Source organism: Melanerpes formicivorus, unplaced genomic scaffold (assembly GCF_026170545.1).
Source record: "Melanerpes formicivorus ecotype bairdi unplaced genomic scaffold, bMelFor1.0.p_v2 SCAF_105, whole genome shotgun sequence".
Taxonomy (NCBI): domain Eukaryota; kingdom Metazoa; phylum Chordata; class Aves; order Piciformes; family Picidae; genus Melanerpes; species Melanerpes formicivorus.
This window is the reverse complement of record NW_027142457.1, coordinates 649,283-715,231: the sequence shown is the minus strand read 5'-3', so window position 1 is coordinate 715,231 and position 65,949 is coordinate 649,283. Positions and strand designations below refer to the sequence as shown.

At 45.1% G+C, this 65,949-nt stretch overlaps 2 protein-coding genes across 2 annotated transcripts; one reads left to right on the top strand and one right to left on the bottom strand.

The window, feature by feature from the left end:
- The first annotated feature begins 5,365 nt into the window (after nucleotides 1–5,365).
- OPRK1 (opioid receptor kappa 1) lies at nucleotides 5,366–26,335 on the top strand. Its single transcript, XM_068166693.1, has 4 exons — nucleotides 5,366–5,525; nucleotides 6,025–6,336; nucleotides 20,978–21,330; nucleotides 24,856–26,335. The coding sequence occupies exons 2-4, from the start codon at nucleotides 6,077–6,079 to the stop codon at nucleotides 25,386–25,388; spliced, it is 1,146 nt and encodes a 381-aa protein (XP_068022794.1). The 5' UTR covers nucleotides 5,366–5,525; nucleotides 6,025–6,076; the 3' UTR covers nucleotides 25,389–26,335.
- Nucleotides 26,336–58,869: 32,534 nt separating this feature from the next.
- NPBWR1 (neuropeptides B and W receptor 1) lies at nucleotides 58,870–61,016 on the bottom strand. The gene is made up of 2 exons (XM_068166718.1): nucleotides 60,708–61,016; nucleotides 58,870–60,382 (listed from the first exon to the last, which is right to left on the bottom strand). Exon 2 carries the CDS (start codon nucleotides 60,236–60,238, stop codon nucleotides 59,255–59,257), a length of 984 nt encoding a protein of 327 aa, XP_068022819.1. The 5' UTR covers nucleotides 60,239–60,382; nucleotides 60,708–61,016; the 3' UTR covers nucleotides 58,870–59,254.
- Between the last annotated feature and the right edge of the window lie 4,933 nt (nucleotides 61,017–65,949).

The following is a 65,949-nucleotide window of genomic DNA, read 5'->3' as shown; positions in this document are numbered from 1 at the left end:
GCTGGGGTTAAAACCTGACAGCTGGGTGACTGAAAGTGGGGAGAAGAGAAGGGGGAACAACAAAGGGAGCTTTAGCCTTCCCCACTCTCCTGGAGTCAGCAGAAAGTGTCTTAGTCAGCTAATGCAGGCACAACTCCTTATTCAGAGAGCTAAATTCGCCCCTCTTTCATCACCACACTCTTGTGTTTGAGCCTTTGTGTATGAATGAAGGTGCCAAAAACAGGAGGCAGAGGAGGTGGGAGGCGCAAAGTTTAGGGCTTTTGTATGAAAGAGTTGCTTTTCTCTAGCTTCAGCTGCATCGTTTTCAGTCTGATTTTTTACTACTGCCAGGCATCAGAAAAAGCCAACAACCAGCTCTAAGTCTCAAGCAAAGAATGGTAAGACTTAGGTATCACTGGCATGAGAGCAACACAGTTCTTGTTTCCTGAAAATGAGTCATCTTTCTTTTCTTGTCGAAAAGGTAAAGAGAAGGCTCTGATGGAGCTTGAGCTCTTTGGGGAGAAATATCACATATCCCACACAATCCACTGGGATCATCCTGAAAAGAAACAACCAGGCTAGTCTTAAAGTGGCTTTTGTTTATTCCCATCAAACTTCTATCAACACCATCTCCTGCCCCAGAGCTGAAGCTGGGCGGAAATTCAGGCTATCTTAACCATCTGGAGCAGGGTACCGACTTGCTGTGACAGATGATTAACTGCTGCTGCCCCACAGGAGAAGTAACTGTAAATAATAACTAGAAAGATTATTATTTTTTAGTTAAAGTAACCCATCTGGGTCACCTGGTCTGGTCTGTAGATCAGATATCTGTGTCCATTCAACAGATATCTCAGGGATACTGCAAGAGGCACTAAAACTTGCTCTTAAGCTCACGTGCAGCCTTTTTCAGTGCCCCTGTGTGTCCTCTGGGAGTCAGAGCTGCATCAAAAAGTGGGGAATTATGAAATTTCCAGCAGGGGACCTTGATGAAAGGAAATGCAGGGAAGGTGGTGAAGTGTTGAGCTGCTTTGCTAACTCTACCTCTGCCCCAAGATTCTGACCTGACAAGCTAGCTGGGGAGAGGCGGGATAACAACAAAGCAGAGGAGATGGTCTCTTCTCCCAGGCAACCAGCACCAGAACAAGAGGACACAGTCTCAAGCTGTGCCAGGGGAAGTTTAGGCTGGAGGTGAGGAGAAAGTTCTTTACAGAGAGAGTTGTTAGCCATTGGAATGTGCTGCCCAGGGAGGTGGTGGAGTCACCATCCCTGGAGGTGTTCAAGAAGGAATTGGATGTGGCACTTGGTGCCATGGTTTAGTAGTCATGAGGTGTTGGGTGACAGGTTGGACTTGATGATCTTTGAGGTCTCTTCCAACATTGTTGATTCTATGATGACTGACTGAACTTAATCCCAGTCACTGATCTCCCTGCTGCCACTTAGATCCTGCCTGTGCTCCACTCCTCCTTTTTAGAGTCCTGGCTTCAGAAATCTTTCAACACCTTTCCAGTGCCTCCTTGCATTTAGCAGTTTGAGGATGACTGATCTCTCCATACCTTCCCAAGGACTTTCCTGTGGAAGGTGGATATGTGTTGGGACAGGCCACAGGGGCTGTCTTGGTGTTCAGGGCTTCATTGGGTTGACTTCTGAAGGTGACAATGGGGATCTGTGACAGTATTTCTTAACTATTATTATTTTTTAGTGTCACATAGATTTCTTTCATCTACAAGTACAGAACACAGAACAAGTCTTATACAGAATATTTAATTTGCTATGACCAAAATGTGTGTCCAAAACCTGTTTCACAAGTATTGTATTTACTTTCCTGCCTCTTTCTCCCCCACTTCCCTTCCCTTCATGGTCTTTGAAGGAAGCAAGATACTGTTTCGTGAGAGCTGTGTTCACTCAGAGAGCTAACACCTCTGGATGCAGAGAGAAAGAACTTTGTTTCCCTGGTAACTGGAGCCACCAGAATGTGTTTCCTCCCTTTACTCAGGTTCACTATCATTGGTGAATCAGGAGGCAAACCCAAAGTGTGCTCCACTTTGCTCCACTTAACTCATCTGGCTTCCCTCCTCCCTCCAAGCCTCTAGAATGAAAAGTGACCTCTGCAAATGATCAAAGTGCAAAGAGTTCTTAGCTGAACATCAAGGTCTGCCCTATCCTGCAAGTTTAACTTGGACCTAGAAGTGTCAGTGTCCTCTGGGAAACAGTTTCAGCAGCTGAGCAGCTTTCCCTCAGAGGCTGTGTGTGCTGGAGGGCTGGAGCTGGGTCTCTGCTGTGGCGGGGCGAGCAGGTGCCACACGGAGTCGTGCCGGTGAGTCAGCGCAGTTCATTCTTACCTCTGAGTCAGGGCTGAATTCATGCCCCAGCGCATTGTGAAGGTTTTGAAACACTTTGCTGATGGGGGCAGCTCTTTAGTTTTTGGTAATAAACCAAGACAACTCTGAAGCCCTTCCAACCTGCTGTTGTTAAGGATCACAAATCTCCCTCCTCCCACGTTCCTTATTTGTTCAACGAATTTCACTAAGGTTGCAAAACAAAACACTCTACAGGCACAAAGTTCCCAGTTTGTGGTTGTCCTTCCACTTAAATGTAACAGTGTTGGGTAGCTGATGTGTGAATGAGGCAGAGAGCCTGGGGAGGTGAAAAGAAAAGGCTGTGTAGTGCCCATGGATCAAACAGCTGAATGTGGTATTTCTTCACCCCTGGAGGCTGGCATTCACAATCAGTGCTCCTTAAATATGGACTTGGAGGTATAGTTTTGTAAGTTTAACAGGAAAAATATCCAGATGATTTCTGTTACATTTCCCAAAGCTCAGTGAGATGAACACTCTACAGTATAATAGTGAAAAATGGGAGGACATGTCACCTGCAAACCCTATCATAGTATCAGTCAGGGTTGGAAGGGACCACAAGGATCATCTAGTTCCAACCTCCCTGCCATGGGCAGGGACACCCCACACTAGATCAGGCTGGCCAGAGCCTCATCCAGCCATTTCTTTCCCTTCCCTGGTGACTTCAGGAGTCCTTTTCTTCGGGACCCTTGGGAAGGACAGGAAGATGGTGAGTGTGGTTCTCTCTCTGCCTTTGCTTTCTCCTTCCATATCACTGCAGTGAGACCAGTTGCTGCTGATAATCCAGGGATTAAAGCTTTCCTTAAGAAAGCAAACACAAGAGAAGAAAAGATTCATTTTAGCAGCTTATATGAGTTTGATTTGACCTTCATAAGAAAAGACATTTCTCTAGCCTGAGCACTTGCTTTCTGCTGAATTGCAAAGGCCTACAGCAACCAGGAGCCAGAGGTGAACCTCCAACATGGAACACACACAAACAGAAAGAACTGGGAGATTTCATGTTGCTCACCCTAGAACTGGCAGTGTTGTGGTCAAACTCCATCTGATTCCAGTCCAAGGTAGTTGTCATGCACACTCCATTAAGGATCAGTGACTGTAACTCTGAGCACATCTTTTTTGTGTTCTCCAGATCACTGGAGAGTTCCAGCACAGAATTTAGCTAGAGAAGCTCAGTCCAACCACTGGTGCTTGCAAAAGCTTTGAGTCTGCCATTAACCTTGCTGAGTTTTTCCCATCATCTGTGCTTTAGATTTATGGAGAGCCATAATAGAATTTTTTTCCTCTCTAGAGGAGTTTCTGATCCATCTGTAGCAATTGCAGGGTGACAAACTGTTGCTTCTTTCTCACTCACTTAAGCCTAACCCTTGGAATCCCTTTGATTGATTATCTCTGGATGCATATGCTTGTATTTGAAGTATTAATCTAAACAAAAGGATTGGTCATAAAAGCAAATTATCAATGGATGGTAAAATATTGCTATCTTAAAGCTGTCCTGTATATTTCAGTTCCAGGATGCAAAGAAGTCCAGGGTAGATGTTAACAAGTTGAAATTCTCCAAGTAGAGCTATATGTGAGAAGATAAAGCTGTAATGATTCTCTTGAATGCATCTGCAGAAGCCTGTGGGTTGCAGAGGATGAAAACAAGGTTGGGGTGCATTTTGTATTAGCATCTCACTTAATCTTCCAAGACATTTATTATTGTCCCAGGTCCTTGTTTCACTCTTAAAATGTGTTTGGCTTGAGGATGGTTTTGTCATGTGTTTGATATTTTGTGGTTTTATCCAGCTTCATTAAGGTTGAAACTTCTAGGCATCTCTGTACAGATGATAGTGAGCAGATGCTGATGCTCTGGAGAAAGCAGTGATCACAGTTGAAACCATCACCACGTCTGCACAAGACTCTGCCTGTAAGGGAGGGCATCCTGTGCCTTTGAAAACTCCTACATCACTTTTGACTCTGTGGCTGACATAATTTCTCATCTTGGTTATAGGTTCAGAAACTGTGGTTTTAGAAAGCAAAACTGCAGCTTGATCACAGACTCCAAACAAGAGGAGCACAAAAGCAGAGTTTCAGCATTGGAAAAAGGGTGAAGGAAACCCACAGACCCTTTGCTGGCTGTCTAAGCCCTACCAAATGCCCTGAAAGGCATGGCAGGCTGCTATGCCCTGCAGAGAGCTGCTTTCCTGACTCTCATTTGGGGATGCAGCCAGCCTGAGTGTTCTGTACCTCTCCCAAGGGAGCAGGAACAACTCAGGGTCTTGCCTTACCTCTCCCAGTTTATAATTTAGAGGAACTCCTGGTGGGGATTCAAGATCTATGTGGAAATTAAAGGGTATCCTGAACACAGATGGGTGCACTCAGAGCTATGCTGGAGCATATTAGATAATCTCTGAGGGATGTGATTTCTGCATATGTTGTATTTCCATCCCTGGCTACAGCTAGAGCCCTAGGAAGAGCAGTGTTAAAAGGAATCCTTGGCTTCTCATACAGTGGGGGACAGGTTCAATAAGCTATGGACAGTAAGTGGGCTTTGGTAGCCAGATTCTGACTTCTTCCAAGTTGCAAGTGTAAAAACAGGGACAGCCACCCAGCAAGAAGAGTTTTAGATGCACAGTTGTGTAGCTGAGGCATGAAAGAGCTGGCAAGGCATCCAAACTGAAGATTCCTGTTTCATTCAGCATGTATTAGTCTGTGGGATTCGCAAAGGCAGAGAAGATCATTGCTTGAGGCCTGGGAGCGCAGGGGGAGCGAGGGAAGGCAACTTGGAAAAGTGCATTGAAAATAACCATTCAGTCACTGCAGAACTTATTTCTTGCTTTTTAATTTCTCTGCCTCTGAGTGTTTAGACAGAAGTCATGTGAGCTGCTGAGCTGCAGGGACAGAGGCAGAGGAGAACGTGTGCATCAGTGCAGAGTGCTGCTGGAGCCCCGGCAGAGCGAGAGAGAGCCTGAGAGGTAAAGGCGAAGCGGTGGGAGCTGGAACAGCAGCAGCTGCTGCTCCCACCTTGCGGCTCCTGCCCGGGGACTGGCTCGGCTGCCAGCACGACTTTCCAAAAGGGGTTGGTGCCTCGGGTTTAAAAGTCCTAGAAGGTCAGCGGTGCTTCCAGGACCCAAACGGAGCTGCTTTACTTACAGCTTTCCCTGCAGAGAACATCTGTTTGGAGACTCCACTGCTTTGCCCGGACTGAAAGAGGTATTTTGGGTCATTATTGTGTCTCTTGTTTAAAACCAGGTGTGGGATAGGGGAAATAAAAATAACTGCGGGCAGGATGTACAGAGGGGTGGTGGGTTTCTTTCTCTCTCTGCCCCCCTCCCTTTATAGCAGAGCTTAGGCAGTAAGGAGCCCCTGTCATTAAAATACAGTTTGACTTAAAATGTGGAGGCTGGGAGAGAGAGGGTTAAAGTGTGGGGGTGGATCTGAGCTGTTTCCCATCTGATTTTTTTCCTCTGTGCAAGCTCTGAAAGTAGAGGAAAACTTTCCTTGTGCACCTGGAGCAGCAGCACTTGCCCATTACATAGCAAGATGCAGAACTTGTGATTATTTAAGATGAACCTCGTTTGCTTAAATCTCTGCTTGGCAAATTACAGTTCCCATGACAGCAGAGCTCCCCTTAACACATACAAATTTCAGAGAAATTAACATCCAATGGCTCTGACAGCTCTTCTGTTTCTTTCCTCTTCTCTCTTTGCAGCCTACTTGTCTCCTGCTGCCTGCACTCTCCTGCCCGTGGGGGCTGTGCCCCTATGGATGCACCAGTACAGATTTTCCGTGAGGAGTCAGACTCCACCTGCTCCCCAGGGCCCTGTCGTCCCCCCAGCACCAGCAGCAGCTGGTTACTGGGCTGGGCAGACTATGACAGCAACACTACTGGGGCCTTTGGGGACAGCCAGCACAACCACACCAGCATCTCCCCTGCCATCCCCATCATCATCACTGCTGTCTACTCAGTGGTCTTCGTTGTTGGCTTGGTGGGAAACTCTCTGGTGATGTTTGTCATCATAAGGTAAGTACCTGGAGCACCTGTTGGAAGAGGTACAAACAGCCATCCCTAAATGTGGTAGAGAGGTGGTGTAGGTAATGGGGATACTTTATGGAAGTTCTCTGGATACAGGAGGAGCTCGAGAAAGCAACTGGAATGACCCAGACCTTTTCAGTCCCAGTGGTTTGCCTGGCCATGCAAATAGAGACAGGAGGGGGAAGCTGGTTAGGAGTGATAAATCCTGCAGGAAGGTTGAGTTGTGCCCTGCAGCTGCGTTCGTCGGGTGCCCTCTAGGGATGAGAGGCTGCTGGCAGCCCGGGGGAAGCTCGGGTGGGAGAAAAACTTCTGCACGACAGCTTTCTTCCCCTGTGGGGAGGATGGCTTCTGTTTATGCCTTCTCACCTGTGCTTGTTTGACAAAGTAGGGGGGAAAAAACAGAAGAGACTATAAAACAGGTGGAAATGCTTAAGGTAAAGCATGGGATGTTTTTTTCTCTGTCTAGTGGTGTTTGACTCCAGTTGTTGGTGCTGGCCTGAAGAAAGCAAAGCAGATGCTGAAATACCTTTGCTATTGTTTCAGGGAACAGGAGAAAGCTTTGCATTTGTGTTAGTTTTTCATGTGAAACTTTGTGAAGTGTTGCACTTACAACTGGGTGTAGTGGTGTGGACTTTAGCTTGCACTGTGATTTTCTTTTTGCCCTTACACTTGTGTAAGGGTGTGTGTTTTAGCTTGCACTGTGATTTCTCTCTCTTTTTGTCCTTTCCATTTGCAATTGGTAAAAACGTTTGGACAGTGCAGATCAGCAGGGTGTTAATGAGTGACTGAGGAGACTGAAATCACCCAACTTTTTGGGCTCTTCTGAAAAGATAGGAATGTGGAGTGTTCATTGCTCAGATGAGATCAGCTTGTACACAGAAAGCAAAAGGGAAGGTTTGGAAGGAACCTGTTAGCAAAGTGTGCACGATAAGGGTCAAACAACTGCAGGAGGGTGAAATAGCTGTCAGACTTGACATGGGGGAAACTTAACTAGAAGTAATGAAGTTGATGAGGTACTTTAGAGAAGGTGAGTTATAACCAGGTCAAAATGGAAATGAATGTCCTTTAATAGTCAGTGCAAGTAATCAAGATGCCTGTGAGGAGAAAACAGCCCTGCATGCCCTTTTGCCCTTCATTCAGAGCAGAGGTTTCAGTTCTCTGTGTGTGTGTGTGTATTTCTCTTGCAAAAAGTGAGACTCCATGACAGACACACAGAGAGCTGCAAAGGCAGAGGTTTTTTTCTAAGCCACCAGGCATTAGCAATAACAGCTGGCTGACTGGCCTGAGCAGTGGAAATAAATTCAAACTTAGCCAGAGCCCTAAAAATGAGTATATGTGGATTATACTGAGGCATGTTTGTTTCCTGAAGTGCATAATACACACACCTGCAGTTGCAAAGGCTTGGTGTTGTTTTGAAGTATTCCAAATGTTCATGCAAGAGGTGGTGTTTTGTGGTTGGTTTTTTCTTTCTCTTTAGTGTTTGTGGGGGGTTTTCATTTTTTTCCCCTAACCTCTCATCTCCCTCTCTCCATCCCTCACATCCATTCTCTGCATGACTGCCTCTCAAGATGGGTTTTTCATGACCCATTGCAAAATGCAGCCTGCAGTGATGTACTTCAGCATGGAAAGCCAAGGTCTGTGTGAAGTTTGTAAAAGAAGGTGTCAGGGGAGAGGGAGATGGGGGTGGAATCATATCCTCTAGCCATCTCACACTGCATCTTGCCTAGCTGCCAACACCTCTAAAGGAAGGCAGGGACAGACTGTGGCTCTTCTTTACCCTCAACTGAGCACATTTGTATGAAGCCTCTTGTTGTTGTTTCTCATCTCTCTGAATCCAGATCTGCCATCCTCCTCCTCCTAACCCCCTCTTGACCAGCCAACACAGGCCCAACTCCTCCTCTCTTTGCACTCTGAAACAACACTTTATACTAGAGTAGTCCAGTTGGAAGAGACCTATAATGATTGTCCAGCCTGACCACTGAGTTATCTCTGTGCAACACAAACCAGGCTTTCAGTGAACTGTTGAAGTGTCAATGTTGTGGTAGCACACAATGTGAAGGGCTGGAAGGGACCTTAAGAGATCATCCAGTCCAACCCCCCTGCCAGAGCAGGATCACCTATACCAGGTCACACAGGCACTCATCCAGGCATGTCTTGAATACCTTCAGAGAGGGAGACTCCACAACCCCCCTGGACAGCCTGTTTCAGGGCTCTGTCACCCTCACAGGGAAATAATTCTTCCTCCTGTTTCCATGGAACTTCCTGTGCCTCAACTCCCACCAACTGCCCCTTGTCCTGTCATTGGGCATCACCAAGAAGAACCTGACTCCAGTAGATTCAGAGGCTCAAAATAGTGTTGAGATTCCTCAGAAACAGGCTCAAACTCAGCCACAACTTGTGGCATTGGGAGTCTTTGGCCTCTTCTTTGCTTTAATATGCCCACAGGGGAAGTTTTGCCGAAGAAGCTCATGAAGACCAGCAAGTCAGCATCTCAGCAGCCTGCATGCAGAGTCCTGGGTGTCTAAAATGTCCTGCAGGGGTGGTGTGGTATTTCTGCTGAGATGTAAAACCCTCTCAGGATTCCCTCAGAGGGAAAAATAGCAGCAGAACAACACTCTGATGACATGTACAAGATCTTGAAGTAAAAGTAGCTGAGGTTGTTACAGGTCCTGTAAATAGAGATTTATGCTGAAGGTAGAATGGGAATGGTACTTTGTGAGAGTGTGACAGCATGGCTTGTTAAACTGTGTCTCAAAAGACCTGGATTCTTCTCTTGATTTTAATAGCAGGCTTCAGCACTTTGTCCTATACTGATAAGGTCACTTCATGGCCCTGTGACATGCTTTTGTCACATGTGAAATGGAGATACTGGTATTCACTGTCTTTAAACATACAGCAACTGTTAGATCTCAAAACCAGAGCCCAGTCACTACAAATCCTTATGGAGCAAGATCAGGGCTGGGTGGAATGACAGAGCTGAGCCATGGCACACACAGTTCAGTGCTTTCCTCTGGTTGCTGCTTTTCATGGAGAGGTGGTAAGAGAGGATCACATTGGCTCATACACTGGTGGGAAATGTAGATACTATGTGGGAATCATGGTCCTCCCCCTATGGAGGAGGAGAGGAAGCATGAAATGAGTTTGTAGAAGCCAGGTGAAGTCATCTAATCTCACCTGACTAAAGTTATACAGCTATATGTGTCTTGGCATGATCAGAATCTATCTCAGCCCCAAACCTTTCCTTTGGAGATTAGCTTTACCTCTGAGATCTTAGAAGATATTTCTTGCTGGCTGAAGTTGATAAATACAATTACTTGTCTCTGGAAGCAAAAAAGTCTCTCCTCCTTCTCTCTCCTGACTTTATGTCTCTAAAATTCAGTGCTGGCTTGAAAGAAAATGGTGCTTTCTTGTGACAGCTTGGAGGGGAAGGAAAGTCTCCTGGTAAATAAATGGAATGAAGCTGGAGGTGGGGAGATTCAGGCTAGATGTGAGGAGGAGGTTCTTCACCATGACAGTGGTGAGACCCTGGAATGGGTTGTCCAGGGAGGTGGTCGAGGCCCCGTCCCTGGGGGTGTTTAAGAGCAGGCTGGATGAGGCTCTGGCCAGCCTGATCTAGTGTGGGGTGTCCCTGCCCATGGCAGGGGGTTGGAACTAGATGATCCTTGTGGTCCCTTCCAACCCTGAATGAAACTCTGAAACTATAAAGTTACAACTTCAGCAATGGATTTGCCCTTATCAAACCCATAAATACACTCTAGTAGAAACTCTGGGAGATGCTGTCTCTTACCCACTCCAGATTCACTTTTTCTGTGGATGTGCCTCACCCTCAATGATCCTGAAGTTATTCACTGGGAGCAGCTGCTTGTCATCAGGATCCTAAATTGCCACTCCTGTGTTTCTTTTAAAATTATCTTTCAAGCTTCCAGAGAACTGAGTAGTTGCTCACATTCAAAGCCACTTCTAACAAAAGGCTGTGTCACAGATATGTAGATTGATTCCTAAGGGAAAAGAGAAAGCTTGTGTGCCTCTGCTGAGTCTCATGTTGAAGAAAAAAAAGGAATGCAACTAGTAAGACATTTTTGTTCTTATATTTCTCAAACTGAGTGTCATCTTATGTAACAGGAAGAGTCTATGCAGAAATGTCATACAAACCCAACTCCCTTCCAGATTGGTTTTAAATTCTCTCCATCGTTCATTCCAAACAAGAATGAATCTGTGCATGTATGTATATGAATCGATTCAAGATATTGGTTTAAATCAATAACAGAATCATAGAATCAATAAGGTTGGAAGAGACCTCAAAGATCATCAAGTCCAGCCTGTCACTCAACACCTCATGACTACTAAACCATGGTACCAAGTGCCCAATCCAGTCCCCTCTTGAACACCTCCAGGGATGGTGACTCCACCACCTCCCTGGGCAGCACATTCCAATGGCTAACAACTCTCTCTGGGAAGAACTTTCTCCTCACCTCCAGCCTAAACCTCCCCTGGCACAGCTTGAGACTGTGTCCTCTTGTTTTGGTGCTGGTTGCTTGGGAGAAGACACCATCCCCTTCCTGGCTACAACCTCCCTTCAGGTAGTTGTAGAGAGCAAGAAGGTCTCCCCTGAGCCTCCTCTTCTCCAGGCTAAGCAACCCCAGCTCCCTCAGCCTCTTCTCACAGGGCTGTGCTCTAGACCCATCCCAGCCTCGTTGCCCTTCTCTGGACACCTTCAAGATTCTCAATGTCCTTCTTAAATTGAGGGCCCCAGAACTGGACACAGTACTCATGGTGTGGCCTATGTATGTATATGAATTGATTCAATATATTAGTTTAAATCAATAATAGAATCCAAACCCCTCAAAAGGTTACTTGTTGATTTGCATCAAATTCTTGTTCTAATTGTATTAAATTGTACCTGGAAAGAATATTGTTCTGAAAGGAAGAATGGGAATGGAGCATCAGCAAAGCCAACCAAATGGCATTACCTGCTCTGTATTACTTGCAGTTGCTATGGTTTAATTCCTTTGTGAAGTCAAAGGTTGGGCTTCTAGAAGCTGAGTCTGAGCTGTTCCATGCTTTGGGAATTTTCTGGGGTTTTATCTGGTTTATTTTTTTATCCACTCAGTCATTTGGCACCTTACTATTATCAGTACAGAAGCATCAAATGGATGGATAGTAATTCAGCACAGGGCCTCAAAGAGCATCTGGCCTTGCCTTAGTGAATTGAGGTAATTTTGGTGCATTCTGCAGGGTTTGGACAAACTTGTCATGATTTTCATCACAACTTAGAAGGCTGGTCATTACCAGCAGCTTTTACAGAAGGCACAAAGACCAGGGTAGCAGGAAACATGTAAGAGGACAGGTTTATAAATCAGCATTGGTAGTTTGAGAATCACAGCATATTTACACAAAATTTGGATGTTGCTAACACTTTTGGCACCCTGCTAGGCAATGACAAAGAGAGACCTGGGATTTATAAGCTGAAACAAGAAACTCAACGTGAGTTCTCGATAGGATGCTGCTGTAAGGAAAGCTGATACTGGCAAAGCAGAAAAGAGCAGGGGAAAGGCTTGGAAGGAATATTTACTAGAGACAGTATTAAAGAGAGGCTGTAGATTATAGTGAGTAATCTGTTTGGCTTCTGAAAAGTAATTTGGTATCCATCCAGAAGCTTCCACTGGGCTAGCAGCCAGGCAGCCATTTATTTTGGAGAAAAGTGTAACTGGAATCAGTGTCCAGAAGCAAGACAAATTACAGACAGCCCTCTTGAGCTGCCTGAAAGTGAAAACAAGAACTTTCCAGTTTGGCAGCTAGCAAGGCAGAAAGCTTGAGGTGGCTTGCCTGCCCTTAGCCAGGAGAGTGGTGGGGAAGCTCACGCTCCTGGGTGAAGCATGGGGAGGGAGTACAGTGAGGAGATGGTGCTGGGGAGGCTGGTTAAGCCTTTCTGGTGGAGGGGATAGAGGTGGGGAACCTTTCTCTCACTTTTCCTGAGAGTATTTTGAATTTGCTGAAAGGATGTTGTGTCAGGAAGTTCTTAACTTGGCGATTTGGATGGCCTGGGACGCGCTAAGAGCAAGGCAGGATAATTTTCCCCCCTTGCCTGCTCTCACTGTCTATTCAAACTGTGATTAGTTTGCCCTTTAAGTTATATTCTCTGAAACAGCTGAGTTCCCAAGGAGAGTTTTGATTTCAGTTACATATTACTTCCTAAAAGAAAAGCATCCAGAAAAGCTTTGATAAACCCTCCTTCTAGGAAGTGTACTTCATGACTCTGTTTCTGTCCTCCCACGTGTAAAAATCCTCATCCATGCAGAGTGGACTCTGTGCTCCTCCCCTCAAGGAGAAGTTTGTACTTTGTTTATTGTTTTTTCTCTTCTGCAGTGTTAGAGAGGCATGGGTCAGTGCCAGTTGGAATGTCATTTTTGTGTACAGCCAGGCATGAGGACACAAACTGAATTAGCTGTGGGAAAGGGGTGTGTGCAAATGGAACAAGGACATGGGAAGAGCAGTGTCTGACCATGCTGGCGTCCTGCAAAGTGTAAAAAGGGTATAAATAAGGCATATCTGAAGCAACACAGTATTTCCACAGTCCTGTTGGGAGGCTTGCATGCTAGTCTGTGCATCATCTTTGGAATACTTAATTCTCCTGGAGCCAGAGAGTTCAGCTGTCGTTAGATTCACCTTCTAATCCCTAGGGATGTGAAAATCAATTCCAGACAGTTTGCTGTTTTCATGTTCAAGGCATTATTTACAATAAAACCTCTGTCTTCTCTGCATGAGTATGAGAACATAACAACTTTACTCAGTGCATGAGCTTCCCCTGATAGGTGGCAAGGAAGCGTGAAGAACTTGTCTAGTTTCTCCATTTCTCATACTAATCCTCCCATGCCACCAGCTCTGCCTGGCTGCCTGTCTCTGCTCCAAATGTCAGTGCCACTCAGTGCTGCATAATGAGTGAATACCTAGGGTTCCCTAATGTAGCTACACAGCACCTGAAAGACAGAGGATTTTATGTTTGCTGACAGACTTCAGAACTAAATCTGATTCCCACTGCATTGCAGGTAGCTTGGCCACTGTGGCTACCACAGGGCAGCTGGGAAAGGTCTCCTTGGGCAGCGGCAGCTGGGAAACAGCACAGCAGGATTAGTTTGGGCAAGGTATCCAACGTTCAGGAAAGGTTTTTGTCCCATGCTGCTGGCTGATGGACAGCATCAGGGCTTCCTGTTTTAGCCATGCCTTTCAGAATGACTGGTTTGCTGAAGCGAGCAGGAGAGGAGGACTATTTTCAGTATGAAAACTACCAACTGGACTGTTCAGCTGGCTGTGTCTTTAACTTTTCTGAGTTTCACTTGTATTATTTCCTTTGGGAATGTGTGTGTTCAGCTGGTCTGTGACCACAGGCTTCTCTGAGACAGATGAATCACTTGAATCCACAGAAAGCCTCCCAGCTGCCTCCTAAGAGGGACTGGTGACTTTTCCCTGAGCTTCTGACATATGCATTTGTTGCCTCACCACATAATCCTATACTGGTTATAGAGTGAGGTCCCTTGTCTCCCATTCAACTTTATTAAAGGAGTGCTGACCAAAGATTCAGGTCCCCACACATCCAAGTGTGTAGTTATGCTATAAAACACTCCCAGCAGTGGCAGTTGTTATTCATCCTGGCGGCAAAATTCAGGTTAGCATTCCAAATCCTATCCTGTAACCCAGGATGAGCACAGAAACTGCAGCATGTGGCTTTTACACTCTTTGAATGGCCCCAGTCCTAGCTTCATACTGGCATAAGCCTTTTATAGGGAATTCTTAAGATCCAAAAGCTAGCTGAGCCACCCCTTTGACACGGTGTGTGTGTGGGACAGATCCTCCTGAGTGGTTCTTTTATTTTTACTAGTGTTTCCTATTTCTATTAATATTTATTAGTAGTATTCCCTGATGCAGCATGACATTGAGCACAGCACTGAGACGTAGAGCTTTCCTGACGAAACTTTTCAGCTGCTTTATCTCCACATCCTTCATCCAGAGCAACCTAGTGGAACAGAGCCTGCATCCTGCTGATAGGTGGTTTTGCTTTTAGATCTGCTTTGGCTTTTATTGTCATTCACTGAGTCAGGCATCTACCACGAGTAGGTTATACCTTGTTGTATTTCATGCTTTTGTACTTACCTGGAGAATGTTGGTGTAGGCTACTTGTTAACCTTGCTCCCCACCCTATCCCTTATTACGTATTGCAGGGAACATTTCAGCCTATTATGGTTACATGGGGGAAAAAAGTGTGACCAGAGGCTCCTTCTCAGCTTTTATTAGCTTGACTAATGTTGTGGTGCTCTTTAGAATCACATTCCTCTCCTCTGCTTGAGATAATAACTTTAAGGGGCTCTACTGGCAGATTTAATAATACATTTTGATTCCCCCCCCCTTTTTGTTAAAGCATAACAACCCCTTAATAGCATATTCCCTTCCTCTGCTGCCACAGTTTCACTGCTAAGCTCAGGCTGGAGGTGTGATTTCATCCTATTTGCTGTCTTAAAAAAAAAAGTGCAAATTAAATTCTACTTCAGAAGGAAAAGATGGGGGGAAACTCTCCAAGGGTCAGTCTAAAGCCATTCTCAAAGAGCATTCTGCTTTTGGAAAATGAACTTAGTGCCCTGAAGTGTGGCAGTTCTGAGACTCTCACTTTAAACAGGTAAGCAGACATCATTTAAAAGTTGCTTCTTAAAACCTCTCATCATATACCCATCCAAAACCAAAACTAAACATCCAAACCAAGGTTTGATTTTTCATCTTGACTCTTTTGTGCAGAGTTTCCATATATCATAGAATATCAATAAGGTTGGAAAAGACCTCCAAGATCATCAAGTCCAACCTGTCACCCAACACCTCATGACTACTAGACCATGGCTTCCAGTGCCACATCCAATCCCCTCTTGAACACCTCCAGGGACGGTGACTCCACCACCACCCTGGGCAGCACATTCCAATGGCTAACAACTCTCTCTGGGAAGAACTTTCTCCTCATGTCGAGCCTAAATTTCCCCTGGTGCAGCTTGAGACTGTGTCCTCTTGTTCTGGTGCTGGTTGCTTGGGAGAAGAGACCAATCCCCTTCTAGCTACCACCTCCTTCAGGTAGCTGTAGAGAGCAGTAAGATCTCCCCTGAGCCTCCTCTTCTCCAGGCAAGACAACCCCAGCTCCCTCAGCCTCTCCTCACAGGGCTGTGCTCCCCAGCCTCATTGCCTTTCTCTGGACATGTTCAAGAGTCTCAATGTCCTTCTTAGATTGAGGGGCCCAGAACTGGACACAGGACTCAAGGAGTGACCTAACCAGTGCTAAGCACAGGGGCACAATGACTTCCCTGCTCCTGCTGGCCACACTATTCCTGATGCAGGCCAGGATGCCATTGTCCATAGTCTGGATACTTAAATCCTGCTTATGGCTTGATGAGCAGTCTGGAGATCCACCAAAGAGCTCAGGTCAGCAGAAGTTCTTCTGCTTCTTGAAATTAGATGGTAACACCTGATGTGGGAGAGGGAACTTCCATTCTTATGGAGTAGTAGAAAAGTCATCACCTTGTAATGAAATCCCAATGTTTAACACAGCATTTTGAAGCCATGGGGTTTCCCAGGAGCAGTTTAGACTACAATGATTTATAAATATTTTAATGTTCTTTGAAAGTTATACCTCAAAGACACTAAGTAAATGCTTGTCATTAATTACCACAGTGTCAGCTACACTGTAGTTGCATCTAGCTTTCCCTTACCTGTTCTGCTAGGCTAATTAAAGCAGATAGCAATAATTTTTGCTGAGGCAAACTTGAAATGTGTGGTCAATCATTTCAGTTTTGCAGAGGAAGGCAAGCTGCCCTTACTTGAGCAAGGTGAAAACAGAGATCAAGTGCAGATTTGGGGCATGGCATGGTAGGAAAACCACAAACCAGATGAAATGTTGCCCACTGTATTTTGGTGCAGCAGAAGGAGATGTAGAAAAGTAACAAAATCCCTCATCTCCTGTTTGAGTCAAGACTCTGCTAGGGTCCACTTCAAAGCGTCTGAGAGCAGCATTGCTTTAACTGGACTTCTGATCAAGCCTGCAAGCACCTAGCTTCAGAGGCAGGCAGGCATTTCATAATGTTCAGGTGTTTAATTAAAAGCATTGAAAGGACTTTGCACGACTGAGTCTGGGTTCTTAAAGGCATTTCTGAATGCTATGAACTTCTAACTGAATGTATGATTCAGTCTATACTGCCTGATGACTTTAAAGGCCAACGGCACATTTAATATGCTTTCAGGTGAAAGTGTTCAAGCTCTTTATGTTACTAGTGTGACATCACTGAGATTTAAGGTTGTATTGGTAAAATGTGCTTGGACTTAACCTTGCTGAAGCCAAACAGTGCACTCTTAACCCCTGAGCTGGGTGCACACAATCCCTTTGCAGTACCTGGGTGAACTGATTGCCTGAAGAGTATTTATTGGAGCACTATTTATTCTCCCACCTTGTTCAAAGCCTGGCAGAGGAGGGGTCAGTGAGTGGTGAAAGGAGGTAGCTGTGTTCTGTGATGTGGAGTGGGTTTGGGCAAGGCCAGCCAGTCATGGGAATGCCAGGCTGGTGAGGTGTGGGGAAGTCCTAGACGCACACCAGGTAAGGTGAACAAAGCTGGGGCTGTTAGGTGCATATTTGCTTCTGAAATGAGCCAAAGCTTCCACAGAGCTTTATGGGAGGAATGACAGTCTGTGGATGTTTCTTTTCCCTGTTATATTTTCACTCCCAGATGCAGATTTCATTTGATTCCACTGGAAGTTGTCTAAATGCTGATGCTTTGGTGACTCTATATTTCTTACTCCCTGTGAGTGACAAGACTCATGGGGTCTGTGTTGATAGGCTGGACTCCATGATCCTCGAGGTCCTTTCCAACCTAAGTTACACTGTGATACTGTGAAGACATCCTTCCTGCTGGATCAATAATAGTGAGGAAATTGGATTTTCTTATAGATATGCATGTGTTGCAGTCCAAAGAAAATAAATCAGAATCAGTCACTTGTATAACATGAGCAGCGGAGATCTAGAGAGAACCTGCTGTAATGCTGCAGCTTCAGCAATCAGGACTTGGAAATTACCTACAGCCTGATTCTGCTGTACAGAGGGTCTTTCCTACTCTGCCACAGGAAGACTTGGGGGCAGAATGGAAATGTCTGCTGGGAAAATATGGCCAGTGTGTCACACACACAAAAGAATTTAATGAAGGCTGCAAGGAACAGCAAATGTCAGACATAAAGGCCTTCAGAGATTTGATGTTTCGAGGTTAATGAAATCCTCTTAGTTACTCTTTGCTACTTATTTTCTTTATGCAAAAAAAGGTCACACCGATTCTTCTATATGTGAAAGCAAACTTTCCCTGTCTAAGCCCTTGGGGAAGCTTTTAAAGATCTACAGAAATAATGATTCAGAAGAGCTGTTAGTTACTTCACCTCTGCTTAGCACAGGCCATTGCATTTCATTAAAATGTTCCTGTATTGAGCCTAGTACCTTGTATTTGACTGAAGCACATCCTTTGCAAAGCAGCAGACATTGATTTGGAGACATCAAAAGCTGGAGAAATGACTCCTTTCTTGTGTAATTTGTTCCCAATAATAATCACCTGAGCTGTTAGGGGGGGGAAAAAAACATCTGTCATTGTTTCTAAGCTGAGTTTGTCTGGCTCTGACTTTTACATGTTTGTCCTTGTTATGCTTTTCTTTGCAGTCTGAAAGAGCTCTTCAGTAGCTGCTATTTTCTCCCTGTGGAGGTCTTCAGACACTGTAATCAAGTCACCTCTCAGTGTTCTTTTTGATAAACTAAATGTGCTGAGCTCTTTAAGTTGCTCACAGTCAGAATTTTCCTCCAGCCCTTTCCCTTATTTTGTGCTGCTTTTTATGCATCCTTTCCAACTTTTTGCAGCCTTTGCCTGCAGTGTGAACGAGATAAAAAATCCAAATATCATCAGTGATGTCTGTAGAAGTAAAATCCCCTTTCTGCTACTCCTTCTTCTTTTTGGCATTTAATGGAAATTAGTCCATTTTAGCACAGAGCTGCAATCTGAGTGTTTAGTGCTCAGCCTAACAGCTGAGATGCGCTTGGAGCTGCTTTTTCTTTTACCAGGAGGAAAGTTCTGTGTCTGCTAATGTGACTTAATTTTCTTTCTTCAAGCTCTATACTCTTGGATTTGTGTTTGAACAGTGCCTCATTAGCTATAATGTGACCTACAAGAAGGACTCTCCACTGCTGGAGGACCTGCTGAGGTGATGGATCTGGGAGAGGGCAGAAGCCCAGCTCTGACTGCCAGCCACTTCCTTGCTCTGCCTTTGATCTTGAAGCTCAAACAGGGTCAGAGGGAGTTTGGACCACGGGGGTCATGCCATCAGTGCAGAGCTTTTGTTGCTGCTTCCTTTTAGCTGTCTTTGCTCAGATTTCTGATGCCTCACTGGCTATGGCTTTGCTCATGGTGCAAGCCTGGGGATGGGCTCTAGGTGAGGAGGGTTTGCTTTCTTTCAGCTTGCAGTTCTCTTTTCTATACTTTGGACCAACATTTGGTTTAATTCTTTTTTAACAAGTTGTAATCAGGGTGCTCTAGAAAAGCTAATGCTGTTTCTAACATTTCAGGGTGATCACAAAATGCCATTTCTGCCCAAGTTTTAATTAAAGGCTACCTTACACATCGAGCACCTTTTGTCAACACTGCTCAAAACCTTTTTACAGTGATTTATTGTTATTATTATTGAGCACTGGAGTTTCAAAGGGAAATGGCCACATGTTCATTACCTGAACTGATTGAATCTTACATTGCCACTGTAAATTCTCAATGATACATAGCAAAAATCTGCTAGCTGTGCCTGTGTGTGTGTTACATGTGCACATTTTAGTTTGCACACACAATCAAAATAGGCAGCTGGAACAGTTTGGAGAAAGAAAATCTGTCATTGACCCTGATAATGAATTAGCAGCAATGAGAAAGAGGAAATAGCTGGGGGGATGCATTTCAGAAAGGAGTTAGTTGTATCTCTGCATGAACAGGCTGTCCTTCATCCTTTGTGTCCATAGCAGAGTTGGAAGCAGTTCCCCAAACTGTCATTGGGGCAGAACAAAGTAGTTGCCTTCTTAGAAAAACAGATCCTATCCTATCCTACCCTATCCTACCCTATCCTACCCTATCCTACCCTATCCTACCCTATCCTACCCTATCCTACCCTATCCTACCCTATCCTATCCTATCCTATCCTATCCTATCCTATCCTATCCTATCCTAGTTTGGGTTGGACATTGGAGGAAACTTTTTCCCTAAATTGGTTGTCAAGTGCTGGAACAGGCTCCCAAGGAAAGTGGAGTAGTCCTCCTCCTCCCTAGATGTGTTTCAGAGGCAGAGACAGGGTGCTAAGGGACATGGTTTAACATCAAACTTGGTAGAGTTAGAGAATGGTTGGACTTGATGATCTTGGAGGTCTTTTCCAGCCTAAATGATTGTGTGAGTCTATCCTATCCCTCTGTGTAGGCTGAGGTTCTTACCAGCTGGACAAAACAAGTGCTCCACTTTGATGAAATTAAAAGGTAGAGAAAACATATTGACATGATCATTTTTCCCCCCTCACTGTGATATCTTGCTTAAGCAAGAGTCAGCTTTTAAATTATCAGCCAAAAAGAGAGGGCTGGGAAAGGCTGCAGATAAAGGAGGAGAAAGTGGAAATGAAGGGGCGAAGGAGGGAAATGGCTGAAGCTTACTGGCACCTTTGTAGTGAATGAAAGGAAGAAAAACCATCATGCAATAGGCACCCTGGCCTGAAAAACCTGTTAACATGGATTCTTGCTGGGAAATGGGGTAATTCTTTCATCCAAAAAAACCCCAGACAGTTCACAGTCGTCGTCAGTTAGCTTTGAGAAGAAGGAAACACAAACCATTTTGATCACTTACAAGTGTAACCTTGATATTTTCCTTGTTGGAGGAGCTGAGAGCTGAAACCAGGAGTTAGCTAATTAGATGAAGTGTTCATATACCTTTGGTGAATGAGTCTAACTGCTAATGCAGGTACTGAGAGACTGAGCTGAGTGTGTTCATTATCATCTCTAGACAAATGTATTCTTCTCTGGAGAAGAGAAGGCTCTGAGGTGACCTAATTGTGGCCTTCCAGTATCTGAAGGGGGCCTACAAGAAGGCTGGGGAGGGACTTCTCAGGATATCAGGTAGTGATAGGACTAGGGGGAATGGAATGAAGCTGAAGGTAGAGAGATTCAGGCTGGATGTGAGGAGGAAGTTCTTCACCATGAGAGTGGTGAAGCTCTGGAATGGGTTGTCCAGGGAGGTGGTTGGGAAGTGTTTAAGCCCAGGCTGGATGTGGCTCTGGCCAGCATGATCTAGTGTGAGGTGTCCCTGCCCATGGCAGGGGGGTTGGACCTAGATGATCCTTGTGGTCCCTTCCAACCCTGACTGATACTATGGTACTATGATATTGAGTATCATCCCAAGGATCTTGCATTTGTGTGCACTTCAGTCATAAATTAGAAATGACAGGGAAAAAAACCCCACAGCTGTGGCAAGAGCTGGGCTGACAACCTGTCACATACCTGAATGTGCATAACCATATTTTGAAGTACTAAATCCTTTGCTTTTTAAATGCCCCTCAGGTACACAAAGATGAAGACAGCAACCAACATCTACATTTTCAATCTGGCCATGGCAGATGCGCTGGTGACCACCACCATGCCTTTCCAAAGCACCGAGTACCTGATGAACTCCTGGCCCTTTGGTGATGTGCTGTGCAAAGTAGTCATTTCAATTGACTATTACAACATGTTCACCAGCATATTCACACTGACCATGATGAGCGTTGATCGATACATCGCTGTGTGCCACCCTGTGAAGGCTCTGGATTTCCGTACGCCTCTCAAGGCGAAGATCATCAACATCTGCATCTGGCTGTTGTCCTCATCTGTTGGTATATCTGCCATAGTTCTTGGGGGTACCAAAGTCAGGGAAGGTGAGTGTGGGCATTTAAAATTCAGTCCTCTTTGTTGTTGTTTGTTTGTTGTTCTTTAGGTTGGACACTTGAATGTGTCCAGAGAAGGCAAAGAAGGTGGGGAGAGGTCTCAAACACAGCCCTGTGAGGAGAGGCTGAGAGAGCTGGGGTTGTTTAGCCTGGAGAAGAGGAGGCTCAGGGGAGACCTTATTGCTCTCTACAGCTACCTGAAGGGAGGTTGTAGCCAGGAGGGGGTTGGTCTCTTCTCCCAGGCAAATAGCACCAGAACAAGAGGACACAGTCTCAAGCTGTGCTGGGGAAATTTAGGCTCAAAGTGAGGAGAAAATTCTTCACAGAGTTGTTAGCCATTGGGATGTGCTGCCCAGGAAGGTGGTGGAGTCACCATCCCTGGAGGTGTTAACGAGGGGATTGGACGTGGCACTTGAAGCCATGGTTTAGTTAGTCATGAAGTGTTGAGTGACAGGTTGGACTTGAGGATCTCTGAGGTCTTTTCCAACCTTGTTGATTCTATGATTCAAATGTAGTTTTGGGTATTTATTAAATCTGACTGATTCCTCCTTCTTCAAGACAAGAAAAGTCTACTTTTCTGACATAGTGGAACATATTTTGGAACATTTGCAGTAGGACATATAAATCATTTAAGCTCAGGTGCTCTGGCCAACTAAAAGAACAAAATGCACTTTGACATGTTGTCTGTGCTGGAATCAAAAACTACTAGCAGACAGCAGGGGAAAGTAATCAGGAATTCAATCACCCTGATCAAAGATCACTGTAGGATGATGCTTGAAATATTGGCTTAAGGTGCTTTTTGTAGGTGTTGTGGGAGTAGTTCTGAACAGGTTCCAAGAGCATAAACCAACTTGCTTGTTATTAATATTAAAACTACAGGCTGTATTGAGACTTGGGAGCTTATTATTAACAGCCTGATCAAAGATCACTTTAGGATGATGCTTGAAATATCGGCATAAGGTGCTTTTTGTAGGTGTTGTGGGAGTAGTTCTGAACAGGTTCCAAGAGCATAAACCAACTTGCTTGTTATTAATATTAAAACTACAGGTTGTATTGAGACTTGGGAGCTTGTTATTAACAGCCATTTTCACAATACCTGAAGGCACAATGAAGAAAGGAAAAGTCAGTAGCTGGAGAGAGAAAATCAAGATAAATTATATATGACAGCGTATCAAGTTATTGTATTGAAAGGGATGGAGAGGGTATGTAGAGACTTGGGAAGACTGAGAATAAGGATCATCAGAGGAATTGGGAATACAGACCATGGTAAGGAAACAACTACAAGGACACGAAGTCCATGAGATCTTTGTGCAGACCACTACATGAAGTCCATGAGACTTCAGTGCAGACCACTACATGAAGTCCATGAGACTTCAGTGCAGACCACTACATGAAGTCCACGAGACTACTGTGCAGACCACTACATGAAGTCCACGAGACTACTGTGCAGACCACTACATGAAGTCCATGAGACTTCAGTGCAGACCACTACATGAAGTCCATGAGACTTCAGTGCAGACAACTTGTAGGCTCTGCTTGAACTTTACAGTCTAGGAAGGGGTGAGGGTTTAGCCCTGTAACTGCTGACTTGTTACCACAAATGCCCTCTTAGGGGGTTAATCTTATTTTGAGATCCTCCTTGAGCAGAAAAGGGGAGAAATATTCTCACATACATATACTTCAGGCATGACTACCATGCAGGAGCACCTCAGTGTCTTCCAAAGGCTTGAGGCTTTTGATAACATCCTTGGGTTGGGGCCATCCTGTTAGTGGGTGGCTTGATAAAATACAAGGCATGCACATTTTCTTTGGGGGCAGTCTTGTTTGAGGTGTAAATAATCCTTGAAGAAGTGATCAAAAATGTCCTGAATTAACAACTTTTTCTATCAGAAAGGTTTCACTTTACACAAGGACACTATTTTACCTGGCAGAGACAGCAGGTGTTTGATGTTCACCATGAGAGTGGTGAAGCCCTGGAATGGGTTGTCCAGGGAGGTGGTTGGGTGCCGTCCCTTGGAGGTGTTTAAGCCCAGGCTGGATGAGGCTCTGGCCAGCCTGATCTAGTGTGAGGTGTCCCTGCCTATGGCAGGGGGGTTGGAACTAGCTGATCCTTGTGGTCCCTTCCAACCCTGACTAATGCTATGATACTATGATGTGTGTTGAACTGTTTGGCACAGGTCAGCATAAACACAATGTTTTCATTTGAATGCTTTAGTACTCAAGATCACCCATTTGGTATCTAGCTGTGGAAATGTCTATGTGATACCATGATGACAACTTCCTTCCTAGTTGTTCTTCAAAGCAAATTCTCTTCAGTATCATCTGGATTTTGTGAAATATTTGAATAGCAGGGAATAGAGCTTGAGAGGATTTTCCTCACTAGTTCTGGAGATATGGAAGAAATGATGTGCCAGAGTATCATTCCACCCTAGGTCTGAGTCAATAGAAGCCAAGACATACTAATTTGGAGGCAAATCACAAATTCAGCAGGGAAAATGAAAGGAAGAAAAAATAATCTAAAAAAATAAAGCAGTGCCCAGGAGAATAAAATCTAAGCCACAATTCAAAGTGACTTGTCTCCAGTAGAGTTTAAGTGCTGACAGCAGCTGTAAATTTACTCCTCCTCCTGCCTTGCCCTTTATCTTGTTTCTTGGTTTTCCATATAGTTTATATGCTGGAAGGCTCCAATGAGGTCAGCAATTGAGACCTGAAATATTTCATTCCTTCTGTCAGATGGAATAGTTCTGGGACATAAAATCAAGTGACAGCCTGTGACTTTGGCATGGGCTAGCAGAGAGGGAGTGGGCCGGTGTCAGCAGCCGCTGCTGAGGCTGAGCTTTCAATGGCATGATCTGCAAAAGAAAAAGAGCAGCTTCCATTTGACTCCATGCAAACACATACTTTATTTGCTTCTGTTTAACTGCACAGAAGCTGTTGCCAGGAAATAAGTGTTCCTGAAGGCAAGTACTTATGTGTATTCCATTTGCACTGGAGAAGGCACACGGGGAAAGATTATTACACAGTTATTATATATTGGCAAAACCTTCCCACGAGCAAAGCCTCACTGGGCTCCCACCACTCATGATACCACAAATCTCTCTCCACCCACAGACAAAACCAGAGGTAGTTTGATCAAAATGAGGAGATTGCTCCTCCATTGAACATGGGACTCATTCTGGCTTTACCTCGGTGAGACTTCAAATGCCTTCACAAAGTTTGAGGTTTTGTGCTCTGTGTTTTCAGATCCTCCTTTGGGAACCTGATTTTATACATTGTTATGCATTTTACCCTCTCCTTCCCCCCCCTCTATCTCTGCAAGTAATTTCTAGAGACAGCTGCATAAACCCAGTTTCAACTGCAATTGAAAGCTTTCCTTGGAGTGATTTAATGATAACTCCATTTATCACTATCACATTACATGATGATCCCTTTCCCTAGCTTGTGCTTTGGTGATGACATTGGTTAGAATGCCTCCTAATAAAGCCTTTTTCTTCCTCTTGCTTCTTTCTTTCCTAGATACCGCTAGCACTGAATGCTCCTTGCAGTTTCCCGACAGAGACTACGTGTGGTGGGACATCTTCATGAAAATCTGTGTCTTTGTCTTTGCCTTTGTTATTCCAGTTCTCATTATAATTGTTTGCTACACTCTGATGATCCTGCGCCTTAAAAGCGTGAGGCTCCTCTCGGGGTCGCGAGAAAAAGACCGCAACCTGCGCCGCATCACCAGGCTGGTGCTTGTGGTCGTGGCAGTGTTCATCATCTGTTGGACTCCTATCCATATTTTTGTGCTGGTTGAAGCCTTAGGTGATGTGCCCCACAGTACTGCTGCTATCTCCAGCTATTACTTCTGTATTGCTCTGGGTTACACCAACAGCAGCCTCAATCCAATCCTTTACGCTTTTCTGGATGAAAACTTCAAGAGGTGCTTCAAGGATTTCTGCTTCCCCTTTAAGATGAGAATGGACAGGCAGAGCACCAGCAGGGTCAGAAACACTGTGCAAGACCCAGCTTACATGAGGGAAGCAGATGGGACAAACAAACCTGTATGACTAGTCGTGGAAATGTCATCTTACTGTCCTCAAGAGAGAGAAGAGTCCAACGATTTAGGACTGACACAGATTACCACTGCAGTTTGAACCAGACTCACCTGAACAGATGTTTCTGGAAGGCTTCAGAAATCCTAGTAAATGGAACTAAAGCAAGCATATCATCACCAAGTGAGAACCTCCTGAAAATAAGCTGAAATGAAAAGGACCAGGCTGGTGGTCAGCTCTTGGCCCCATGTTTGCTGTGGTTGAGCAGGTATTAATCCATGCTTTGGGGAGACAAGGGTTTGTGTTGTACAAGCTGATTCTGGATAAGGAGAGTTCTGGGGTTTTCTGCCCTCTACAATACTTAAGGTTGCTCTAAGCAGCATTTGGTCACAACACTGAGGTGCGCTAGGAACTTTTACCTCATCAGTGATTACTTCTGAACTGTGTAGTCTGACAACCTGACCTGTCGTACTCTCGCAGCGAGGAGTGTTAAGGTGTCTGCAGAAGACTGCCAGAGCTATAATCTGTATTGTCCTCAACCAATATCTCTGTAACATTTGTCTGTGCTGTGGAGATCCAGTTTAAGCATGATCTGCCTACACACCGAAGTGATTTTACTGTGTCTGTGTCTGGTAAAATATTGGGACCTAAGGAGAACTGTTCGTGTATTTTCAGCATGTGTTTAACCACCTGTGTGCAACGTTTCCTCTGTGTGGTTTTGCAAGATGATTGTAGCTATTGTGAGTAGTATAAAATGCATTTTCAAGGTGTATTTGGAACAAGAGGCTACCAAACCTCAGCTGACAAATCTGGGGCCAACCTGTGCCACAGTCGTTACGTGGGGGGAGAGGGGAGGGGGGTGGAGAAATAACTGTGTTTCATATTCAGTGATGAGGACAAAAAGACATCACAACAGTGCTGTACTTGTTTGGGTTTTTTTTTCTGGATAATTTGTAAGCAGATTAAAATAAATATTTGATGAATTAAACCCCAGTCAATTAGCCCATGGATTGACTGACTTGATACAAAGGAAATGATTAAATGCACTGGGTGCTTTAATAGTGTTTGACTGGAAAAGTTCCCTGTTTGTTCATCAGAATTCAGTTTCTTTGATACTAATTTTCCTCACAGCGGCTGGCATGAGGTGATGGTTTGGGTTTGTTCTGGAAACAGTGTTGATAGCACAGGGATGTTTTAGCTGTTGCTGAAGTCAAGGCCTTTTCTACTCCTTACTCCAGAGAGCAGTCTGGGTTTGCACAAGGAATTAGGAGGGGACTAAGATGAGACATCTGACCAGAGGGATATTCCGGACTACATGATGTTATGCTGAGCATATAATGCTGGAAGAAGAAGAAGGAGGAAGAAAGGAGGGAGAAGCATTAAAAGTCCATCTGTCCTGGAACCTGCTGATGAGAAGTGGTGAATGTGTCTCTTTTGCTTTGCTTGTGTGTACAGATTCTGCTTTACTTATGACAAATATTCTCAACACACAAGTTTTCTCCCTTTTCCTCTTCCACTCCACTCCCTCATCCCACTGGGGCAAGTGAGTGGCTGGCTGTGTGGGGTTTAATTGCTGGCTGAGGTTAAACCATGTCACTTCCCTGTTATAGTGGGAGGAAACTATGAGACCCCAGCAATGATTTCATTTTCTCTGTGCTGTGGGAATAGGAGGCTTAAAAAGTGCCATAAGAAGATGTTCTAAAGATTTATTTCTTTCATGGAACATTAACAACCAAATTAGTCTGGATGCAGCAGAAAGGAGTCCTGGAGGTTTTCTTGTCAAATTAGGCAGCTTACCACACTTTGCTGAGTAACAGAAGTAAGCTGGGCAAGGGTTTTCTTTTTAATAGAGCTGAGAAAGAACAGGAAAAAAATAATATTACCTTTTTTATTTTGCTCACAGAATCTGCTTCCAGATGATTGAATTCCCACTGTTTGTTCAGCAGTTCCCAGACTGGAATGATTAACAGGCAGAACCAATTATTCTCACAGGAGCGTGCATGGTGACTCTGAGTGCCTGTCTTCAAGCTTTCTGCATAACTCCAGACAAGTGGTTTTGCATTCATTCTTTCATAGCCACCTCTCAGGAGCTCTGGGTTAAACAGAAAAAAGATGTGGCTAACATCACCACTGTGGAGCTAAGTCCCAGAGAAACACAAAGCTGGAGGTGGAAGTGGCATCGCTTTGACTTACACATAGTTGGGTGTATGGGTAGAGGTGGAGCTCCTGGGTGACTTCCATATAGCAGCTGAGCTTGAGTGCTGGGTCTGTGTAACCATCTTAAGGCAAACCTGATTAGCAGAATAACTTTGCCTTAAAATAGCTCAGTGCTATAAAAAAAGGTGTTTTGCAAAAGACTGGTCCTAGAATATTAAGTTTGAAGGTGAAATGTAGGTATTGAGGAAGCTGTTGATGGCCATTGGCACCCAATAGGACTGGGTGAGATTATTTGTCCAGTACAATGGTGCATGTTTGCCACTCTGAGGTCATTTCTGAGGTCATTTAGGCCACACCTTGAGTCCTGTGTCCAGTTCTGGGCCCCTCAGTTTAGGAAAGATGTTGAGTTGCTGGAACATGTCCAGAGAAGGGCAACAAAGCTGGGGAGGGGTTTGGAGCACAGCCCTATGAGGAGAGGCTGAGGGAGCTGGGATTGTTTAGCCTGGAGAAGAAGGAGGCTCAGGGGAGAACTTATTCTGTCTACAACTACCTGAAGGGAGGTTGTAGCCAGGTGGGGCCTGGTCTCTTCTCCCAGGCAAGCAGCACCAGAACAAGAGGACACAGTCTCAAACTGCACCAGGGGAAGTTTAGGCTGGATGGTAGGAAGAAGTTCTTCATAGAAAGAGAGATTGGCCATTGGAATGTACTGCCCAGGGAGGTGGTGGAGTCACCATCACTGGAGGTGTTTAGGAAGAGACTGGATGGGGTGCTTGGTGCCATGGTTTACTTGATCAGATGGTGTTGGGTGATAGGTTGGACTCAATGATCTCAAAGGTCTCTTCCAACCTGGTTTATTTCTATTCTATTCTATTCTATTCTATTCTATTCTATTCTATTCTATTCTATTCTATTCTATTCTATTCTATTCTATTCTATTCTATTCCTATTCTATTCTAAGTGCAAAAGATCTGGTATGGTGGGGAGAAAAAAAAAGTTCAAGGTAATGCAGGAGTTTGGAAAGTTCTAGGAAATGCTGCAGAATTTCTTGATGGAGACCATCATGTCTTGGAAGATGATTACTTATTACTGCTGATGTGTTTTGCTCCAGACTGTCTCCTGTCAAAGCAAATGCTGGGCTGTCTCTCTCAGGAAAATAAAACTGCCCAATATTAAAAGATTGTGCTGTTACAAGAAGCTTCTCAGAAAACACCACCAAGAAGCAATCAGGAAGGCAGCCTGATGATAGTCCTGGGACTAAAGGTGCTCTTTAGCTATTGCTTATCATGGGCAAGAAACCTATTGACTGTATTTATATTTCCATTCCTAGAAATCTGAAAGCCAGCAGTGAAATTCTGCATCTGCTGGAAAATTGATTGACTGATCTGTGGAAACACTCTTCTGCTGTGAACTTGTAACATACTTGGCAAAACCACTATTAATCAGCCAAACAAGGGGCAGGATGCATTTTAGGGGTACATATGTTTGAATAGAATAGACCAGACCAGGTTGGAAGAGACCTTCAAGATCATCGTATCCAACCCATTATCCAACACCATCTAATCAGCTAAACCATGGCACCCAGCACCCTATCAAGTCTCCTCCTAAACACCTCCAGTGTTTGTGACTCCCTCACTTTTTATCTAGAAGAAGGTTTTTTAATGAAAGGATGCCCTTATCTAAATGTTTCTGTATTAGTCTCAAAACCAGCATTAATGTACTACCCCTTCTAGTAGGTAAGTGACCTTTCATGCTCTCAGAGCATCCTCAGAGGTGATGCTTCTTCCCTCTGGTTTTAATCATGGTGCAAGAAGTGTGTGTGGCAGGGAGGGGAGCAGCATGGGCAGCTTTATGCTCAGCAGTGGGCCGTGGCACCAGCTGAGGAAGGAGCTGGTGGTGTGCCACAGGCAGCACAACTCCTGCACAGGGATTAACGTAACAGGCCGCCTTCCCTTTGCCAGTCCTGCTCCAACTCCTGTCTTTTGCTTCAGTGAAAAAACAAAGGACAGAGACATGCTGGAGCAGTTTGCAAAGAACTGTACCTCAGGGAAGGACTCACATTGGAGAACTGTCTGCCATGGGAGGGATCCCACACTGCATCAGAGGAAGAGTGTGAGGAGCCTTCCGCTTGAGGAGGAAGGAGCAGCAGAGACAACTTGTGATGAACTGATCTCATCCCCTGTCCCCCTGTGCTACTGGGAAGGAGAAGGTAGAGAAAATTGGGAGTAAAGATATGCCTGGGAAGAACAAAGGGTTGGAGGGAAGGCTTCTTAAGATTCAGCTTTTATTTCTCATTACCCTACTCTGATTTGATTGCTAATAAATTAATTCTCCCCAAGTTAAATCTGTTTTGCCAGCTGTGGCACTGCACAGCTGGAAGCATCTGCCAAGCTGGAAGATGATAGAATCATAGAATCAATACAATTGGAAAAGACCTCAGAGATCATCAAGTCCAACCTGTCACCCCAGACCTCCTGGCTACTAAACCATGGCTTCAAGTGCCACATCCAATCCCTTTTCTGAGCACCTCCAAGGATGGTGACTCCACCACCTCCCTGGGCAGCACATTCCAATAGCTAACAATTCTCTCTGTGAAGAACTTTCTCCTCACCTCCAGCCTAAACCTCCCCTGGTGCAGCTTGAGACTGTGTCCTCTTGTTCTGGTGATGATTGCCTGGGAGAAAAGACCAACCCCCTCCTGGCTACAACCTCCCTACAGGTAGTTGTAGACAGCAATAAGGTCTAGGAGAGATTAGGGCAGGCAACAGCATTCATGTGTCTGGTCTGTTGCTGCCTACCTACTATTTGCTAAACATTTATTTTCAGAGCAAAACCTGAAGGGTGTTCTATTTTAGCCCCATCACCTACTTTTATTACTGTTAAAGGCTGGGAATAAACTCAGGCAGGGTCTAGAGGGTCATATTTTTAGTGTGATTGCTTGGGGAAGGAGAGGAGCGCTGCAGAATGCTCTCTCTTGCCCCTGCAAACACAAACAGGGGTCAAAATCTGTCAGGGAGTAACATATTTCTGGGTTAGCATGACGTTAACAGCTTTTAATGAATTTGTAAACTGCCTTGTGGTTTGGTTTGATATGAGCATTTCACACGGCCTGGGTGCTTCAGCCTCACAGGAACCCTCTGAGGTATAAAATGAATCATCGCTTTAATAAACACAGGAGAGGAATGGAAATCTGCTGCCTAGCAGGGAAGGAGCTGGTGGAAGGGAAAAGCTGCCTTGTTATTCACACAGCTGATCTGAAGGCAGAAGTCCTTTCAGAAAAGCATTGTGGGGGGAAAGTGGAGTTAAAAGTCAATGGGGAATTAGGAGGTTAAACGTGAGCTGGGTATGGGTTTGCTCCGTTAAATCTGGGTTCAGATGTGTTGTGCTTTTCCCTCTGTTGAGTCGTCTCTTGCTGTCCACATGGCAGGACTACAATGACTTTGCTGGGGCACCAGACCAATTTAGCATGGCAAATCCTACAGATTTCTGTGGCTTTTTCATGAAGTCTTTTCCAGCTCAGCGTTCTTCATGTCCCCAGTGGAGATAGAAACATTTGTGTAGCAAAAAGGAAGGTGAACTTCTTCAGTAGATGTGCAACAATGGGCAGATAAGGTAAGGATAATGTGAGCCATACCCAGAGGTTTCCAGCTTGGTAAACAAGATAAACTGGATGCTTTAGACCTTCCTACAGATTCCCACGACACTTTTCCCCCTGTTAGCTAATCTCTTCCCTTCCTCTTTTCCAAAAGATCCCATTTCTGTTTGTTTCCCCTCCCCACTCAGCTGCAAGAAGCCAACCCTCCCATTAAAAGCCTTGAAATGCTGCACTTCTTTTTTTCCAAGTCTGATAACTGCTTTCTTTCTGATTTTCAATTTTCTAGTTGACAACATGCCAGAAACCTTCTTCAGGGAACACTAGGTATGGCTGATTATGACAGCTGACAGAAAGAGTTCCTGCCTGTGCTCTCACTTTGGTAAACAGCGAACAAAGCTCACCCCATCCCGGCAATTAGCAAACACTGAGGCACTAAGAGGCAGCCCTGAGAGCTGTGCTTATCACTGGAAGTATTGCTGTGTCAAACCTGTAAAACTCCTTGCTCTGAGAAAACTTTTCTAGGAGGTTTCCTCAGGGAAGGGTATAATTTGTAGTGAAAGCAAACACAGAAGCCACCAGAAGGGCTGGAGTTCAGGTGCTGCATGTTTACTGGGGGAGCAGCAGACAGAGAGGCTGAAAAGGAGTATAGAATCAACCAGGTTGGAAAAGACTTCAGAGATCATCAAGTCCAACCTATTACCTACACCTCCTGACAACTAAACCATGGCTTCAAATGCCACATCCAATCCTCTTTTGAACACCTCCAGGGATGGTGACTCCACCACCTCCCTGGGCAGCACATTCCAAGGGCTAACAACTCTCTCTGGGAAGAACTTTCTCCTCACCTTGAGCCTAAACTTCTCCTGGCACAGCTTGAGACTGTGTCCTCTTGTTCTGCCACTGGAGTACTCAGGTACTGTAACCTGTGCCCTAGAAGTTATGTCCTAGTCAATGGCTTCATCCCTAGAGTGGACTAAATGAAATCTCTCAACAGTTTCCAGTTGTGCAGACCTCTTCTCTGGAGAGATGAGACCCAGGAACAGCTCATGCCTTGGGGAGGGCTGGGGGATGCTTCAGACAAGCTATGTTATCTCAGGGGGTTGTGAAGGCAGAACACTCAGTCTTGTAGGTGGGCTTCTTGGAAAGTGGACCCTGTCCAGGCAGTACCAGACCTGCTGTGTTAGAACCAAACATCTGAGGCTGTGTGTGTGGCATGGAGCAGGAGAGAGGCTATGACACTGTACTGCTCTGCTCTAGGATACAGCTCTGCTGGAGGAGGAGTGCAGGATGGGGCCCAGCTGCAGGAGTGTCTCACCAAGCGTGGGTGGCTTGTCAGGTCAAGATTTGAGGATTTTTCTCTCTCCCTGAACATTTTCAAGTGGTCTCGGTTTTGTTGCTACAAATTGAATTCTCATGTTTCAGACAGCTTGAGCACCTGCTTTCAGCTGAAAAGAGAGTTCTCCTCTTTTTATAGTTCTTTATCTCCTTCCTCTCTGCTTTGTTAATAAGAGTTCATGTAGGCAATGCTTTGATCTGAGATGTGATGAGGAAAGAATTCGTACTTTGGCGTACCATTATGCCGAAGCACAGGGCATAAGAAATGCACAGATGCTAGCTCTGTTCCACACCATATTGTTGATTTGCTTTCAAGAAGTGAAGCTAAATAGTATCCATGGGAAACTTGCATTGGTAGGAGCTGGCTGTGAATTCCAAATTCCCTTTAAATGGAATCAATTGGTCTACTTGAGGCACTTACCAGAAAACCAGCTAGCAATACTTTGTCCCATATCAAGCCTGAAGCCTAACTCTTCACTTAGCAACTCCAAGAGTGGGAAAGATGAGCCTGCAGGTATCCTGAACCAGCATTTGGTAAACTGGAGCTTGCTCCCAGACACTCTCACAGAGACCTGTTGGAACAGGTTGCCCGGGGAGGTGGTAGAAGTCTCATCCCTGGAGGTTTTTAAGGCCAGGCTGGATATGGCTGGATGTAGTGTGAGGTGTCCCTGCCCATGGCAGGAGAGTTGGAACTAGATGATCCTTGAGGTCTCTTTCAACCCTAACAATTCTATGATCAAAGAAACCAGGTGGGCAAAATTTGCAAGGTAGTTCCTAGCAAGATTAATTTGGAACTGCTGAGGCAGCTGACTCCCTGAAGGAGCTGGATGCCAGAATGTTCTAAAAGTAACACTGGAGGCGTATCTGCTTTCTCAGATCCCTTCACAAAGATGGTCTATAGGTTTTAAGTCATTTCACAGCTGTAAGGGTACCACCTCTTTTGGCTGAAGAAACCATCTGACTGTGATGAGCAGGACTCCTCCACCTGGGGTGTGTGGCTGCAGGAAGAACTAGTTGGGAAAGAGAACCAAGACCTAATATCATAGAATCAACAAAGTTGGGAAAGACCTCAAAGATCATCAAGTCCAACCTATCACCCAACACCTCATGACTACTAGACCATGGCACCAAGTGCCACATCCAATCCCCTCTTGAACACCTCCAGGGATGTGGACTCCACCACCTCCCTGGGCAGCACATTCCAATGGCTAACAACTCTCTCTGGGAAGAACTTTCTCCTCACCTCCAACCTAAACTTCCCCTGGTGCAGTTTGAGACTGTGTCCTCTTGTTCTGGTGCTGGTTGCCTGGGAGAAGAGACCAACCCCTTCCTGGCTACAACCTCCCTTCAGGTAGTTGTAGACAGCAAGAAGGTCTCCCCTGAGCCTCCTCTTCTCCAGGCTAAGCAACCCCAGCTCATTTAGCCTCTCCTCACAGGGCTGTGCTCGAGGCCTCTCCCCAGCTTTGTTGCCCTTCTCTGGACACCTTCAAGATTCTCAATGCTCTTCTTAAATTGAGGTGCCAAGAACTGGACAGAGGACTCAAGGTGTGGCCTAACCAGTGCTGAGTACAGGGCACAATGACTTCCCTGCTCCTGCTGGCCACACTATTCTTGAGAGACTCGTAGAGACTGAGCCATGAGAGAAGCCTGTTTGAACAGATGGCAGTCTTGCATGGCTCGAGCACTGCAGTGATGGGCTGGGGGTAAGTGGGCTCCTAGAAAAATAGATCAGATTATTTAAAAGCTGATTTTGTAAGTAACCCAATAACACCAGAAGTAAAGGTGAGGTTAGAGCCAACATATGATGCGAAATGGTGTGTTTGCATAACCTGATAACTTCTGGAGCATCAGTTCCCTGCACAGGGCAAGCTGTGGTTCAAAAGCCTTTGCAGTTAAACAGAAGTTTCCTTCTGTGATCAATGCTTAGGACTGAAATGGTGCTTGAAAACAACACAGCAGCTTGGGCACTTCTGGTAATTGCTTGAGCTGAACAAGTATCTTATTCCTTTTTAAGAAATGAGTGAAATAAAAGTTAACTACCTTGATATTTGTTTAAAATGCAGTAAGGCACATCTCCTTGAGGGCTCCTTCTGGTGTTTATTCTCCTAAATGCTGATGAGTTATTTAGTTTGCCGTACATGTTCTTTTCATTTTTTCCTCCCAGTTCTTCAGAACTGCATAATTTGATACAACATTTTTTTCCCCCCTCTCCTTTAGGAGTGTTTCTGCCATATGTTGTAGGTGCCTGCAACAGTTCTGATGTGTTGTATGTGCAGCTTTTGATCTTTCCAAGCACTGAGGTGGCTGTAGATCTATTTTGGGTAACCCTGAGGTGTTCTGTAGGCATGCTGTGAACCTTCACTCTTCAGTTTTATATCCTCTCTCACACTTGGTTATCCTTCATATGGTGAGTGAGAATTCTGAAATAAGAATCCACAGGTAGTCATTTCCTCAGGGTCCATCTCACATTTCTAAGGCAAAGGCATGTCAGACCGCTCTTTGTTTTAAGAAGCAAGGGATTGGTAGGGTGTTCTTCTGGAACGGAAAAACTCACACAGTGGTTAGCAGAAAATGGGTTCTGAAAAGCTACCAGATTCTTATTTTGAGAAAAGAGATTTGTCTTGACCTGCAGTGTGAGGCATGATGTTGAAGCAGCTGCTAGATCCCCTTTCTAACTCCAGCAGTTATAGAATAGAATTAACCAGGTTGGAAAAGACCTTCAAGATCATCAAGTCCAACCTCTCACCCAACACCATCTGGTGAACTAGACCACAGCACCAAGTGCCCCATCCAGTCTCTTCTTAAACATCTCCAGGGATGGTGACTCCACCACCTCCCTGGGCAGCACATTCCAAAGGCCAATCTCTCTTTCTGGGAAGAATTTCTCCCTAACATCCAGCCTAAACCTCCCCTGGTGCAGCTTGAGACTGTTAGCTTTGCTCTGCAATCTTGTTTTCCCCTGATCTGTGCTGACTGATTGGCTTCAAGGGCAATTTCTCAGTGCACAAGAAGCCCTCTTGGTCCATCTGCTCCTCAGTTTATCTTTCTATTATTTTCTTTCAGATTCTGGCTCTTGTTGTTTTAAAACACCTAAATGCTCAGAAATTGGCAAACTCTCCTTCCTTCTTTGCTACGAATTCCCCAAACGTAGGAGGTAAACTAATTCAGCAGATTAAGCAACTACATTTTGAGAGAATTTGGAGAAGGCTTTGCTCCACACAAGAACCAGGATGCCAGTGTTTGCTCTTCAGCCATCTGTTATGTCTCTTGGTGATTAAATTCTCAAAGATCCTGGTGATGTTCAGTTGATTTGTTGATTTCTCATGTCTCTCCATACCATGTTATCACAGAATCACCGAGGTTGGAAGAGACCTCAAAGATCATCAAGTCCAACCTGTCACCACAGACCTCATGACTAAACCATGGCACACCTTGAGTACTGTGTCCAGTTCTGGGCCCCTCAATTTGGGAAAGATGTTGACTTGCTGGAAGGTTTCTAGAGAAGGGTAACAAAGTTGGTGAGGGGTTTGGAGCACAGCCCTGTGAGGAGAGGCTGAGGGAGCTGGGGTTGTTTAGCCTGGAGAAGAGGAGGCTCAGGGGAGACCTTATTGCTGTCTACAACTACCTGAAGGGAGGCTGTAGACAGGTGGGGGTTGGTCTCTTCTCCCAGGCAACCAACACTAGAACAAGAGGACACAGTCTCAAGCTGCACCAGGGGAAGTTTAAGCTGGAGGTTAGGAAGAAATTCTTCCCAGAAAGAGAGATTGGCCATTGGGATGTGCTGCCCAGGGAGGTGGTGGAGTCACCATCCCTGGAGGTATTTAGGAAGAGACTTGATGGGGTGCTTGGTGCCATGGTTTCATTGATTAGATGGTGTTGGGTGATAGGTTGGACTGGGTGATCTCAAGGGTCTCTTCCAACCTGGTTATTTCCATTCCATTCCATTTAGTATGGTTAAGACTCTAGGATTTCATTACAGACCTGCAGTTCCTCTCTGCATGTATTCCTGTTAGCTGTTTGCAGTGTGCTGTGATTTCTTCTTGCCCAGTTGCTGAAGCCATCAGAGGGTTATACACTGCACAGGGCTTGTTGAAAGCTGTGGATCTGCAATAGGAGGTAGGAATCTCTTTGTTTTCTTTCTAAGGGAAAGTCCAAGTGGAAAAATATTTTCTATTACTCTCCTGGAATGTTTCTAGGAAAAGTGAAGTGTGTGTCTGCTTAAAGCTCTGTGAGAGTCAGCAGTTTCCTCCTGTGAGTAACTCAGGGCAACTTAGGACAGGGCAGCTCAGACTTGGGGGATTATTATGAGGAGTTATGTTCAGTGGTGAAAACCCAGCTGGCAATGGCTCTGCAGACAAAGTGTTGTGCTGGAGAGGCTGCTGCTGGCTGTCATCAGGGCTTATCAGCCTTTCAGGTTTGACACATTCCCTGAAAACATGCAAGTGAATTAGTGTCCTGTCAGTGTTATGCAAACCCATTATGGACACTCTTCTGGGGGAAAGAATTAGAAAAACAAGCCCTCTGCTCTGATCTAGTGCTCAGCACACTGTGTTCTCACCTCCATGGTTAAAAGCTTGCAATCATTCTCCAATGCTTTTAGTTTTTCAAGGCCAGAACAGAAGCTGAGGGTCTTAAACGACTGATCACTGCATTGTTTTTTTTTCTCAGACTGGCATGTGGCCAGGCTGAACTGAGAGGTGTTGAAAAAGCAGAGCTTAAAACCTAAACCCATAGAAGAGCAGCTGCTGGTGGATGAAGATGTCAGTCCTAAAACCAAAATATACTATCCCATTTCTGGGTCAGTTTCTCTGCCTTCTGTGGGATTGTTTAGCCTGGAGAAGAGGAGGCTCAGGGGAGACCTTATTGCTGTTTACAGCTACCCAAAGGGAGGTTGTAGCCAGGTGGGGGTTGGTCTCTTCTCCCAGGCAACCAGCACCAGAACAAGGGGACACAGTCTCAAGCTGTGCCAGGGAAGTTTAGGCTGGAGGTGAGGAGAAAGTTCTTCACAGAGAGAGTTGTTAGTTGTTGGAATGTGCTGCCCAGGGAGGTGGTGGAGTCACCATCCCTGGAGGTGTTCAAGAGGGGATTGGACGTGGCACTTGGAGCCATGGTTTAGTAGTCATGAGGTGTTGGGTGGCAGGTTTGACTTGATGATCTCTGAGGACTTTTCCAACCTTATTGATCCTGTGATTCTATGGTCTTCTAGTGTTACAGTTGTTTGATATTTGAAGTTAAAAGACTTTTGTAACTAGAGAAGGGTAGAGCAAAATGTAGCATAGGAAGCATTGGGAAATATGGAAGGTGCTTTGTCGATGTGTCTGACCATTAAATGCAGGTTTCTTCAGATATGGAGTTTTTGTTAACAACAACAAAAAAAAAATGAAAGGCAAAGGAAAATGTTGCAGCTCAATGCACCTGAAGTTTTCTTCTAACTGAAGTTCTCAGTGACTAGTTCTAATTATGGTGTTTAGGAGCATCTGGGCTTCATGTAAGATAGGATGATTAGCAGCTAATGGAGAGGAAAAGATGGTGAGATAAAAATTTACAGCCTGAGAATAAAGGAGGACTGAAATGAGCAGTGAATGATGGCAATGAAAAGAGTAATGTTCTTCTAATACAGACACAAAAGAGTGAGTTCAGATCTGGCAGAAATAATTTCAGCTGCATTCAGAACCTGGCCTCCTGTCTTTTGTTTGGAAATTGTCTTCATGTAAGAATAGATGTGACAGTAAAGAGGAAGGTTCCAGGCAGGAAGAAAATAGTTGCTTGTACACAAAAGAACAGGCAGAATTACAGTTAAAGTGAAAACATAAGCCTCTTGAATTCCTGATTAGATTTTGGGGTGCTGGAAAGAGGGACTGTGAATAGGAAGAGAAAGAAAAGGGGGGGAAAAAAAGGGAGGGAGGAAGTCTTATTTTAAATACTCTGTAGTATATGCAAGGAAAATTCAGCACAGTTCTGGGATTAGCTTGTCAAAACAGATAGAATTGTTTCCTTCACACTAACAGATTAGAGCTCAAATATGTAGTTTTGGGAACTCTGTTCTTTGCAGAACGTGGTGCCAGAAACACCAGAAAGGAAGCAAAAAGGCAGGCCCTTGGGGGACAGCAGTGTGGGGCTAGGTTCCTCCATCTGAAGCACCATCCCTCAGAAATATGATACCATTTGGTGCTTCATTTACATCAGAAAGTTCTAAACTTTGATGAAGATCCTCTAAGTTGCCAGCTGGAGATGATGGAGAACCAAACCTTACATGGCTGCTGCCATAGAATCACAGAATCCTGTCATGGTAAGTGTTGGAAGGGACATCCTCCCTGTTAGAGCAGGCTCATCTAGATTAAGTTGCCCAGGATCATAATGTCCAGGCAGGTTTGGAATCTCTTCATACAAAGAGACTCCACAACCTCTCTGTGCAGCCTGATCCAGTGCTCTGTCACCCTCAAAGGAAAGAAGGTGCTCCTTAAGTTCAAGTGAATCCTTCTGTGTTCTATTTTCTACCATTGCCTCTTGTTCCATCACTGTCCACCACCAAAAAGAGCCCAGCTCCATTCCTGTGACTTTTTCCCTTTAGACATTGAGCATCACTGAGAAGATCACAGAATCACAGAATTTCAGGGGCTGGAAGGGACCTTGAAAGATCACCCAGTCCAACCCCCCTGCCAGAGCAAGATCATTTACAAGATCTCTGTCTACTCTTTTCCAGGCTAAATAGCCCAGGTCTCTCAGACTCTCCTTGCAAGAGAGATGCTCCAGTGCCCTTATCATCTTCATACCCCACCACATTGGAATCTCACAGTAGTTCCCTGTCCCTCCCTGTCCCATGCAGTCCAGTAGACTCCAAGATCCTTTTCTTCCTCAAAACAATTTGATGGGAGAGATGCAGAAGTTGTGGCTGCTCTAGGACCATGGGCTCCAACACAAACATGTTGTACAGCAGCTATTGGGAATGAACGTGGCAGGTTCTGAGGGGCATATCCTGACTCCTTGGGACAATAAAGGTATTCAAATATGCCTCTTAAATTTTCATAAAGAAACAAAAGGTGCTCTATGGTCCTGGTTTTAGTTCTATCTGCTTCACAGTTTAATGCCATTGGGAACAAAAGACAATATTCATGTTTGGGTATCCTTGATTATGCTGAAGGCCACCCCAGCTGGCTTTCCCCCTCTCTCACAGTAGGTGTGAGGAGCAGATGATCAGGGTCAGATCAGGTCTAGAAGACTGCTGCAAAGAGGAGAAGGGGCTGAGGGGGAGTGGAAGCCCAGAGGCAGCTTTGCAGCTCAGTATTGATCCCACAGGGTTTGTCACTGTCATTTCTCTCCTTCTACTTGGAGCTATTCAGGCCAACCCAGACGCTGTCGGCTACAATTAAAGATGTGTGCCAGGCATGACAAACAGACAGGATTTATCACACTGCATGGGAAACAGATTTTGTGTACCCTCCTCAAGTGACTGAATTACTGGAGGCACAATAAGCTGTGTAATAATGTTGCTTGCTGTAAATAATTAAAAAGTCTCTTGCAGGGCAACAGAGAAGGAGGCTAACTTTGCATAAGTGACTCTCATCACCTCCAGTACACTGGGTCCTGATGAGTAGGCTGTAGTTGTTCAGACCAGAAATGAGAAACTGAACTTCTGATGATTTTCATGAAAGTTGTAATTGTCCAACTTTTCAGGTTTAGGGCTCCAAAGGCAGCTGAGTGTCTGCTGAGGAGGATGGAAGGTGAAGGATTTTGTCACCTCGAGGAACTAGGGTCTGGTAAGAAAAATCAATGGCATCTTTCTCCTGTAATGCCATCTTGCTGAAATCACACTAAGGAAAGAAGCTGAGACTCCCTCACTTCCTAACTTATGTTGAATACATCAGGAGTCTGGGTGTGAATTGTTTCTATAACCTCCCTCCCTTTGGAGTAAAATATTTAAAGCAGGTTCTTAAACTCTGGAGGACCCCAAAATTAAACTATTGCTGTGAGATAAATGAGTAGTTTCTTGTTACATTTATGAAGTCCCAATTGTGCTGTGTTTTATTGGCTGAAGTGAATTCAAATTTGATACAGCAGCAGAGACAAGCAGAGCAAATTGGTTGAAAGCTGTCAAGCTCTTGGACCTTGGTTTTGGAATGAGGCTGGAAGGAGAATCTTGTCAAATAGCAGAAAAATAGGGCCAAACTGCTCAGCAGCAGAAGGGCATGAAGGTACTTCCTTTCATTTATCATCTCTCCAGTAATAAGATTATTTTTTCCCTTTTAATGCTAAAAAAATGCTCAGAGTCAGTAATTATTAATTGAGTGAATTTTAGAAATGACATCTAATGAAAATCTTAGAACCATAGAATTGTTAGGGTTGGAAAGGACCTCAAGGATCATCTAGCTCCAACCCCCTTGCCTTGGGTAGGGACAAGTCACACTAGAGCAGGTTGCTCACAGCCACATCCAGCCTGGCCTTAAAAACCTCCAGGGTTGAGGCTTCCACCACCTCCCTGGGCAACCTGTGCCAGTGTCTCACCACTTCTTCTTCCTAACTTCTTCCCAACATCCAATCTGAATCTACCCACTTGCGCCATTCCCCCCAGTCCTATCACTCCCTGACACCCTAAAAAGTCTCTCCCCAGTTTTCTTTTAGCCCCCTTCAGATACTGGAAGGCCACAATAAGGTCTCCTCAGAGCCTTCTCTTCTGCAGACTGAACAGCCCTGCTAACACCTCCCTGGGCAACCTGTGCCAGTGTCTCACCACCCTCATGGGGAAGAACTCCTTCCTAACAACCAATCTGAATCTATCCATTTCTATCTTTTTATCCATTCCCCCTGGTCCTATCACTCCCTGACACCCTCAAAAGTCCCTCCCCAGCTTTCTTCTAGGCCCCCTTAAGATACTGGAAGGCCACAATTAGGATTTGGAGTAGCTCTTCCATTTTTACAAAAAGCTTAAGATGTTCTCTGCTACATTTTCATTGCACAGGCAGCTGAGATAGCCTGAAGCTAATCCAGATGATAGAGGTGACAGATGTGCTTAATATCACTGATCTAAAAGTCTGTTCAGCAATTTCAGGATCACAGTTTATTAACCTTCGCTTTCAGCATGCTGAGATGGTGCAGTTCCATATTCATTTCAAATGGTGCAAGTTCAACCCAGCATTTGTTGGAGCCTGGAAAGCCATTCCTTACCTGATTAGAAAGTAATTCATTTTTTCTTTCTGGGGAGGGATTTTTTTTTGTTTCATGATTGCACCACTTGCCAGGAGCTTATCACTTTAAAACTACATTGCTAGACCAGCTACATCTCAGCATAATTATCAGCTGTGGCAAGGGAGGTGCAGCCGAAACACACCTGTCTGTCACGTTCAGTATTTCAATATACCTGAAAAAAATAGATTAAAAAAGGTTAGTGGTGCACAGTTTTACAATGAATACTTGAAATGGATTTGTTTGGGGGGGCAAGTTTTATGAAGTTTGCTGAATTGGTCACAGAATCACCGAGGTTGGAAGAGACCTCAAGGATCATCAGGTCCAACCTGTCACCACAGACCTCATGAGTAAACCATGGCACTAAGTGCCACGTCCAATCCCCTCTGGAACACCTCCAGGGATGGTGACCCTTCAGAGTCTAGGTATTTTTACATGTCAGCTCTGGACTGATGTACTCTGAATCACCTTTGGAGCCTTAGAGACCATGTTAGTTCAGCTATTGAAATTAGTTTGCCTGAAAGCCTCTCTCCTTCCGCTTATTTTCCTTTCCTTGCTATTGCCTGCTATCACCTTTATCTTCCTTAAGCCATTGCTCTTTCCCATCACTTTTAGGATAATTCATCCATTTTACCAAATTTTCTTCCATTATGACCTTTTAAAATAAAAACAGGTAAAGACTAAAGAGATTAAATCTTTGTAATGCACATCTTTTAATATTTAATGAGACCACTGAAGGACAAGCTGCCCTGGCCCTTGGGTTAATACTGCACTAACACCTCCTGGGCAGGAAGAAGAACAGAGGAATGCAGTGTTTAAAACCAGTTAATGAAGCATAGATTTTATCAGCAGCTCTCAAATACCTACTCACTTTTTGACACCTTTGGAGGCAGCAGTTGTTTTCAGACAGTGGTAACTGTTTGAGGAGATTCTTGATGTCTGCTGGGAGTGTTGATACCAAATGAATTTCAGACTGGCTCTAGCAAAGGTTTCCTCCCCCTGTTCAGTCTCTGGGCTTTACAATCGTATCTGCTGAGTCAGGCTCATACTACTGCCCCAAAATAGATATCTAGTATTAATGATACACACAATTCCTAGCATCAGCACATCTGGCTGAGGTGGTACCTGAGCTGTAGTCTATTACTAAGCACCTGCCTTGGGTCTCTACTTGTGGAGCATCCTCACATCCCATAGTGACTATGCTGCTGGCTGTGGGTCAGAAGCCTGACCATCCTGCCTGCCAGCAAGATATCCCCTGTGTTGCTCTGGCTTCCCCCCCTGACAACATAACCCCAGTAGCAGAACTGCTCTGTAAGAAATGCTTGCAGCTTATGCTGCCAATGTGGAAGGAGTAAGGAGTTTTAGTGCACTTTATATTACAGTTATGAGCCTCTCTTTACAACAAGGGACTCAGAAACATCAGCAGGGATGGCTGAGTCAGTTGCTTCCAATTAGAAACTGCAGAATGTACAAACCTTTTAAAAGACCCAAGCCTCTTCCTTGTTTCTCCCTTACTCTCCCTGTGAGCAGGCACCAGATGAGAAGTGGAAGTGCTGCCCTGAGAAGACAGGGCAGCAATCTATTCAGGCTGTATTTATGCCAGGGAATAATAATGATGGCAGAAGCCAGGGAACAGAAAGTCCCATCCCAGAACAGAGCTGCCTGGCTCTGTCATGAAGTTTCAAAGAGAAAAATGACCCAAGGGCTCAGTTTTGCAGTGGTGCCTTATTCAATACTAACAAGAGTGGCCATGACTTGTCCCAGGTGTCCTTTCCTTTGCAGTCAGGTGAAAGGAGCATCTTCCTCTGACATGAGAGATGGGATTTTGTTAAAGAGAGCTACTCTTGGCTTAATAGGTTAAAATGATTGTTAAGCTTTTTGTCTTCTAAACCCTTTGGACTGGGAAAATGTGTCAGCTACAAAGTAAAGATGAAATGGGAAAGGCAACAGCACAAGAGATGAGGATTTCATTAAACCAGGGACAAGTCAGCAGCATTAGTCAAGACTAATATTGTCAAAAACTGAATTCAGTCTGCAGAGAAGAAGTCTGCAGAGGAATTCAGCCTGCAAAGAAGTCTGTGACTTCTCACTGCAATGATTTCAGCTGAGTTATATTTTCTACTCAACCTTAATAAGGACTTTGTTTAGAAAATGGACAGAAAATGGGAATGCCTTTTAATTGTCAACAGGCTGATTTATCTGGTGATAAAATTCATTTCCCCAGCCAAGCAATTTCTGAGTGAAACCATAGAAATAAATGTAAAATACACTGGTGTTTCATTGCAGAAAGTGAGCAAAATAAGTGGGCTAAATGTACCCTCCTGATAGAAACTAAATATTGGGGTACATTTTCTGATTGGATTGACACACAGCTTGAGTACTGTGTCCAGTTCTGGGCCCCTCAGTTTAAAAAGGGCATTGAGACTCTTGAATGTGTCCAGAGAAGGGCAATGAGGCTGGGGAGAGGCCTCGAGCATAGCCCTACAAGAAGAGGCTGAGGGAGCTGGGATTGTTTAGGCTGGAGAAGAGGAGGCTCAGGGGAGACCTTATTGCTCTCTACAACTACCTGAAGGGAGGTTGTAGCCAGGAGGGGATTGGTCTCTTCTCCTAGGCACCCAGCACCAGAACAAGAGGACACAGTCTCAAGCTGCATCAGGGGAAGTTTAGGCTGGTGGCGAGGAGAAAGTTCTTCCCAGAGAGAGTTGTTAGCCATTGGAATGTGCTGCCCAGGGAGGTGGTGGAGTCACCATCCCTGGAGGTGTTCAAGAGGGGATTGGATGTGGCACTTGGTCCCATGGTTTAGTAGTCATGAGATGTTGGGTGGATCTGATGATCTTTGAGGTCTTTTCCAACCTTATTGATTCTATGATTCTATGATGTGTGAGTACCAAGAAGGTTCAAGGGAACCACCATGCAGCAGAGAGGAGAGAGCACAGAAGGATAGAATTATCATTGTACTTTCCTTTACCACCCTGAGTCCCTGCTGTCGCATGACACAGGCAGCTATTGCCTTGAAGCAGGGATATCACAGGTTCCAGGAGTTTCTAGGCATTGAAAAAGAAGATAAGTTCTTGCCCAAGAAATGGGAATAGTCTTTCCTGCCAAAATACAGTGTTGGAATAAAGTTATGGCAGGGATGAAAGGAAAATGTGTGTCTCACCATCAGCCAGCAGTTTCAACAGATGCTTTAGTAACAGACCAGAACATGTTTCTGAGATGCCTTTGCACTGAAGTGGGATTGGAAAAGTTAAGTGAGAAAATCAAATTAGGCAAGCATTGGCAGGCTGTTATAGGGATGGGAATCTATCAATCTACCAGCATTGACCCAGTGAATCCTGTGTGTGCAGGACTACTCATTACAAACTAGGAGTGCTTGCTTCACTCGCTATCAGCTATCCAGGAGATAAAGTACAGTTGAATTTTGAATGGAGAGATTGTGGTATCCTTATGGAAATTAATGATCATTTTATTCTTCAAGGAGTTAGGCTGATTTCAATGGCATTTAATCTCCAGAGCAGAAGATTTAGGCCCTACTCTTGAAGTTTCTGAGAGGGTAGTGGATTAGGTCACTAGTCCCACTGAGGAAAATTCAGCACAGGGGCTGCCCAGGGAGGTGGTGGAGTCACCATCCCTGGAGGTGTTCTAGAAGGGATTGGATGTGGCACTTGGTGCCATGGTTTAGTAGTCATGAGGTGTTGGGTGACTGGCTGGACTTGATGATCTTGGAGGTCTCTTCCAACCTTATTGATTCTATGATAGGATATTGGTATACAAGAAGGACACTGATTAGGTTCCACCTCTTTAAATACTGCAGTAACGTTGTGGTATCTCTGTTTATTTATCTCTAGCTTTGCCTGGCTTTTATAAACCATACTTATGAAAACATGGATATGTTAACTAAGCCACATGAAGCTGAACTCGATTGTATTATCTGACAGCTAAACCTGCAAAAACCTGAGTCTGGAAACATTAAACTCACTCATCCTTCTACGCAGTTCGTTCAATTTTGCTGTCAAACTGAAACAATTCTTTTCCTTGGAGAATCAAACATCTTTTTATTGATTTCCCCCCCACCCACCCCCCCTTCCTCCCATTGCTTTTCAGTGTGGGGAAAAAAAAAGAAAGACAAGATGCTTTTCTCCTTCTATGGTTTTTAGGAAGATGCATTAATGACAATTAAACTGCAATTTGAACTCGCAGCTGTCTTTCAGAGCCACTGAGATGGGTAGTGCTGGAAACATTCCAGGGAGATTAGTTATCTTGCCATCTTGATTATAGGTAGAACCTGTTTATTTTACCCTTCAGAACTTGTCTGCATGCCATATTTACTTGGATGTGAGTTAAATGCAAATTTGCATCAATCTCTGGGGCTCCTTCCAAGCCCTCTGCAAACAAACAGAAGTACACGGCGCTTCACAATAGCGCTGGGGAAACTTGCAGGGTGGTTTTAATCACGGCTTGGCCCTTATGTTCTGGTTTATAAACAGCTTTTCTGATCTCCCCAAAAGAAATACAGTTAAAAAAGAAAAACACATCTATATGTAAATGTCACATTTAGCAACAGATTGTGTGCATTGGCTGGGCCAGGCACATATCTAACACTTATCTGTTGGCTTGAATCCAAGAGCTCACTTAACTTACTCATGTGCTTATGACTGCAGAAGTGTTTGGTGGATTGGGGTCCAGGAAGGGAAGTTTTTTTTGTTGGTTGTTGGGGTTTTTTTTTATACAATCCTAAACTTGCAGTGATTGCCTGGTTTTTATATCTGTGAAAGTTGTGTCATGAAACACAATTTACTTTGTACCTTTTTTTTCGTTGGTGCAGAGCAGACAGGCTGGCAAAAAGAACAGCATGGTGCAGAGAATGAAGCTGAAGCTAAAGTAGCTATTTGGGAGCTGTTTTAGTCAGTTTGGGGAAAAAAAAATGAGAAAAGGAAAAAAAGAAGGCAAAGGTTCTGCTCAGGTTCTGCCAGCTTCCCTAGATAGAACTCATTGAATGCAGCATGAAGAACTGGGTTGGACTTGATGATCTCTGAGGTCTTTTCCAACCTGGTTGATCCTATGAACTGTAGAGTAACATGGTTTGAGTCTTTCAGTTTCCCCCATCTTTCTGTAGGCAGCTATTCGAAGGCTTTGAGTTGCAAGAGGGTTTCACTTGGTGCCATGGTATAGTCATGAGGTCTGTGGTGACAGGTTGGACTTGATGATCTTTGAGGTCTCTTCCAACCTTGCTGATTCTGTGATTCTGAAGGAGTGATTTCTCAGCATGTTTAGTGTATTTTAATTTTAAACAAGCGAAATAAACCCCAGGAACAATGAGCAGTCCCCTGCCTCCTCTTCCTCTCCATCTCCAGCTTGCTTTCTCTATACCTAGAGTGCTATTTTTACCTTTTCCTCCAAATCTAGCAAATAATGAAGGCATATTTTAATCTCCCAAAAGGAGCACCTGCAGGTGTGGTGACTCCACCACAATCAGCTGAAAATCCCATGGAATGGAATGGAATGGAATGGACCAGGTTGGAAGAGACCTTCGAGATCATCGTGTCCAACCTACCACCCAACACCATCTAATCAACTAAACCATAGCACCAAGCACCCCATTAAGTCTCCTCCTAAACATCTCCATTGATGGCAACTCCACCACCTCCCCAGGCAGCCCATTCCAATGGGCAATCACTCTCTCTATGAAGAATTTCTTCCTAACCTCCAGCCTAAACCTCCCCTGGTGCAGCTTGAGACTGTGTCCTTTTGTTCTGGTGCTGGTTGCCTGGGAGAAGAGACCAACCCCCACCTGTCTACAGCCTCCCTTCAGGTAGCTGTAGACAGCAAGAAGGTCTCCCCTGAGCCTCCTCTTCTCCAGGCTAAGCAACCCCAGCTCCCTCAGCCTCTCCTCACAGGGCTGTGTTCCAAACCCCTCCCCAGCTTTGTTGCTCTTCTCTGGACATGTTCCAGCAACTCAACATCTTTCCTAAACTGAGGAGCCCAGAACTGGACATAGGACTCAAGGTGTGGCCTAACCAGTGCGGAGTACATGGGGAGGATGACCTTCTGCAGGGGGTCCTTTCTCCCCCAGGGTGAACGTGTCACTGCAACAGGGCCTGCCATTTTGTGTCATTTCTCCCCTTTTTTTTCTGATGAAAGTAATTTATGTATATGTGCAGGAAACCCATAACTAGTCCTCATTTCTGTAGCCACACTGATGGTTTCCATAGCAACCTGCCTAGAGTTTGGGAGGAGGTGCACTGCTGCAGGAGGGAGAAGGCAGAAAGGTGATGGGGCTCGTTAGCATGAGTGTGGCTGCAATGCTGGCAGGAACCTCTGCATATGTTTTGTTTGTGGTTTTCTTTTCCATTACTATCACATCCATATTTTCTTTCTATTCTTTTGCTGCCATAGCCATCTTTGTTGCCTGAAACTGCCATGACCTTACACTATTAAGGAACCAAGCAAATTCCTTGGTAGCTCTTGTGCTTAAACTGTCTGCTCAGTAAAATTCGTTCCCAGAACCTCAAGCTGATAGAGCTGCACGGAGAGATGATTTTGCACCTGCACTGCTGAGGTGTTGCAAAGGACTCAGGTAGCATCATGGTGTGATGACTCTAAAAGGTAGCACAGTAGCTCAAGGCATTGATTAGTTTTGTTTGTTTGCTTGTTTGTTTTATTTTGGTCCTGTTTTGATACTTGTATTGGATTGTGAAAATCTACTCTAAATTCTAGAGGGTTTGACTTTGAAACCAGAAGGCAAAGAAATGTGGAGGTTGTAAGGTTGATTTTGCCTCCAAGGAAGTAAAATGTTCTGAAAAATAAAAGTGGAAGGAGTCCATTTCCCTACCAGCTCTTCAGATAAGGAATTATTTAGAACTCTAATCCAGATGCAAGGAATAAATACAGAGACGTGTTTCACCAGGATTTCAAAAGACAGAGTTTTGTTTGCCACCCAGACTCATGCAAATAGATGTAGAAACCCTCATGCAGATACTTCCATTTCATTGCTCCCAATTTGTGGTCTGCTGCTTACTCATCTTCACCCAAGGTTTTGAGTTGAATTGCTGAAGCCAGTTCATGAGCATTTCAGAGCAGGCCAATATCTGTTGTCTTTCAGAGCAAATAGTGTTAGGCTGGAGGTGAGGAGAAAGTTCTTCACAGAGAGAGTTGTTAGCCATTGGAATGTGCTGCCCAGGGAGGTGGTGGAGTTCCCATCCCTGGAGGTGTTCAAGAGGGGATTGGAAGTGGCACTTGGTGCCATGGTTTAGTAGTCATAAGGTCTTAAGTGACAGGTTTGACTTGATGATCTTTGAGGTCTTTTCCAACCTTATTGATTCTATGATTCTATTTCCCTCTCCTGTTTTTCTGTCTTCACTTCACCACCCTATTGATCTAAAGGTCTTCATGTGTGCAGAATGGAGAAACCAGGGGGTGGGGGGGAAAGGCTGTTGGTGAGACAGCAATTCTTATGGCCCAACAGAAGTTTCTGGGTCACAGAAGAGCTGAAACTGGCAGAGGACATCTCACAAGATACGTCCCCAAGTGTGACCAAAGAGGATAGCAGCACCCTACCGACAGGACTTGGGTAAAACTTCCCAGTGTACATTTGTGTTTGCTCCAAAGTGCAAATCCCAGCCTCTTGCCAGATTCCACAAATAGAGCTCTGCTTCCAGGCACCACCAGTTATTGCCATCATCTGAAAGCTCCCTTTGGTGCTTTTGATCTTTTTTTGCTGACATTTGTTGCCTGACAAAGAACAGGCTGCTGAGCTGCTTTAAAAGAATATTTTTTCCAGTTCCTCAGTTAGAAACTCTTTCAAGACACTGTGTTCCCCTTATGAAAGTAGAGCCAAACATATGCCTGGGATCTAAATACCTGACAGCATTTATGTGGAGAAGTGGGAGGAACAGAAGTGTCACTGTACTTCAGAAAGCCCCAAAATGACATTCACAGAATCATAGAATGGTTTTGGTGAGAAGGGACCTTTAAAGGACATCTAGGCCTGCAGTGAGCAGAGACATCTGCATCTAGAGCAGGTTTATCAAAGCCCTGTCCAACCTGACCTGGAATGTTTACAGGGATGGGTTTTCTCCTTGCTTTTTGCCTGTGCTCATCACTCTTTTTAGGCAGGATAGGATAGGGTAGGGTAGGGTAGAATAGAACAGAATAGAGTAGAGTAGAATAGAATAGAATAGAATAGGAGTAGAGTAGAATAGAATAGATTGGAAAAGACCTTTGAGATCATTGAGTCCAACCTATCATCCAACACTATCTAATCAACCAAACCATGGCACCAAGCGCCCCATCCAGTCTTTTCCTAAACACCTCCAGTGATGGTGACTCCACCACCTCCCTGGGCAGCACATTCCAATGGCCAATCTCTCTTTCTGTGAAGAACTTCTTCCTAACATCCAGCCTAAACCTTCCCTGGTGCAGCTTGAGACTGTGTCCTCTTGTTCTGGTGCTGGTTGCCTGGGAGAAGAGACCAGCCCTGACCTGGTTACAACCTCCCTTCAGGTAGTTGTAGACAGCAATAAGTTCTGCCTTGAGCCTCCTCTTCTCCAGGCTAAGCAACCCCAGCTCCCTCAGCCTCTCCCCACTCCCCAGAAGACTTGATTTTATTCCTCTGATTTTAGCTTGATGCTGGAAAAAGCAACCATCCTTACTCTGGCTGAAGTACCTGCTTCCAGATAAACATTGCCAAGGTTTGTACTTGGGATCTGAAAGTCCTGGGTTTGTTTTATTTTTCTCTTCCAAAGTAAATATAATCTGGAAGTGTGTAGTATACTGAACAGGGTTGACTTAATTTTGTAGGACCAAGGTGATCTGGAAAGTTTACAGAAACTTCCTTTATTTAAAATACTGTTATTAAGTGAGAAGTTTTGTGACTCTCTTCTGAACTGAAAGCTTTTATGGTTTGTGTTGGTCTTTAGTGAGGACCCAGGTGGCTTTTCTGAATGATGGAGACCTTTCTTGTCTATTCTTTCAAACCACCTCACTTAGTTATTGCTGAGTATAAAAAGTGCATAAACCCAGTTCCTGGCAATCTGTTCTCTTGCAAAACAAACAGCAAACTTCTAGAAGGATCCTCAGTTTGCAATCCTGACTGACTTGCCACGAAGCAAAGCAATAAATCTTCTTAGATTAACCAACATTTAAAAGCAGAGGGAAGAAAATGAGAAGCTCACCCCTTGTTAGAAAGGTCTGTAATTCAACTTCTAGCACTCTGTAATCACACAGTGCATAAATCTCTCAGGCATCTGCAATTGCTTTTAATTTTTTGGGTGAGAAATCCAAAGCTCCCATCACATGCTGCAGATCAGAAATGATCTACCATGTCAGCTCCTGCTGGCACTGGGGGTAGCTTCAGCTCATTGCAGAGAACAAATGTCAAACTGTTAAGGCCCATCAGATATGAAGACAATAGCTTCTGTAAGTACCCAATATAAAGCACATGAAGCTTTTGTATAGCATATTGCTGCTATGTCACTATGCCAACCAGAATTCAGCCTCATTATTTCTTTAGCTGAAGATCTGTTTTGTAGCACAGACTCAGTGAGTGAGGCAGAGAAGCCCAAGTGCATTATTTTTCAGACTCAGTTTTAAGGTGAATTTAACACAGAAGCAAAATGTAGACCTTGGAACATACATCTCTCATGTGAGGCGTGGAGGAGAGCAGGCTCACACTCCTCTCAGGCTTTCAGGAGAGCAGTCTCTTCAGGAAACCTCACAGTTTCCTGTCAGGGCTGCAATTTGGGCTGCAATTCTCTTCTGCAGCTTTGAATTTTCTGCGGGTGGGTCAATGCCAACCCCAGCAACCCAGACTGGACAGCATCCCACTGATGCCATAGTATCAGCAGTAAATAGCCAGGAGGGGGTTGGTCTCTTTTCCTAGGCAATCAGCACCAGAACAAGAGGACACAGTCTCAAACTGCACCAGGGGAGGCTTAGGCTGGAGGTGAGAAGAAAGCTCTTCACAGAGGGAGTTGTTAGCCATTGGAATGGGCTGCCCAGGGAGGTGGTGGAGTCACCATCCCTGGAGGTGATCAAGAGGGGACTGGATGTGGCACTTGGTGCCATGGTTTAGTAGTCATGAGATGTTGGGTGACAGGTTGGACTTGATGATCCTTGAGGTCTTTTCCAACCTGGCTGATTCTATGTTTCTATATATAAAAACTGGCATTAATCCCTATGCATTCCAATATTTTAGAGCAGCACATCCCAATGGCCAATTACTCTCTCTGTGAAGAACTATCTCCTCACCTTCAGCTTAAACTTGCTGTGGCACAGCTTGAGACTGCATCCTTTCGTTCTGGTGCTGGTTGCCTGGGAGAAGAGGCCAACCCCCACCTGGCTACAACCTCCCTTCCTGTTACAGTCTAAATCCCACTATTGTTTCCCATGGCTAAATCATATTTGTTTGGGCATGTGCTATAACACAGCATCCAAATTACCTCTTGGGAGCACTTTTTTAGTCTCCCTTTAGAAAAACAGTGATGGCTTGTCAGTGAAGAACCAGTGCCATCTAGGGCTGAAAGGAAAGGAAATGCCCAAAATACTAAAGCCACTTTGGGGATAATAGGAACCCAGAACAGAAAAAAAGGAAATTGGGGGGGAAAGGGGGAAATTTCAGTTTACAGATATCCAAATCCTTGACCAGAGGAAGCCTGGGCTCCACAGGGAATGGTAGAGTAGGGTAGGGTAGAGTAGAAATTTAGAGTAGAGTAGAAATTTAGAGTAGAGTAGGATAGGATAGGATGGAATAGGATAGGATAGGATAGGATAGAATAGAATAGAATAGAATAGAATAGAATAGAATAGAATAGAATAGAATAGAATAGAATAGACCAGACCAGGTTGGAAAAGACCTTCAAGATCATCAAGTCCAACCTATCACCCAACACCATCTAATAAACTAAACCATGGCATGGTGGGGAGGAAAGCTGGGCTCTGCCTGCTGATGCTGCCTCTGCTCTGTATCAGTGACCCCTGCCCAATGCTCCCCCAGATCACTCTCTCCACCCAGAGTGAGAATGTAGAGGAGGGGATGGGTCCTCAGCTGCATCCAGACATCATAACTCTTCATGTTTAAGAGTACAATGCATTTTAAAAGGATGCTAATAAAGAAGCAGAAAAACCCCAAACAGCTTTGGGAGCACACCTTTAGAAAATATGTGTTAATCTCTGGTGTGTGCATATATATATATATATGTGTGTATTTTATTCCTTTCTTAGACCTATTTATCATGCTTTTAAGTAGAATTTAAGGAAAAGACACCTTATACAGAAAAAATGCCTGTTCTGTGTGGAACAGGACAGCAGAAACTGGAGTCTCCACTCAGTACCTTCACTGAATAAGTTGTCTTTGAACTCCCTCTGGTGGCACAAGGGGTTTGGAAGTAGGAAAAAGGGTTTATTTTTGGAAGCACTCATAAAGCCTTGAATTGCATAGTCTTAGCAATCTGTTGATGGTTTGTGATTTTTCTTCACATTTCCTAAAAATGGCTCTGAAAAAAACCAAAAGATAGCAGAAATGAGACAAAAATTTAGTTGTTTTCTTTTCGTTTTGAAATGGAGAGAAAGAAGTTTGGTTTCTCTCATCTGACTTAGAATCATAGCATCAGTGAGGGTTGGAAGGGACCACAAGGATCATCTAGTTCCAACCCCCCTGCCGTGGGCAGGGACACCTCACACTAGATCAGGCTGGCCAGAGCCTCATCCAGCCTGGGCTTACACACCTCTCCATTGTCTGTCAAGGGACTGCTTTGAAACAGGAGGAGGCCAGAGAAATTGGGGGTGCTGAGGACCACGAACTGGAATGGGCTGGTTTGAGAGAGTCTTACTCACACTGGTGAGCAATTAACCCTCAGACGGACTTCACTAAGGATTCCTTGGCACGACTGGGCTGCTGGTGTAGGCAGCTGCTTACCAGAATGAGCAAAAGAATCACAACCTTCTTATTTTCGTACTGCAAACTTGTCTGCACTGCACTTGTGAACACAGAGGGGGTTTGCCAGCTGCATGCTGTGCTGTGTGCGTTGGCTAACAGTGCCCATGTCAAACACTGGGCTGCTCAATTCAGGTCTGTCAAATTCTACTTCATACACTGTCTGCACTATCAGATCCTTTTTGCTCTTTGATTTGTTAAGTAAATTTTACTTCTAACAGATTGGATGTTATCCCACTGAGTTATTGGTATATTATTTGTATGGTTTATGTTATTAATTACTTATAGAAGTTGGAACTGCTGGGGCCCCATAAGAATTGTCTCTGGAAAAAAAAAGGATATTTTTCCTGTGTTTTCAGGCTCTTGAAATTCCAGAGTTTCTGAACATATTGAGGAAAACTCCATCTGTTCAAAGGCACCTAGACCAAACTCAGTGCATTCACCATCTAACAGAAAGTCTCTATGGCAAAGAGACTCTCTGAGTCCTTCTAGCTTGCTATATAAAGCCTGTAGGGAAATGCTGATGGAAAGCAAGGCACGTGTGTCATGGAGGAGCTTTGGTGCTGACAGCCTGCAGCAAGCTGGAGTCCTGGTTCTGTTTAATCCTATCATTTGGGGGTGAAAGCTGAATACTCACTTATAGGGAAAAGATGACACTGTTTTGTCTTGGCTTACTGCAGCCGCTCCAGATAAAGAGTATCACAGTATCACCAAGGTTGGAAGAGAACTCAAAGATCATCAAGTCCAACCTGTCACCATAGACCTCATGACTAGACCATGGCACCAAGTGCCACATCCAATCTCCTCTTCAACACCTCCAGGGATGGTGACTCCACCACCTCCCTGGGCAGCACATTCCAATGGCCAACAGCTCTCTCAGTGAAGAACTTTCTCCTCACTCTCAAGCTTATGGGGCTCAGGCCTGTATCAAGGTATGTACCCTGCAGAAGAAAGGCAAGCTCATGCTGCTGACTAAGCCATTCAGATGCAAAATGACTTGTTGCATCTAGCCACCCATGGGTAAAGGGCAGTGGGTGCAAGCTAGAACATAGGATGTTTCACTTGACCTTGCAGAAGCAATTCTTGTTGTGAGGGTGCCTGAGCTCTGGACCAGGCTGCCCAGAGATGTTGAGGAGCCTCCTTCTCTGGAGACTTACAAAACCCACCTGGACACATTGTGTGCAACCTGCTATAAGCAAACCTGTATTAGCAGGGTGTTGGACTAGATGATCTCCAGAGGTCCCTTCCAATCCCCACCATTCTATGATTCTAAGATTCCCAGGGCCCCAGGCACTGAGGGTCCCCTTTAGTTATCCATCAGGCACATCTGGATAAAAAGGATGCAAAAGACTTTATGGATGCCACATACTTTCTCATGCTGATGTACCATGTGCAATCATTTACTTGTACTGCACACATCTTGCTTTCTTCACTGTGCTATGCTGCATGTTCTGCAGTAAAACTTTTATAACCACTTTGTACCTTTCATTATTGGAAGTGAGTTATATTTTCCTGCTGTTCAGCTTCAGATGTTGTACATAATTAGTTTTATGGCCTGTACTGTGAGCTGCCTGTCACCAGTATGAGTGATGATACTAATTTAAGAAGGACATTGAGACTCCTGAACATGTCCAGAGAAGGGTAACGAGGCTGGGGAAGGGTATGGAGCACAGCCCTGTGAGGAGAGGCTGAGGGAGCTGGGGTTGTTTAGCCTGGAGAAGAGGAGGCTCAGGGAAGACCTTATTGCTGTCTACAACTACCTGAAGGGAGGTTGTAGCCAGGAGGGGGTTGGTCTCTTCTCCCAGAACAAGAGGACACAGTCTCAAACTGCACGAGTGGAGGTTTAGGCTCAAAGTGAGGAGAAAGTTCTTCCCAGAGAGAGTTGTTAGCCATTGGAATGTGCTGCCCAGGGAGGTGGTGGAGTCACCATCCCTGGAGGTGTTCAAGAAGGCATTGGATGTGGCACTTAGTGCCATGGTTTAGTAGTCATGAGTTCTTGGGTGACAGGTTGGACTTGATGACCTCTGAGATCTTTTCCACCCTTGTTGATTCTCTGCTTCTCCACTTTACAGTCTGCTGCCAAATAACAGAGTGCCTGGGATCTATGCTTGAATCACAGAACCAAGGATCCCAAAATGTTCAGGGCTGGAAAGGAAGGCACAAAGATGAAATGAGAGACACCAGTCCCTTCAGCACATTCTTTTAGGCGGTATGGAAATATGTGGTCAACAACTTCTGGACTTGCTCTTTCAAATGCCAGCTTCTGTCTGATGGAAGGCAATCATACACCCTTCAGTGAAGCAGAATTAGGCACCACTATTGCCCCAATAATGCCTTTCATTTCCATGCCAGCCTGACTGGGTTTTGAAATTAACACTGTCTGCCTCAGAGAACATGAATGGCTTATAAGGAGAAATGATTTCATCAGCAGCCCAGCTGTGTGGCATAGTAATACACCAGAGTTTAACTACTGAAATCTACAAGTAAAGGTGGGGGTTTGTGTGTTTTGATTTGGTTTGGGGTTTGTTTGTTTGTTTGTCTGTTTGTTTTGTTGTTTGGGGTGTGGTTTTTTTTTTTCAGTTCAGTGGAAGGAGAAACATGTAACAAAACTTCTGTTACACTGATTTAACATGTCATGATTTATTCTTAACCAGCAACTAAGCACCACACAGCCACTTGCTCACCTCCTTCATGGGGATGGGAGAATCACACATAGAATCACACAGAATCACCAAGGTTGGAAGAGACCTCAAAGATCATCAAGTCCAACCTGTCACCACAGACCTCATGACTAGACCATGGCACCAAGTGCCATGTCCAATCCCCTCTTGAACACCTCCAGGGATGGTGACTCCACCACCTCCCTGGGCAGCCCATTCCAACGGCTAACAACTCTCTCAGTGAAGAACTTTCTCCTCACCTCAAGCCTAAACTTCCCCTGGTGTATCTTGAGACTGTGTCCTCTTGTTCTGGTGCTGGTTGCCTGGGAGAAGAGACCAATCCCCTCCTGGCCACAACCACCCTTCAGGTAGTTGTAGACAGCAATAAGGTCTCCCCTGAGCTTCTTCTTCTCCAGGCTAAACAATCCCAGCTCCCTCATCCTCTCCTCATAGGGTTTGGCTGGGATAGAGTTAATCTTCTCCCCAGCAGCTTGTATGGTGCTGTGTTTTGGATTTAGGATGAGAATAATGGTGATAACACACCGATGGTTTAGTTGTTGCTAAGCAGTGGCCAAGGACTCCTCAGCTTTTTACACTGTTCTGCCAGTGAGTGGGCTGGGCTGGAGGTTTTTTGGTGTGCTATAATAAAGTGAAATGAATGTGAAGCGAAATGAAAATGTTCAGTGACTGGAAATGTTTCCTCAATCTTCCCCATATTTTCAGCTTCCCTCACCTAAAAAAGAGGAGGAAATGATCTCCTTGTGCAGTGTTTGGACACACGAACTCCAATGAAACTTTAATTGGCGCTCTCCCCCTCTCCTCCGGATAAAATGAACCTGATCTTTTGGGTTGTTTTTTATTCAACTTCTTTTGTCCTCATTATTAGTAAATGTCACCAGCAAGCAGGCTGTGCATGAGAGACTGTTAAGCCTGGACAAAGGGCAATGGTTTTAAACTAGAGCAGGGTAGATTTAGACTAGGCATTAGGAAGATGTTCTTTACTATGAGGATGGTGAGACACGGGAGAGAGTTGTCCAGAGAAGTTGTGGATGCCTCATCCCTGGAAGTTTCATAGTTTCATTCAGGGTTGGAAGGGACCACAAGGATCATCTAGTTCCAACCCCCCTGCCATGGGCAGGGACACCCCACACTACATCAGGCTGGCCAGAGCCTCATCCAGCCTGCTCTTAAACACCCCCAGGGATGGGGCCTCGACCACCTCCCTGGACAACACATTCCAGGGCTTCACCACTCTCATGGTGAAGAACTTCCTCCTCACATCCAGCCTGAATCTCCCCACCTCCAGCTTCATTCCATTCCCCCTAGTCCTATCACTACCTGATATCCTGAGCAGTCCCTCCCCAGCCTTCCTGTAGGCCCCCTTCAGATACTGGAAGGCGACAATTAGGTCACCTCGGAGCCTTCTCTTCTCCAGACTGAACAGCCCCAACTCCTTCAGTCTGTCCTCACAGGAGAGGTGCTCCAGCCCTCTGATCATCCTTGTGGCCCTTCTCTGGACACGCTCCAGCACCTCCACATCCCTCTTGTAATAGGGGCTCCAGAACTGGACACAGTACTCCAGGTGGGGTCTCACCAGGGCTGAGTAGAGGGGGAGGATCACCTCCCTCGACCTGCTAGCCACACTTCTCCTGATGCAGCCCAGGATCTGATTGGCTTTGCGGGCTGCAAGTGCACACTGAGAGCTCATGTTGAGCTTTTTGTCCACCAGCACCCCCAAGTCTCTCTCCTCAGGGCTACTTTCCAGCCAGTCACTGCCCAGCCTGTATTTGTGCCTGGGATTGCCTCGACCCAGATGCAGGACCCTGCACTTGCTCTTATTGAACTTCATGAGGTTGGCTTGTGCCCACCTCTCCAGCCTGTCAAGGTCCCTCTGGATGGCCTCCCCTCCTTCCAGCCTGTCTGCTGCACCACACAGCTTGGTGTCATCAGCAAACTCGCGTGTTTAAGATCAAGCTGGATGAGGCTTTGAGTAACCTGGTCAAGTGGGAGGTGTCCCTGCCCATGGCAGGGGAGTTGGAACTAGATGATCTTTAAGCTCTCTTCCAACTCAAGCTTCTCTGACATGTACCCTAACCACTGCATATGTTGTTTTATGATTTGCAAGGAGTAAGTCAGAATACCACCTGCATTTCAGCAAGTCATTTTTCAACCCACTAAAGCCTAGCTTGTTCTGAAAACATCTTCCAGTTCTCTTTTCTGGGACTAAAAAGAACCCAACCAAATAAATCTCTATGTGGAAAAAAAGAGTTTGTCCATAAACATATGACAAAGAAAAAAAGCAACCAAGGCTTCTGATGCAAACAAAGGCTGCCAAGTCCACTGTTAAGCTGTGCCACCTCCAAACCCACCTTGTTCTGTTTCATTTGCTAGTGAGGACTTGCTCTTTCTCCTTTACAGCCACAATGAAGTGTATCCCTTACCTGTCATCACACGGTTTGACTGCCCTGTCTCAGCCCCCTGTAAAACAAAATGAGTTCAACACCTTGATTTGTTCCTTATCCTTTGGAGCTTTGCCTTCTTCAATGCTGCTAAGTTTGCAAGACTTTGGGTAAGCAGGTCCTGTGGATATGGAAGAGGCTGAGGAATCATTAAACAAGACACTCAATGAGACACCTTTATTGGGCTTTACAAATCACCAGTAACAGAGACAGATGTGTGCTTTGAATTCACAGAGTGATGCCTTTAAAAAAAGAGGAGAAGGACCTCCTGCAGCTCTGAGCTACAAAACTGGGACAGAAAGTACACTAGAGAAGAAAGTAAGCAAAACCCCACCAAACAACAAACCCCCACCCAAAACAGGGCAAGGGGTGGAGAGCAGTACTGAGGAAATAAGTGCAGGAAAGCTGGGAAAGATCCACCTGTCAGTTTGTGTCTGGAGCAGAGACAATCTGAAGCCCTGTGGGCTATCAGAAGGAGGCTGAAGAAAAAGCACTCTTTGATCTGGAGTCACCCAGGAAGAGCAGATGACTGTGAGGGGGACACAGGAGGGGACTGAGGGTTGGCTTTAAGTAGTGGCTCTGCAATCCATCAGTTTGCGAAAGCTCCTGCGGAAACTGTCGTCTAGAAAGGCATACAGGAAAGGGTTGAAGCAGCTGTTGGCATAACTCAAGGTAGTAATGAAGTAGGAAATCCCAATGATGAGTGGTGTTTGGGGGATGTCTGTGGTGAGGGCCACCACCGTGCTAAGGTGGAAGGGTGTCCAGCAGAACAGGCACACAGCCAGGATGACGACCACCATCAGAGTCACCTTTTTTTTGGCCTTGTCCAGGGCTTTCGCGTTGCAGTCGAGGTGCACACGCCTCAGCCTGAGCAGCATCGTGGTGTAGAGGATGCAGATGGTGGACACGGGGATGGCAAAGCCCAGAATCAGCGTGTAGATCCGACTGCCTTTCCACCACATGCTCTCGGGCTGGGGGAACACGAAGACGCATTGGGAGCGTCCCTGCTCCTTGTGTATCTTGGCAAAGACAGTGAAGGGCAGGATGATGACTGTGACAAAGGACCAGACGCAGAGGCTGACGATCTTGGCTGCTCGGTAGGTGCGGTAGGACATCTTCCTGGACTTGGTGGTGGCCACCACAACTAGGTAGCGGTCAATGCTCATGACAGTGAGGAAGTAGATGCTGGAGAAGGTGTTGTACTGGTCTATGGAGATGATGAGCTTGCACATGAACTCTCCAAAGGGCCACTGCAGGAGCAGGTAGTCAGCGATGTTGATGGGTAGCACCAAGGTGAAGAGCTCGTCAGCGATGGCCAGGTTGAGGATGAAGATGTTGGTGACCGTTTTCATCTTGGGGGCTTTGAGGATCACATAGATGACAGCGGTGTTGCCCATCAGCCCCACAGCACAGATGATGGAGTAGATGACAGGCACTGCAGCGTAGAAGCTGGGGCTCAGTGTGGGGCTGGATATGTTCAGACCCTCATCCCCCCTCACACTGCAGTCTGCACAGGAAGAATTGGTCTCCAGAAGGAAGGAGTTCTCCATGGCCACAGGTCAGGGTGGCCAGTCCCACTTGTGATGGAGATGACTTGGAAGTGAGAGAAAAGAGGTGAGACCCTGCTCTTCTCAAGGGTGTCTTCTCTGAGGTGTCTGCCCACCGACGTCGCACATATGCTGCCTGCCACTGCCCTGCCAGGAGAAAGGGGAAATCACCAAGGGCTCAGCCAGCGGCAGAGGGTCCCATCATCCCCTCCAAAGTGGGGATGGCTTCCCAAAAGCTGTCCCTTCCCTCCTCCAGCACTGATGGGCACTCTGTGGGGTCAGCACTCAGCCCTGCACCACCCAAAGTGACCACCCCAAGGTGCCAGCGCTCACCTGGGAACCCCAAGCTCTCACCCGGTCGCTGCAGAGGGACAGAGGGACTCGCCCTCGAGGGGGAGCCGGTGGCTTTGGGATGCTACCCAAAAAAGCGAACTACCTCCTGTCTCTCCCCCGGGGAGGAGGATGCACTGACCTTTGCCAGCCCGGCTGCCCTGGGGATAGTTCCGGAGGAGTGCAGGGCGGGGATGCAGGTCCCAGGTCGATGCAGGGGGTGGAAGGCGAGTCCGGGGTCCGTGCAGGGGGGGTGACGCTGGTGCCACTGCTTTGCTTGATCCTGAGAGCTCTGTGTGTGCCCCTCTCGATCTAAGAAGCACCAGAAGGGTGGCAGGAGCCGCAGAGAGGATGGTTCAAAAGTCAGGATCCGGCCCAAAGGGATTCCTGCAGGTACCCGAGGTCACATCTCCCCACGATAGCGACGAGGGAGAGAAATCGAAGCTCTAGATGATATCCACTTGCCGTGCCGGAGCTGAGAGACCAGTACCACCCACCGCCCGCCCGGTCCCGGGGGCTGTCCCGGTGCAGGGGGAGGGCAACGCCAGGCTGTCAGCTGATGCTGAGCGTCTGGTCACGACCAGGCGTTTGCCGGGGCTGTGGGTACCGAACCAGAGCGGGAAGGATGCTCAGGAGGTCCTACACCTCCCCCCGCAACATCCCCTCCTTCCGCCTGGGATAATGACGGACTTGGCGGTAAAACGAGCGTCCAATCTCTTACAGAGGATCAGTCAGAGTTTCAGATTATCTCTTTTTTTTTTTTGGTGGTTGGTTCGTTTTCGGGGGGAGCTTGTTTGTTTGCTTAGGTTTGGGTTTGGTTGGGTTTTGTTTCTTTGCTTGGTTCAATATTTTGGGGCTTTGTTTGTTTTGCATGTGGGAGGTGTTTGGCTTCTTTGTTTTTGTTCTGTGCCTTTGGTGGTTTTGGTTTTCTTTTCAAACACACAAGGAGTAAACCCAGCCTCACCTCAGTTTTGTTTTATTTCTTAAGTGAGATTTCATTCTATGGCCTTGTAGTAGATTGGATACAATTTTGTACCTCTTAGAAGTGTAAGCAGCTTCTTTTGTGCTGTTAGCAGCAGCACTGGCCACATGCATTACAACTCATTACTAATAAATTGCTAATAATTTTAATACATACATCTTCTGGCAAATAGTTTGCCAAAATTGTTGAATATCTTTAAACTAACACCAGAGAGCAAGACATAAACAGAGTCTGGCTCTGGGTGTCCTGTATTCTGCTGCATATTCTGATGATGATGTCCAGAGAAGGGCAACAAAGCTGGGGAGGGGTTTGGAGCACAGCCCTATGAGGAGAGGCTGAGGGAGCTGGGGTTGCTTAGCCTGGAGAAGAGGAGGCTCAGGGCAGACCTTACTGCTGTCTACAACTACCTGAAGGGAGGTTGTAGCCAGGTGGGGGTTGGTCTCTTCCCACCAACAGAACAAGAGGACATAGTCTCAAGCTGCACCAGGGGAAGTTTAGGCTGGATGGTAGGAAGAAGTTCTTCACAGAACAAAAGACTGGCCATTGGAATGTGCTGCCCAAGGAGGTGGTGGAGTCACCATCACTGGAGGTGTTCAAGGAGAGACTGGATGAGGCACTTGGTGCCATGGTTTAATTGATTAGATGGTGTTGGGTGATAGGTTGGACTTGATGATCTACAAGGTCTTTTCCAACCTGGTTAATTCTATTCTATTCTATTCTATTCTATTCTATTCTATTCTATTCTATTCTATTCTATTCTATTCTATTCTATTCTATTCTACTCTACTCTACTCTACTTTACTCTACTCTACTCTACTCTACTCTGCTCTACTCTACTCCATGCCATTCCATTCCATTCCATTCCATTCCATTCCATTCCATTCCATCCCATTCCATTCTTATCTAGATTAGCAAGATATGAAATGAAATATATGAAGTAACTTGCTAATACAAAATGTCACAGATATGAACACTCAAACAAATAATGAATAAATAGATTTAAAAACATACAAGCAGAGAAAAGGAGTTTTGCTTCACTCTGGTTACACTTTCCAGTGCTCTGTCTTATTTTATTCTTATTTTATTGCTACATAATATAGCAAATGATACTTCACTGTCTGCTCTGTCATTCCTGGCTTCCCTTCTGGAAAGATTTGAAAGTAAAAGGTGTTTACACACCTGTGTGCTCCCAGGAGAGTGAGTTTGGATGCCATGTACCTTACAATTTCACAAGCCAAGCAATGAAAATGTCACCTTTGCTACGGAGTTTATTAGAAGTTAGCTTTTGAGTCAGATTTTCTGACCCAGAGGATTAGGTGCAGTTGTCCCAAAGTGAATATCCCTTTGGATACTGTCTCTAAAAGCATAGTTTTGATTTTGGATGTGATCAAAGGCCCTGGGGAGCACAGCCCTCAAAAAGTTCCCAAGTGTTACCCAACTGGGGAGGGTGGTCTGTATGCTGAAGGGCAGGGCATGTGTTCATAAATGGACTGACAGAAACCATGTCAAGTCACAAAAGGTAAACATTTCCTGTGTCTGAGATGGAAAAACCAGGCAAAACAGCAGAGGCTTGGCACTGCAGATCAAAACCTTTCCCCCTGTGTTGAATAAAAAGATGTAGAGCACCTGTTAGAGAATAAAATTAATTTCAGTGAGCAGAGAGCCCTTCTAACAGTGAAGGGAAACCATGTCCTGCGCTTTGTTAGCAAGTGTGCAGCTGGCAGGCCAAGAAAAGAAGCTATTGTCTGCTTGGCAACTGCAATATCACACAGTTCAGCCTTTCCAGTAGGAAAAAAGACATTAAGAAAATGCAGTTAAGTGCAGTGGAGGGGCTTCGAGAAGCTTTAGAGGCTGGAGATCATTATAGGTGAGGAGATGTTGAGGGAACTGGGTTTGCTCTGCATGGAGAAGAACAGGCTTGTGGGCTGCAGGAAACTGATTGCTGTCTCCAGCCATCTGACTGTGGATTATGGAGAGGACAGAGTCACAACCTTCTTGCAGTTGCAGAACAACAGGATGAGTGACAACAGCTGCACATTGCATCAAGATAAATTGTGATCTAAGAAACAAGGTGATTCACAGTGAAAGTGATTGAGCTTCTGAACATCGCTCCATCCCTGGAGATGCTCAGGATTTGACTTGAACACAGTATTGATTAACTTGATCTAATCCTGAAGTTGGCAGTGCTTTGGGCAAGGAATTGGGTTAGGTGATGTACAGAACTCCCTCTCACCTAAATTATTCTGCCATTCGGTGGTTCTGCCACGTTCAATTCTTATTTGAAGCTTTTGAAATCAGACTCATCCCAGCAGATTAAATAGTAATAGTAATAGTAATAGTAATAGTAATAGTAATAGTAATAGTAATAACAACAATAATAAAGGTTTTAGGGGAATTACATGTTTTTGATGCATTTGCATAATATCAAACCTTGAAGCAAAATTGTACTTTCTAACAACCCTCTCTAGCAGAGGAATATCCTCTGAGAGAGCACAGAACATCTGGTGAGTAATTCCTGGCTGAACAAATCATTCAGCAGAGCTGAAAGGTGATGTTTACAGCCAGATTACATGCATAATGTGATCATTATGAATGCAATTGTGCTTAAAATGCTGTGAGTTTCCAATCTGACTGAGAATCCTTGTGGAGATTCACTGATTCTCAGTCATTTCCTCTCTTTTAATGGGTTTTCCCTTGGGTTTTTATTGTGGAAATAGCTTCAGGGGTTAATTTTGTGGGAAGAGTGAAGCAGGGTTGGGAATAAAGAGGTCCTATTAAGTTTTATTTAGAAAAGCCCAACAACAATTACATATTAAAATGCAGAGTTTAACTGGGCTGATGGAGCACAGAGGCTGAATAACAAGGGCTGAAAATTTGGCTTTCATTTCCTAGAATATGTATTTCTCAATTAATTTCTCTCCTCCATCCCCTAAGCTGTCAAGATTATTTCTGTATTCACTAGTGATGCTTGCTATATATTTTGACACCTCCAAACGATAGCATAGCTCTCTAGGATGATCTCAGAATGTCTCAGTATGCTGGGTCTTGCCACCTCTTTGCTTAGTCTAACTAAACAAACAAGAGATGTTTACTATGTGGCACCTAAAACAACCAGTAAAAAAGACACAACAAATCCAACCAGCCTTAAAACTCTCACAGTGATGCATAGCACATTTCACAGAGAGAAGCCGTTCGAGGAATCAGGAAACAGGTGCCAGAAATCTTTCAGGAGCAGGAACATTGATGGCAGACATCTGCACTAGTTTAAGAGGTATTAAAAAAATGCTCTTTCACACAGTATGGGAGTTGCCAGTGGTTGAGACACAGAAACTCCACAAGACAAGATTCACGTGAGAAAGTTCTCTCTGCTTCAGGAGCTAAATCTTCCACATGCAAAATGCAGGCAATCATTTTAGCAGGGCCTGTTGTGATAGCACAAGGGGTGATGGGGTGAAGGTGGAGACAGAGCAGATTAAAGTAGTTCTCTGAGGTTCAGATGAGAAGGGAACCAGTGGTGAGTGGAACTGTAACTGTCTTGATATAGGCAGGTTTTTTCCTCTGGGACTGCCAAGCTGATTTCGCAGGTTGCAAACACTCCTTGGATGAGTGTGGCAGTTGCAACCATTCACCCAACCCAGGTGCAAAATATCTCCAGGTGAGGCTTGTGAAGAGCTGATCATTATCAGCTTTTTTATTCCTCTCTAGTGCCCTAGATTTAAAGATCCTTTGGTTTGCTTGGGGAACCAACTAATTGAACAATTGGCCACAGCCAAACCCACAGGGGTATAAATGGAGTTCTGCTATGGGGTGGTGCTTTCTTGCTCCACAGAAGCAACCTGTGCAGCTTTGAGCTTCTCCTCTTCAGAATGGAACTTCACCCACTTTGGTGAGTACAGCTATATCCTGGCTATCTGTGAGAGATGTTTCCTTTCGTGATGGAGTTGTGTGCACGTTTTGGCTCATCTCTCCAAAGAGTTTAATTGGTTGTGCAACAGCACTTTCCCAGCTGACATCAGAACCTGTAGTTTTATTGTGTTGCAAAAAGAGCAGATTTAATTGTAATAAATCAGTGGCTGTTAGTCATCTGTTTTGTCTGTCTTCTTCAGGATAGTGAGTCCACTTAATTATTTTCTTCTGTGTTCTGCTGTGTGGCTAAGGGCAAGCTCATGGGGAGGGTGCTTGTTTTGCTGGATAAAGCAGTCCTGCTCTCTCCAGCTGTCATGCATGCAGAGAACGTGGCTCATGCCTTGGTTGATAATTTGCAAAGCTTTTCCACATAGAAGATAAACTGATGGCTTCAAGTTGTGATTAATTTTAAAACTTCAGCTGCTCCCTTACATAAAGGGTAACTCTTGCTCCCTGTCTTCTCATTCTGCCCTTCCTAAAGCATCCACATCCTTCT

Bases quoted from the DNA above. Each gene is read 5' to 3' on its own strand.
- OPRK1 (XM_068166693.1), top strand. From the start codon at position 6,077: ATGGATGCACCAGTACAGATTTTCCGTGAGGAGTCAGACTCCACCTGC. The intron at 6,337-20,977 runs GTAAGTACCTGG...AATGCCCCTCAG, and splicing joins GTGATGTTTGTCATCATAAG to GTACACAAAGATGAAGACAG. The intron at 21,331-24,855 runs GTGAGTGTGGGC...TTTCTTTCCTAG, and splicing joins GGGTACCAAAGTCAGGGAAG to ATACCGCTAGCACTGAATGC.
- NPBWR1 (XM_068166718.1), bottom strand. From the start codon at position 60,238: ATGGAGAACTCCTTCCTTCTGGAGACCAATTCTTCCTGTGCAGACTGC.